Genomic DNA, 72,089 nt, shown 5'->3' on the forward strand with positions numbered 1-72,089 from the left:
CAGGTTTTTAGTGCAGCTTCGGGAGCACTGATCAATTGGCGCAAGACAGTGGCCTTTTGGATCAATAGTGCTCCCACTCCGGCATGGAGCCCGGACCCCGATTTTAGATGGATTCCTCCAGGCACAGCAATGCGGTATTTGGGATGCCAGATTGGCCTTGATTTGTCACCTGAGCAGCAGATTGCCCCGCTTCTTCTGAGCATTCGGAAGAAGCTATTGTATTGGAGTACAGCTCGACTATCCTTGGCTGGGAGGGTGGTGGTGGCAAATCAGGTGCTATTAGCGACCATGTGGTACATTACGTCTTGCTGGATTTTCTCGAGCTCTTGCATGAGCCAGGTACAGAGGCTGATCAGGAACTTTCTGTGGTCCGGGAGGGACGGTCAGCCAGCTCGGGCAAAGGTTGCATGGGCAGTTATTACACTTCCGCTGGCTCAGGGCGGTTTAGGCATTATAGATCCAGTCGATCAGAGTAGAGCCTTATTGGGGAAGCTTATTGTTCAGGGGTTGCTTCCAGGCGCTGATCCTTGGAAAGAGCTTCTCTTGCAGCGACTACAGGCTCGGGCGCCCCCAGCAAGGGATACTTGGGCACCAGAGATTCGCTGGATCTTCATAGAGATGAGGAGGATAGGCCTCAGTAGAGGATGGGAGGACAGATTTGCTTTGAGCATCCTGAGAGCTTGGGAGCTGCTGAGACCGGGGCTCTCTCAGCGGCCTCCTTCTTGTGTTGAGGAGAGGGCCCGACAGCCGCTCATCTGGAGCCCAGCGGTTCGCACGGAGCAGGGTCATATGCTGGGTTCTCGGCCTCGTCTAGCCTGGGGACCTTTAGCGGCAGGCCCAGCTCGTAGTTTTGGAGACTGGCAGGCTTTCTGCAGTCTACCAGAGGAGATCCAGGTGGAGAGGCTGAGTCACTTCAGAGGGGGTTTGATTATGAGGGATGATATACAGGAGGCACTCACAGAGGAGTGGTTCACGCCTCTCGAGCCAGTGGCCCCACGGTGGATGGGAGCCTTTACACAGTTGGAGATCCTGATTGCTGTCTGAGGATGGCAGATGCCTCTACTATGAGATCCAGGATGAGGGCAGACTCCAGAGAGTGGAGGTGGAGTCGCCTTTGGTTGCAGAGTGCACCTTTCAGAGGATTCGGGTAGTGGCCGCCGCTTCTTGGAAGTGGCATATTGACCCCGACCCTGCTGATGTGCTCCCGGATTGGCGCATATGGGCATATGCAGCGCGCCCCGGGGAGTACGAGTGGCATGATCCTTATGCATCCCTTGAGGCCACAGAGATCACCTTTTTCCAGTATACTGCTCGGCTGGGGCGGCATATTTTGACGGCGAGGAGGACGGTTTCTCCAGCGGCGGCAGCGGGGCATTGGCATCTGCAGGGACTCTCACAGGAGTTCCTTGAGGATTTCTGGGCTAGTCGGCAGGCCCGCAGGATCTCGGCTTTTCAGTGGCTGGTCGCCCCACAGGGGCTCAGCAGTTGGCACTTGGCTTGTTTACACAGCGGTCTTCCGGCGGCCTGCGTCCGATGCGGCCACCCTATGGAGATACATAGACATTGCCTTTGGGACTGCCCTCAGGCACAACAGATTTGGCTGCGGATGCTGCGTATTCTGGCTCCCCTCTCTCCAGAGGGTATGTTTACGTGGGGTGCCGCTGCTTGGTCGACTTTGTCAGGGCCTGCTATGGGCTATGAGATGGAGCAAGGCAGTCAGGCCATCAGATTTATTAGGGGCCAGCCTCGCCTGGTTCCGGCACCGGATTTCTCGTCCGCCAGCTGGACTCAGGAGAGGGATTTACGATGGGAGCTCCTCAGCAGCCTCACCATCTGGTTCACTTGGAGGGCCCGGTGCTTTACGGCCTTTGAGGGGAGATTGGAGCCACCAGCAGAGACTGTACGGGGGATTTGGCAGGAGTTGATTCACACCCTGCGAGGACAGTACGACCGCATCCGGGGAATGAGGCGATCTTACGGCACCAGGCCTTTCACACCACTTGGCGCTGTGGCCCTTTCTACACCTTACACACGGGATCCCCCCGCTGGAACTACAGGCCACCTGTGTGGCTTTCCCCCCCCCCCCTATTGTATGATTTAGCCGCTCAGTTCTTTGTACTGATGTTTGTATTCTGCAGCACCTAGGGAGAGTCTCCCAGGCTGCCATGATGTATTCGCTGCTCTATCTCTCTTAGGAGCAGGAGAGATCTTTTGTAGCCCTACAGGGCGTTCTTATATAACTAATGAAAGGATCTTTTCTCGGAAAAAAAAAACGTCCTACTCATTTGAATTTTTAGAGAATAAACCTCCCCTGATATTCATCTCCTCATAGAGATGAGAAGAGTAATCAGTTCATGAAAAATCAAGAAGGCTCTCTCGAACTCCAATAGAGGTCTGAAACTGGCTATAGAACACTCAAGGTCACCAAAACCATATCATCATCATCATCGACTGGTGATCCAATAGAAGCAAGGCCTTTAACCTTCGCTCAATAATCATTTATACTCAACTTTCCTCTTGTCACATTATGCTTTAGCTGCATCTTTTGAGCTTGGGTGTTTGTGATGTACATCTTCACTAAGGTGTCCCAAGCCTCCTTTAGAATTTGTGCATTCTATATGTGCACAATCATAGAATCTCACACTAACAGACAACTACTATAGCACCTTTTTAGCTCTTTCATACCATGCTTTATATGCCTACACGTATTATGGGGTCAGATTTTCTTCAATAATCTCCAGCTCCCTTTCATCACTTGTGTGATAAACTCCCCATATCATTTTTCCATAAGAAAATTGGTCATCTTGAACTTCCATTCCTGGAAGTTATTCTTGTCCGGCTTTCACTCATAATCTGTGATAGATTGTTAAACATCTTTACTTGCAACTTACCATATAGCGCTTGTAAAAAAGCTACTATACTTGGAGCAAATCTAGAACCTTCAACATTGGTACTATAACGTGTTATAATGCCATTGTATGTGGGCTTATTATAATACCATTGTATGTGATCCAGCCACATAAACGTACATCTACCAACATCTGCAACACCTAGATTCTTTGCACACAGACTATTCTATAACCAATATTTTGTTGCAACATGTCACCAAACAAGAAATTGGGCATATACTATCAAAATCGACACTTCACAAAGTGTGTGCTCAAAAAACTTGTATAGCCAAAATGAAGCTCGAAACATGCAAAATAGTTAACATAGTAGTTAACTATTTTAACTGCACACAATATGGTCTTTTTCCTTCACCTAAGAGAATGCATGAATCTAAGATAATGACTTCCCTATCTACATGTAGCTCTCATAGCTACCAAAGGTGTTGCTCCAAAATCAAAAAGGGAAAGAGATGGAAATACCCTTACCTGTGTACCGCTTCCTTACTTGCCTCCTTAGTTCTCACAAGAATAGAAGCTCTAATACCATAAAGAGAATGCAAGGGATAGAGAGAGCTTGATTTCCTTACAAGCAAACACACACATATAAGAGAGAGCAAGACACAAGAAAGAGATGGATGGTTGAATTTTTTTTCTATCTTCTTCTCCTCTCTATAACCATTAACATAAAGAGATAAGAGTACATACTATAAGGGAAAGTTCTCTCCTACTATAACAAATAAAGGTCTGTCCATATTGTAAACTCGACTACATGAGATGGCAATATAATTATGCCATAACTCTAGTACTCCAAAGTGGTTGTCACATAGCCTATCATCCACTGGCAACATATCAACCATAATCTAACCAACCATGCCAGTGACATAAGTGTACAAGCTATCACCTAGGTGGGTCATCAATATCTGTAGCATTAGTTAAGCTTGATATCTCAACATAAGTGACTATCTAGAATAAAGCCTCCATCAATACAGGAATCGCAACAAACTCTACCTGGATGATCTAGTGGGGGACAGATGGTTTGTTGTGTATCATAACAACATGATCTGAGGATGCTCTATGCACTGCCAATGTGTTGGCGAGGATAAATTGGGTCTCTCACCTTATGGATAGCCACAATAGTGTGTGATGACCAAGTGGTGGGAAAGCCCTCTAAGAGGTCCTATTAAAAATATGGGCTAGGAGGTCGCTTGCATAAGAGAGGTGCTCATCCATAAGCCCTTTGTGATGTTATGGTTAGCCATTCTAAAGTTCTATAGCTTACATATAGCCTTCACCACCATGTCTCTTGTGAAGAAGGTGGATGTGGTGGGGAGTTGGATGTGGGAGGGAGGGTTGGATGTGGGAGGGTTGGTGGGGTATGTGGTGAGTGTGCATATGAGTGCCAAATGTGTGGTATGTGATGGGGGTGGGTAAGCATCTCTCCCAAGCCTCATTATAATTCTCGCTTAGGAAGAGTTAGTATAAGTCCTTATATTATTTATGACAATGTGCTCATTTCTTATGGCAACTAAGGTACCGGTTAATCCATTCAACATCACCCTTCTGGATTGGGCTAGAGGCTAAAGACGTGCACATGTGATATGGCATTCATTATCATACAAACAATTATGAAGCATAGTACCTATGTGGGGTTTAGCAGTAGTCCGGTAGGTATGTGGAAAACTATTGATTTTAGCGGATGTGTGGATGATTATTGTGAGCTATGAGGTGAGGGTGGTGAGAGGTGCATATGAGTCTACACCCAAGAGATGATGGTATGGTTTATTTGCATAGATAAGATCACAATCATGGGGTGAAATAGATTTGGGTGTAGTGTGAGATGGGTGATATCTATGATGGGGTAGGTGGTGTGTAGATGAGGGGAAGGTGAGATAATTGTGGTCTGACACCCAGTAGGCTACTCACTCTTGGTCCTAGAATTGGGGTCCCTAGGTAAGAGGATCTCACCTAGTCCTAAGAAGCCAGTGAAATCCTCTCAGAGGGAGTTGTGTATGGAGACTTTCTCTGGTCTTGTGGAGCATATAGTGAAGAATCCATGACAAAATAGCATACCCCCACATAGATGCATCTCGAGGCTATAGTATCTAATTAAACCCACATGTAGCAAGCCTCCTCATCTCTCTTGACTATGCTAACAATGTGTGTCCTAATAAAACCTCTACTCCTCTTGATCCCCTCACCCCTTCTGATGTTCAAGTCTCCCCCCAATAAGATGACTCCCACTAGTATCCCAGTACATGTGTGTCCTAATAAAACCTCTACTCCTCTTGATCCCCTCACCCCTTCTGATGTTCAAGTCTCCCCCCAATAAGATGACTCCCACTAGTATCCCAGTACATGTGTTAGTCCCCTCTCCTGACTTTGGTGAATCCATGTGTAGAAGATGATGTCCTGTACTTTGAAATTCTCCTTGAATCCCCCAATAAAGTCCCATTGCATTTTTTTTTGTCCTATGTGGGAGTGAGATCATCACCAAGATAATTTTTTCTCACCTTTGAGAGCTACTTGAGGATCCAAGAATGCTTGCCCATTAGTGGTGTCCTTGAATTTGAGTAGTAGTAGGTGGGCACATGTGGTGTCATTTCTTACTCTCCATGCATACATATATGGTGTACCTTCTATGCACATCTTCTGACATAGTATGGTGGTGTCTACCTTGGTAGACTCCCTTCTTATTACCCAACCATACACACATGTAATGCTTGAATCTTCCTGCTTTTATTCTCCTCAATTGTGTCATGAGAGTAATAGTGGATGTGTGTGGTGTCATGTGTCTCCTGGTGGTGACCTCTGTCCACTTCTTCTCAAATTATTTCTTAACTACTACAACCTAGCCTTGTTCAACCTCCCTTTTGGTCTCTTCACAGTGTCCTCCTAGAGGTTCACTTTGAGGTCTGCAAATTCAAAGAGGATGGAGGGGCTATTTTCTCCTTCTTCCTTCTTGCAAACCTATATTTCTCCAAAGCCTAGCAATCTCTTTCTCCTTCTTCCTTCTTATAGTCCTATATTTCTCTAGAGCCTAGCAATCTCTTTCTCTATTCCATCTAACTATATAGTATGTTGTTCCTTCAGCTTAGCCATCTCCTCTCATATTTTTCCCATCTCCTGTTTGGGGAGAGAGAGAGAGAGAGAGAGAGAGAGAGAGAGAGAGAGAGAGAGAGAGAGAGAGAGAGAGAGAGAGTTTTAATGAGGGTTTCTCATATAATTGTAGGTGTGGAGATGGGATGAATATTCGAGAATAGAGGCCTAAAAGGGAGTAAGGTTTATTATAAGTGAGGCCTCTCTAAGGGAATGTTCTCTCTTCGATAATGTTGCGCCTCTACCATAAGCTCCACAAGATACCTATGTGTGTCACATCTTAGAGGTCCCTCTAAAGGCATGTTCTCTCACTAATCCATCACCTCTTCTAAACATCTATTGAGTTGGCTATGCACCATCTTTGTTATCTTTATGTGTAATATTAAATATGCGGCATCGCCATGAGATACTAGTTCTTTAAGATTGAATTTTTTATATGGTCTATCTATTAGAAGCTCCACAAGATACCTATGTGTTAAATCTTAGAGGTCCCTCTAAAGGCATGTTCTCTCACTAATGCATCACCTCTTCTAAACATCATTTGAGTTGGCTATGCACCATCTTTGTTATCTTTACGTGCAATATTAAATATGTGGCATCACCATGAGATACTAGTTCTTTAAGATGTAAAATTTTCTATAGTCTGTGTGTTTGTAATCATAACAGTCTACATATATCACATGCATGTAATAAAATAAAACATCATTTCAAGTTAGATATTTTTATACTAATTTTAATTCATTGTATAAAAAGTAGTTTCCCTAAAGAAAGGTCAATAGCGCACAAAGTGTGAATGTTTAAACTTACCCAAAGTGTGCACTATAAGACAATCGTAATACCTATGTTGATAAAGGATATAATGACAAACTAATAATCAAAACTCTTCTAAAATATGTGCTAACAATATAGCAAGGCCATGCACAAGCGTGCATAAATAATATGTACAATATTTTGACACGTGGCCAACAAAATAATATGAGGAGATAGTAATATTCTGAGATGATCCTCCATGTGCAAAACGCGCACTGCTCATCGCCTATCTCACAAACATAAGCACATTAGTTGTTTTAATTAATTACCCTTCTCTACAATTAGTTCCTACGATGAGAGTATCATTATACACATCATCTAGCATGGTGTGTATATTGCCACTTGTTACACTTTCAATTACCATGGCACATCAATTGCATAAACCACTTGTTACGCTTCGACCGTGTGTAGTTGTCTAGCATAGTCTACTTGTTTCACTTGACCAGTACTTGTTACACCTCAACAACATACACCTGTCAAGCATGGTCTCAAGCTATGCTAATAATAGTAGGTAACCAATATTTAATGCGGGATCACCCACCATGATATGAATTCACTAGGATGGCACACTAGTGTTCGGGCATCCTCGTACAACTAAAGGGTGAACATTATGTAACATCCCTCTTGCTTGGATAAGCAACTGACCTCAGTTGCATGTTTGCTTATTATGTGAGCAAAGGAGATCAATTGTCATACAATATATAAATTCAAGTATCTTTTCTAATTATAACAAAATACATTGTATTAAGGACTTCTATGTGTAATAAATTCTAGTGTCCCATACCACAAGAAATTATCACACACAGATCTAGAGATAAGTATGCATCAGAATCCTTTACACAGGATTAATCTCGTGTTTTATACCACAAGACTAATACATAGTGAAAATTTCATAAAGTATAGTTCAAGATGGAAGGGCCAGCTCTTTCAAAAAGTTTTACTTTTGATGCGTTAAAAAATCTCCTTGAAACTTACAAAAACTCTTAAATATTCAAATAAAATAAATATGCTACCTGAAGAGCCGGGGTAGTCATCGTGGTAGTCTTGTTCTTCATCATCATCGATCATATTGAGTCCTTTTCTAATATTGTTAAATTTTTTCGCTGGAAAAAGGAAGCTTGAAGCACAAGGAGTACATGTACTTGAGGGATCTATTACCCTTTGGTTTGAGAAGGCAAAAGGGAGAAGACCTTTGGTCAAAGAAGAGAAGCTTTGTCTGAATTTTGAGAGAGTCCTTGGATGTGATTAAAGAATGAGGGCAAGGAAAGAAGGTGTAAAACCAATCTTCACTAGACCAAAACCACCCGTGTCGTTGAAAAGTGGTTTTAGCAAATTGAGGATGGTTTTCAAATCCTTCTTTAGGGATGTATGGAGCAAAGCTTGATAATCCTTCTCTTATTCTCAGATTTTCGGATAGTCGCCAGTGGAGGATTTATATAATGAAGGGTTCATGATTTTTCTCTTCTTTCTCAAAAGACAGTCTACGATTTCTTTTATTAAGAAGGCAATTTTTTTAAAGAACTATTCAATTGCTTTTAATTAGCAGAGTGGGCGACGCATCAGCGTAGGCGCAAGTAGGTTTTCCTTTTCTCCTTCCTCTCCACGGTGGTGGCGGCATCCAATTCTTTTTTTTTTCCCCTCCAATTGGCGACCGTCAATTTACTCTTTTCTTACTACACAACGGGGTTCTTACTTCGAAGAGGAGAGAAGACTTCGTTTATTTTAAGGCTTGAATAGTAAACAACAAAATTTATGGTTTCTTCTTTTTTTTCGTTGGAGCCCAGGCGACGACTTATGGAGAACCCTTCTACAAAGCTTAAGAGAATAAGCTTTCTAATATTTAAAGGCTTATTTTACTATAAGCTTCTAAAAGCTTATAACCTCTCGATAAGCTTAAAGAACTTAGTTTTTTAAAATTACTCTCCTTAAGTTCCAAGCTTGAAAGCCAAGCTTGCGTACCCTACAAAAAGGAAGGAAGGAAATTTTACAAAAGCAGAAACAATTTCAGTAAGTCCACAAAGGCAGAAACAATTTCAGTAAGTCCACAAAGGCATTTTCTTCAACTCTTTTTACGACCTCTTCAACAAGTTATTATTTGGAATTATTTCAGCATCAAGGAGTTATCATCTACATTGGATGTGTTCTTGGGTAATATTTTCAAGCTTTTGAAGATTTTTGGATCCATGGTTATTATTAGTTGATCTTCAACATCAACAAAATTTATTTTTCCTACTTACTCTTTCGACATACGAGCTTCCAACTTCTTATAAATTGCGGGTGATAGCTAAGTATTGTTATTATTTCAACAAAATTTTCACTTCTACATTTAAAATTTACAACCTTTATCTTTCCACATCCCTCTTTTATCATAAATCCTCTATCGCCAACCATTCAAGAACAACTTCAGTCACTTCAAAATCAGATTATTGTTAAGAAGAAGTCGAGGATGGATTTAGAAGACAGGTTATCCCACAAAAAGAGGCATAGACATGTCAATGCTACATCTTCAAGTTCCGATAGTGATCAAATTCAGAGAACTGTACAAGATCTCTATGACCCAAATTCAATACTTGAATTTGCCATGCTCTGATACCACTATTACACCAACATACGTGGAGAATTAATTAATCCATAAATTGATAAATAACAAAAATAAACCATAGATACCATAGCATAACTCAAGAGCAGCTAGTTGGGGCATAAGCCGAAACTGCTTCAATAGGTAGAGTGGAACGGCCTAGCTAAGCCCATGATGTTGGGCCCAACAATATGCGGCTCACTACGAGCATGCCCTAGCGCCATGTGGTGAATGTCGCTGCCAATGTTGCCTACACTGTGGATAAGTAGAGCGAGAATGCCCTATTGCTGCATGGTGAATGTTGACACTAATGTCGCTTACACTTTGGACAAGTATAACGATGAATTAAAGTGTAAATAATTATATGCCTTTTTATTTTCTGATGCATGTTGATGTCTAAGTTTAGTGGCTCTCTGGATTTGAGTCCTTTAATTGTTTTACTGGTCTTTCTTTTGTTGAGACTGTTAGATAGGATCGATACATAGTAGTCGAGTTGGCTCTTGCTGCCTTTAGCAACAAGAATCACAAGATTGGGGCTACTTGTATCATCTCTTTAGGCCAGTGGGTAGATCGAACCCCGGTTTGTTAGATAGGATCGATACGAAGTATTCGGGGAAAATATTTTAAATATATCTATTGAAAAATGTCTCTCTCCCGCCAAATTCCTTAAAAGCATTATAGCCAAATTCCTTATGAACAATGTAACCTTATTGAACGGCTGGGATTTATCCTCCCAACGACCCCAGCCCATGAGACGGTTAGGTGAGGGCACAAAAAGTGCAGTTTGTGGAGCATCCGTGTGGAAACGATGTACACGTGTCAAAGTCAGCGAGTGTGCGAATTGGGTGAAGGAAAACGCTGAGAAATGTGAAGTTCGAAAATTACCTCAGCAGCTGAGAGGAGCGGTGTTGACTCTTGAGATACGCTTTGTGATTTGTTTGGCGGTAGGTGAAAAATAAACGGCCCACGTGCCACCGGCTCTATGAATCCCCTGGGAAACGAGACGGAGACAATGGACGGATAAGATCTTACAACGCTGTAGTGAGTTGTACTGTTGGGAACCGTCCGATCTGCGGTGTACGGAGATGTGTGGGAAACGCGTTTGGCGGCAACTTTGGCCATGCGGAATGAATCCACATGCTGCCACGTAGGATGCTCGCCACGACAGAAATACCGGTCCCTGGTCGTACGGCAAAACTGCAAAAAAAGGGTCTAGGAAGATATTTTTTAATAGGAGCACACTAAATAATTCATTTTTCTGCGAAATTTATATATATATAAATGGGAATATAAAAAGCTTTTCTACAAAATTGACAAAATTGGATTTTAAAGAAATTAAATTTATTTTAGAATGTAGGAGCAGCACCATAGGAAGTGCCGTAGCCATTGCCATAGCTAACACTCTCACCACCATCGTCAACTACACACACACACACACACACTCCTCTCTCTACAAAATTTGCGTTCTTTCTCTCTCTCTCTCTCTCTCTCTCTCGGCAGATTTTCCGGCAGAAGGTCAGCAGCAAGAAGAAACAGACGCCAAAGCAAGAAGAGGACCCTCGCAGAGCAACCGCAGAAACTAGAAAGAGGGATATATTTTTTTGGCAGAATTTTTTATTTTGGCGCGCTAAATAACCGATTTTTTTTTCCTTTTAAAATTGACGGTGGGATGTTGATGTTGGTGATGATGATGATGTATCTTGCTGTGGTGTAAATCCAAGCGCAAAAACAAACCCATTGAGTTGTCGATCCGCGCGCGCCCCAAATTGGCCACCACGGCGGAAGGTTGCTTGCGCCTGGCCACGGCGGGGCTCTGATCAAACCATATGCTGAAGAATAATCGTTGCACACTACACAATACCCACATCCCTTCCATAACGTGAGGGAGAGCTGTACCCGCCATAGCCACAATCTTCCGAAACCCTACTGCGCTACAGACTTTGTGAAGCAAAGATTCTGAAACCCTAACCCGCACGAACAATTTACCTTTTGATCTTCACTGGATACATTTCATGTGCCGTATGATCATACATTATATGTTGCCGTACCATACATTACATGTTGTCATGCATCATATATATGTTGCTGTACCATAGACCTCTTCTACTCTACGATGATCCAACATCAGCCCCTACCGCCCCCCCCTCCTCTTCCTGCATCACAGAACAGCAAAGCTTCCACCTGGATATGGTGGCAAGACACAGCCTTGAAGCATGCCGTCCTGGAGAATGCACGCAGCAGACCGCGGCAATCCCGGATGCAAGTCTGGCTTATCCGATTGAGCACCAGTATCCTCCTATGGACTTGCCTCATTCAACTCATGGCTCTGGGAGAGCTTTGGCACCCCCGCCTTCTCAGAGGATGGCCACCTTGCTTTGACAGACGCCACGAATCGTCCACCCTCAACGGCAGCCCATCTTCCACGCCCAAGCCTCTCTTTGCCTCCAAGCTCTCACTGCTCCCCTTTCCCAGTAAGTTCACTCTCTTGTATATTTGCATTCTCCTTTTCTGTTGTGAATGATTTCAGATGCATTTGGCATTTCTCTACAGCCTTTTACGTAGGAACCCATGATTGCCATTGGCTTTGCAGTATTCAAAATTCCAATCCAACAAGTCCTATGTGAACTGTATATGGGCTGGTCTTCAACAAGGCATGCCATTGCATTTCCATCACCACAACTTGATCACCTCTCTGAATGTTCCCTGTACTTATGCCACCCTAACTTTTGAACCCAGGACTATACAAAAGCAATGGCTATCTGTTGGTGTCTTGCAATGGTGGACTCAATCAAATGAGAGCAGCAGTATGTCTCAGAAAAAAATGCTATTTTTGCAGCATGGATATGCAAGCATCTTTCCAACTGGCGGTTCTTGTCTATTACCTGAAATGTTGTTATTTACATGGCAGATTTGCGATATGGTGGCCATAGCAAGGCATCTGAATCTTACTTTGGTAGTACCAGAGCTTGACAAAACCTCATTTTGGGCAGATCCAAGGTGAACACTTTAGATATGAGATTATTTGTTTACATTTCACTTTATAGCAAAGTCAGTGTTTTTGTTAGAGACGTTGCATGCATGGTGTGTGGTTGATAAGTACAGGTTCACTGGATCATGAGGCCACATCTGCATCAAAACTAAGGTGCATGGTTGTGTGGTAATCTATGTTTGTGGAGTCATGCTTATGCAGATTCTCGAGACTGTGTTTTTGTACAGCAGTTGCATCAGATTTTTCATGAGGGTTAAGACAATCAGAAGAAAAATTGGGAAAACAGGAAGCATGTGCTCGACGTCATTACAGTCAAATAATCGGCAAACCCAAAGGAAGGAAGATCAAGCGAGAGTGGATGAATTGTTAGAATCTGAGAAGTGGGAGGTCAGTAGCACCCTTGTAGGTGAGCAAGGGTAATGTTGGTTGTGAAGGGCCCAAGATGATAATGGGAGAAAATGGCCATGGTGGAACCTGTTGAAAGCTCTGGAGTTACAGAGGCCAGAATGAAAGAAAAAGAAATGAAAACCAAGATCTTGGGAAAAGGGAGTCCTGAGCAAGACAAGGAGGAAAACCCTAGGAGCAAAAAAAATTAATATACATTGGGATCCAGAAAAGGATTGGAAAGAGAAGAAAGATTTGAAGAAGATACAATTCAAATCATAACACACGGGGGAACATTGCCCAAGGCTATTGGATAACATATTCAGGACAACACACCTTTGTCAACAAGATTTAGAAGCGGTCGATCTAGAGAAGGAAAGCAGCCTACCCAAAGAAACTGGCCATTTCCAATCGGGAGGGGTGCCATTGTATTGATGGTTGATGCCAGATCGGAGGAGCTATCATTGATGGTGGAGCTGGAGTCAATATCTTACTCAAAGCAATCCAAAAGAAATTCTGGTGACAAAAAATGAAACACACTGCATATAATGTTCGGATGACTTTTTGTAGGCTTGTAAAGCCAGAATGTTGTGTACATGATGCTAACTGCAGGGATAGTTGACTTTGGAGGTTAGGAGACCCAAGGATTAGGAAAAGCAGACTGATTATAAGTGTCAAGGATTATAAGTAATAATAGTTCTATTGATTGGAACAACGAAAGGTTGGATGAGGCTTTCTGAAGGCTTAAGATGCCGATGCACTTGTCTTAGCTTTATTGGAGCTTGGCAAACCATTCGTGGTTGAGACCGATGTCAGTGATTTTGTGATAGGGACAGCTTTGTCCTAGGACGGTAAACCTCCTGCTTGTAAGAGCAAGAAGCTCAGTGAAGCCCAAGGTGCTCTACCCTACTCGGGAGAAAGGCATTTATGTTGTGGAGACACTATTTGTATGGCTTTAAATTCATAGTTTTAACCGTGAGTAGGATTGCAGGGGTGAATCAATTGAGTTTCACAGAGATTGGGATTGATTTATATATGTGGGATTGTTGCATGCGGAAGCTTGGAATTGAATCGTTAATTTAGCATTTGAAACTTGATGATTTGCATATGAACAAATGAAAGAGAGACAGTTGAGAGTACGTATTGGGTCCCAAATGACCCTTTGAAGGGCCCCCACTGTGAAGGCGTATTTGCTTATATTTGAAAAAATAGAATAAAAGTACATCTCAGAGAATATATGCATCGAGGCCTTAGCCATATTCATTCATTCATCAATCAGTCATCATTGGGTCATTGAGAACTCAGGAGCAATGCTACCATTGAGTATCTCTATTCAGCATTGTATATATTTCATGTTAGTAAACATGGTAGATTAGGTCATCTCTCTATTGTGTATTGAACATGAACAAGAAGCATGGTTTAAGTCTTTGATTAGGCACTAATTAGTAATCGCAATCAATCAATTCATAAACACTCTTCTGCCAGCACCCATGTTATAGCGGGATTGTTGTCCTTATGTAATTAGAATGATGACTCCGTGGGTAACTATCTCGAGACTGGAAACAGGGCTTGGAATGCCTATCCTGGTTATCGTCCTCTACTGCTCATGCTCGTAATGATGGCCTCTGTAATATCAAATGGAAGGCCTATCTGTCTAATTGCAAAGGATTAAACGATTCAAAGAAAGACTTACAGTTAGTCACCTGCACTTGTAGATACCTAATCTTTTGCCATTGTGTAATTTCTTTAAGCAAAACCTCTGTTCACAAGCCCCCCAAACTGTGAAATGAATGCTAAAAAGTAACCAAATCAAACCCATCTCCTGTGAACCTCTGTCAACATTAGAATACTGCTGCTGTTGGGGTTGATCACACTGCAGATTTCCTGCCGATTGGAGCCGCCTATGTGCTGAGGTAGGGGCTGAAACCAATGACAAAGATGCTGAAGAATGGGGATTGGGGGGGACTTCAAATAATCCTTCATTTGCAAGTCGGCTGCATAGAATCTGCTCGGGCTTCTTACGACATGCTTTTACTCACAAATGTTATGTTTTCAGTAATTTAATCACGACGGCTGAGTGTAATGCCTTACCTGCTCTGTTAACACTTCTGCCCTGCCTGTTTGGGCAGCCTCTCTGTGATGGAGGCTTCCCACTATCTGTACAGGACCAAAAGCATGCGAGGTTTACCATCTGAGAGAAGACACCCACTCTTAGATATCCCAATTTTGTTGGACAGGTCCATCAGCACAGAGGATCCTTTTTGATCTCATTGGGTCTCTAGAGGAGACTGTAAGGCAACCACGTAACCCAGTCTTTGATGGATAAAAGTTTCCCTCATCTCACCAGAGACCAGTGATTCTGTGGTTCCCTTAAAAAAAAAAAGCTTTCTACCAGGATTGTGACGCTTACGCATTTTCTTTCACCATACCACTAGTCGTCATGTATTATTTTTGGTCTCATGGACCAGTTTAGCCCCCCAATATATACAACTTTTGTTCTTTCTGTCTCCAATCTTTTACGTTGTATCTATAAAGTAAATTGGCTTCAATGGTAAGAAGCCGCTGAATGATGAGCTTTGCATGATATCAATGGAAAAGAGAAGCTTGTCTTTTTATGTTCCAAATTTGATGCATTGATATTTAGGCCTTCTGGACCTCCTTTCCCAATACAATCACGGCTATAATTTTTATGTTGAGCTTGTGGGTTTCAACAGTGATTTCAAGGATATATTTGATGTCAAACACTTCATAGCATCGCTACGAGATGAAGTACGGATAGTGAAGGTTCTTCCTCAGAAATACCATGAAAAGGTCAGGAAAGGTGAAGTTTTATCCATGCCTCCGATTAGCTGGTCCAATGAGTCCTATTATCTAAGTCAGGTTAGTGAACAATCCTTGCTATTGTGAATGCTTCATGGACTGGACTAGCTGGGATGGTAAGAACACTAAGTATTTACATCTTTACAGATACTCCCCTTGGTCAAGAAACACAAAGTACTCCACTTCAGGAAAACTGATACGCGGCTGGCAAACAATGGCCTACCTATTTGGATGCAAAAGCTTCGTTGCCGGGTCAACTATGAAGCACTTAGATTCACCCCTCTACTTGAAGAACTGGGTCAAAATCTAGTGAAATTTCTTCAAGCAAAGGGTCGGTTTCTAGTCCTTCATTTGAGATATGAAATGGACATGCTGGCATTCTCTGGCTGCACGCATGGTTGCACCGATTCAGAGGCAGACCAATTGACCAAAATGAGGTTGGATGATGTGTATGTTGGCTGTATGATATACCTCATTTGACTATTGCAGTTGCTAAATTGGTGACCCTTTCAGGTTTGCATACCCATGGTGGAAAGAGAAAAATATCAATTCAGTTCAGAAGAGACTGGATGGTTTGTGCCCTCTTACGCCAGAGGAAACTGTTCTTGTTCTAAAAGCATTAGGATTTGATAAGGACACTCAAATCTACATTGCTGCTGGGGAAATTTACGGCAGTGAAAGGAGGATGGCTCCACTGCAAGCTGCTTATCCAAACATTGTACGTTCAATCTTCTGAGGATGAGTTTGTGTATTCTCCATCTTGTGTGTGTGTGTGTGTGAGAGAGAGAGAGAGAGAGAGAGAGAGAGAGAGAGAGAGAGAGAGATTTGTGAAAATCTGTTGGCAAAGTCGCAAGCCAAGTTCTGCAAAAAAGTTGCGGGAGGATTTCCTAGGGTGGTGGCACAGGCCAACAAGAGACAAGACACCACAAAATTTAGCAGACACTATCTATGCTATCACCTCTATTGGATTTCTCAAGAGCCATGTTATTGTCCCTTTTGACACACCAAAGAGCAGAGATGACATACAAAGCTCATTAGAGCTGAGAGAGAGAGAGAGAGAGAGAGAGAGGCTGTCTGTTGCTCTTTTAGGGTTTCGAATTGCTGTTTTTTTCTGTTTTAGGGTTTCAAATTGCTCTCTTACTACTGTTTTAGGGTTTTGAATTGCTGTCTGCTGCTGTTTTAGGGTTTCGAATTGCTGCTTTCTGTTGTTTTAGGGTTCCAAGTTGCTCTCTTACTGCTGTTTTAGGTTTTCAAACTGCTGTTTTGTTTTAGGTTTTGTTTTTTGCTGTTTTTTGCTGTTTTAGGGTTTCAATGTGCGGTTTTAGGGTTTTGAGCTGCTGTTTTAGTTCTGAACTGCTGTTTTAGGGATTAAACTGCTGTTGTAGGGTTTGGGGCTGCTGTTTTAGGGTTTTGTACAGCTGTATTCTGCTGTTTTAGGCTTTCAGCACAAAGAGAGAGAGAGGGAGAGACATGAAAAAGTGGGAGAGATGTCGACTCTCAATGAAGATTTCATTAACAAAACAGTGGCTGCTTTGGGTCCCGACATTGACAACGGCGAGATAGATGAACTTTGTGAGCTAGGCCTTTCTCAGAGGCCCAAATGGTCTAGCGGTGACAATGAAGATGAGGCTATGGTTGTGGCAGCAACCTCGGAGACAAATATGCCCTTGTTGGGTGATGGGTCAAACAATGTTTGTAATGATGCATAGGTAGATTGGGATCTCTTGTTGGATTTCACGAATTCCCTTCTTCAGGAATATGTGGAACATAATGGCCTGAACCTCGGCAGTTGGTGCTTCAGAAAGTGCCTTTGTTTTTTGAGGGCCAGTTGGTGCATGCTGTTGCATGGAGACCCTTGGTTGAGTTTCAGGAAATTCTTAAGCATGAATGTCCCATTTGGGTGGAGGTGGAGAATTTCCCTGCAATGTATTGGCCCCTACTACATGATGCAATGCAATCTTTGGGAAAAGTCTTGGTTCCGTCTCATTCTAGGTCCGACAATCGCAATAGATTATGTATGCTATGGAATACCGCTCGTCCCCGTCCCCCATGGTTGCGCCTTAAGTCACCTGGAATGAGGTGTATGCATTTCAAGCTCCTTTGGGGAGCTTTTGTTGGACAATGTTTTCAATGTGGTCAATTGGGGCATGTCATGGCTGAGTGCAAGCTCAATGACAAAGATCAGGGGGTGCCTGTGGAGGTGGAGTCTCAAGTGGGCAAGGATACTTCTTACATGGTTGTGGAGCACATAGGCAATACTTCTGATGTACAACATGTTGATGTACACCAGGTTGAGGATAGAGGAAAACAAGTAGTTTAGGAGGAGGCTCCTTGGAAAGATGTGGTTAATCGTAAAGGCAAAAAGATGGATGAGTCATCCGGCCAAGGGGAAATCCGGAATTTGCATAATCCTCCTATTACTTATGGTCACCGGGCTACTTCACATCAGGGTGGTGCTCATTCTCGGGACCATCAGCCTTCTGTCTAGGGATGTGGATCTCTTCCTACGCAATATAATTTACACCCTCGATCTACCAGGGCTGATGAGACTTCTTCTTCTCTGGCTTTTGATAGACAAGGCCGTGTTGTCACCCTTTGGGATAGAAGGTATATGAGTGAAAGAGGTGAACAATGGAATCAACCCTCTTCATCCGGTCAACCATCTTCTGGGGTTTTGCAAAATGCTTTTGCAGTTTTGGGTGACTATATGGGTGATGTATGTGCAACATTGGTTGCTAATGAAAGGTTGGGCAGGCTGCAGCCTCGTTCTCATTGACTTTTTTTCTTGTCTTTATGAAGTTGGTTCACTGGAATGTGCAGGGGATTTCCTCCCGTAAGAAGCAGTATGTCTTGTGGCAAACATTGTTGTCTCTAATCAATGGGATGTTCTTTGTGTGGTTGAGCACAAACAACATAGTCAGCTGGGTGCTGGCTTTATACATAGAGGTTTTCATGTTTTCGTCAATGGACACCCTTTCACCTAGTCAGGGGTGATGGTGATTGTCCATGATCGTTTTCAGCCTTCTGTTGTGTATCAAGATGTACATGGTAGATTTATGGTTGTGGAGATCACTTATGAAGAACAACTTCTTTGGTTGGTTGGTGTTTATGCTCCCCATACAGTATGGGCTCATTGTTCTCTTTGGCAGGATCTGCAACAATGTTTGAGGTTAGGAAAACCAAGTTTTCTCATGGGGGATTTTAATATCTGCTCTTCTGTTGATCAAGCTAATTCGCCTCACTCTATAATGGATAATCTGGAAAGGCGGATTTGGGACTCTTTTATGACTCTAGTCCTTAAACAGGACATTTGGTCCTGGCTGCATCCTTATGATTCTGGCTTTACTTTTCAATCTTGCCGGTATCTTGGTACTTGGAGCAAGTTGGATAGAATGTATGTTATGCACGATGATTTATTTTTGCCTAAGATATTGAAAGTGGCTGTGGAGAGACAGCTATCAGAATGCACAGTGGAAATGAAGACAACTGCTGTAGAGAGCAAAACACAGAATGCACAACTGCTGTAGAGAGCAAAACACATATGAAAGAGAGAGAGAAGCTGTGTAACTCTCTTGTATACACTAAAAAAAATCATGAAATACAACTAGAAAGTGTGGGGGGAAAGGGGCCATTTTATATGGCCCTAGGCTCTGGTCGGCCAGTCTAAAACAGGCCGACAGCAGCAAAAGCTCACGACCAGCCCTGGGCTTGCTCACAACTAGCAAAAGAGCGAGTCGGCCAGGTGCCTGCAGTCGGCCAGGTGCCTAATCAGGTGGGGTAGCACATCTACAGTCGGCTAGCAACAGAAGTCAGTCGACAGGAAAAATGGAAAAATACATGGAGAGTGAGGAAAAATGGGGAAACACTAAAAATGGGCGGGCACACCCACAATAGAGGCCCTGGTGTAGTGTACAGACAGGAGATGACTGCTAACACCCCCTTTGTTGTCTAATGTTCAACGCCTTGCTCGTCAGTATGGTATTCATCAGGCCTCGAAAAGGAACACTGTCCCAATCTTTATTGGGGGCCTTGCAATCTCAGGCGGCTATATCACCGGGGAATGATAGAATGGATACTGTTGTTCCTTGGCTCTCTCGTAGAGTTGTTGAATGTCAGGAGACAAGTTATACGAGGGCTAAGTTATCTGCACGGTTGGAGGCCCTTAAGGATAATAATTGTCAGACACATAAATTTTATGCTCCGTTGCATCCCTCTTATACTAGAGAGAATATTGTGAGGCTTGAAAGTTCATTGGAAGAGATGATTTCAGAGCCTCATAGCATCATTGATTTGTGTGCAGTTTTACCAGGAGCTTTTGGGCACTCCTGAGGTGCTATCTAATGATGTTCATCAAGCACGCACTAGTATTCTAGCATTGGTGCAACATCAAGTGTCTTTGGACTCGACCACATTTTAGATGCTGATATTATAGAGGAGGAGGTTGGCTTTGTGCTTGCTCATTTGCCCAAAGACAAGAGCCTAGGTTGGGATGGCATTACTAATAAATTGTTTCCAAGCATGCGGATCAGTTGAAGGGTCCATTGATATCCATTTGTCAAGAGATCTGGCAATCTGGAGCTATGCTTGATTCTTGGAAAGTGGGGGTGATTCGGTTGCCAAAGGTGCCTTCTCCCTTTGCTTTAAAACATTGGAGGCCTATCTCTTTGATGGGTTGTATGTATAAGGTTTTCTCTAAGGCATTGATTATGCAAGGAAAAACAAAAGCAGGAGGTGGTGATGGTTCAGTTGGATTTGGAGAAAGCCTTTGATCATGTCAGCTGGTCTTTCCTAGCTGAATTGATGCATTCTATGGGTTTTGGGCCACGTATGTCTCATTTGATCTCAGCCATGGATCTCAGTCTCGGATTATGATGAATGGTGGAGTTACATCCCCAATGTCCCTTACTTGCTCTCTGCGGCAAGGATGTCCGTTGAGCCCTTTGCTATTTGCTTTGGTTACCTATCCCATGCTTACTTTGCTTACTTTGTTGCCTCAGGAGGGGGATGTGGTAGGGCTAACTTTGCCTTCGGGTCAACAATTGGTGGGTCAAGCACTGGGCTGATGATTCATCTATGTTTCTTAAAGCCAACAAAGCCAACGTTGAGAGGGCAATGACAGCTTGGTCTTTGTTTGCGAAAGCTTTTGGGTTGTATATAAATACCCAGAAGTCAGCCCTTCTTAGTTGCACAGAGAGATTTACAGGAGCTTGGTTGGCAGGGTCATGTGCCACGTGGGACCATTGTACGTCACTTGGGCTATCCTATCGGGGTGGATGTCACAAGCAAACAACTTTTAGAATGGATCTGAAGCTGTATTGGGGATAAGTCTGTGTACTGGAAGTCTTAGGCATGGCCTTTCACACCCGGCTGAAAGTGACACAGTCACTATGCTAGCTATGCTTTCTTATTTCTTGCCCTTACTTAGTCTCGAAAGGCTTTGACAGCTCTCATCCAGCCGCTTCGATTCATGTTGTGGAAAAAGAAAGGCAATAATCCAGGGTTGACTTGGGTTTCATGGAAGCATATTACCACCCCGAAGAGATTGGGAGGGGTGCCTGTGTTGGATGTTTGGGTACACCTTATTGCCCATAGGTGGACTTTACTTTAGGCTATGTGTGTTGATTCCCAGCCATGGATAGATATGGCTGTTGCATTTCTGGAGGATGTGGGTATTGTGCATGGGAAGACCCGGATTGTTGCATCTTGGTGGGATGTTCTAAATGCTTCACAATCTGTGCGTGTATGTGCTTCTCCTTTGTTGGGTCATTTGGTTAAATCATGGAAGGAGGTGTTATGGTTTACTTCTTGGAGACCTCCAAATTCTTGTCGAGATGAGAACTCCTTGCTTGCAGAGGTGTTGGCCACCTCTCGTGTGATTACTTGGCCAGAGAAGAATAATTGTAGACAGCAATTCAATCGTATGGCGAGACTGGGTGTTATGAGGATGTTAGATACTTTGTTGCATCGGCGGCTCTGAATGTTATCATTCCGCCGTGCTTGTCATTGATTTCGTGTGCCCCGAGGTTATAGGTGTATTTGGTTGCAGTTGCAGCAACAAGTGTAGTCTCTGGGATGCCTTCCTAGGTTGGATTCTTCTCATGCATGGGATGATTGGGTGTTGGGTCGCAACACCAGGCTGTAGAAGGCTTCCACTTATGTTGTATATCATCTTTTGGTCCAAGAGAGGAGATGGCTTGCAGAAAAAGCTAATAAAGTATGGACCGTTAAGAAAACGGCCTCCTGGTGGAAGCGCATCCTATTCTGTGGTTGGCATTCCAAGCGTCCTTTTCAAGGCAAAATGTTTATTTGGTGAGTCATGGTTGGGGGCCTGCCTTTGGTCACTGCCCTTCATCTTCGGAGACTTTCAAATGGCAACTGTTTCTTCTGCCAGGGCCCAGACTTGTCCAGAATCTAGTCAGCACAGGTTTATTTCTTGGCCGGTGGGTGGCTAGATATGGGAGTTCATCTCTTCACTGTGGCAAATGGTGACTGGACATAGTTTGTCACCCAGGCAGTGGGTATTTGGACATGATCAGCCAGGGGGGAACAATTAGCAACATGAGGTCTTTGTTTTCTTTCGATGGTTGGATCTTTGGCATAATTGACTCATGCGAAATGCTTTCATCTTTGATTCACAATCAGGGGTGAAAGGTCATGTCCAGTGTGTTCGTGGTCTATTGCTTTGGCAAGTTTCTTCTTTGATCGATGCACATGTTATCACTAGGGCGCAAGCTAACCCCTGGTTGCTCTTCGTACGGTGGGCATTCCTCATGTGGTCTTTTAGTTTGTGTGGTCTGACGGCCTCTATGTACATGTTTGTATATCTGGTCATGCGACCTTTTCTTTGTATTACATTTTCGTAATCTAATCAACCAACCATTACGAAAAAAAAAGGGAAAAAAAGAGAGATTTCTATTAACATCTGTAGAAGGACAAATGGTCTATGACACCCAATACATAAAGACCATGAAGGTCTTATGTTAAATCTGTAGTCTGAAAATGAAAACAAAAAAGAAACACCAAAAAGAGATCTGGATGTTCATCTTCTATGCCACCAGAAGATGCAACATTTACAATAGTGCCGGACTAGAGGCCATCAGATGTTGTTACTTGTGTAAGAGTTGGTTTGGGTTGGTGGCGGAAATTTTGGATAAGGGCTTATCACAGAAAACAGCCCATTTGCTTTCCTGTCATTGTCGTGCTACATGATTGTTAGCAAGTTCATTCTCTTTTGCTGGGGGGGAGTTCATCTGCAATCCATATCTTGGACCTTGGTACCCTTCCTTGATTGCTTAAGTTTATCTACCTTGTTGGCTCTGGTATCAAAGGTGACCATTGTGTCATGTGCATGACATGCTCATGTACCTTCTCAGGAAAATCCAGAAGGGGCAGCCAGAAAAAAGAGATGTGAACCAGGGATCTTGGAGCAAGGCTTGGAGGGCATGAAAAGGGTGCTGTCGGCTACAGGACTAGGGAGTTGACTGTACCAGTTTTGGCGGCTGCAGCAAGCGATTCAGCGTTTATGGAGAACAGGGCTGCCCGACCAGTTTTATGGAATATATGCCAATGCTGCTGGCCGACCCGCAGTCGGCCAGTTTCCCTTGTATCAAAAAGGGGCTACAAATAGCCCATGTGCTCATTGATAGAATCATTCTCTCCCTTATGGAGTGGATCAAGTTTAGGACAGATTTTGGGTGTGTTACACCTTTTGTATGAAGGCAGCCTAGGGCTGCAGATTTAGGTACCTTTTTGTACCATCAGAAATATACTGAATTTCCAGCGATCTCTCTCTCTCTCTACTCTCTCTATGTCTGCATTTTGCATCAGCACGTTTGCAGGAGTGTTTAGGGCTGAAAGAAGACCCCCAGAGCTTCCGCATGTGACACATTGCATGTTTGCCAATTACTTCTTCCTTTATTATTGCTAATCCTTTCCATTGGATTAATGTTGGAGTGCAACACGCAAACTCTGCCAAGTATTAAATCCACCATTCTTTTGGTAATCCTCCGACGAGGATTTTGAGAGCTATTGGCTCCCTTTGCTTGTTTTCCTCAATTTCTTTTGCAACCACTGCTTGAATGTTATCAACTGTCTCTTGCAGGCCTCCCTTTACCTTATCTTGCATCTCTTCTTTGAGTTCTTCTTTCATCTCTTCCTTTACCTTGGCAATGATCTCCTTTGCTTTTTGGTCAAGAGTTGGCGTGTTGTGGAAAGTTGAAAGTTGAAAGGTGCTCTTCAATCTCACAAACCCATCCTTTAAGCAATGCGATTTACTCTAGTGGGTATGTAGTTAGCTCATTTGAGTGGGTTGTGGGGCTATTCTTGGTGTTGCCAAAGCAGCTGCGAAGCTATGCTTCTTCGGCATATTTGTTGGAGTTGAGCTAGGTGAGAGCTGTGTAGCGTGGGCCGCGTTTTGTTGGAGGGGCGAATGTGACTGGCTATAAAGTCTTGAGAAAGTCATTGTCCATTGCCTTTGAACTCATGATATTGTTTTGCTGTTTTTTCTATTGTAATCATCCGAAAACCCTAACCCTAGAGTTCTAAACTCCCTAGGATCATGCTAGGCTGAAATCTAGACTTTCTAGCACTATACTATGCTAAAAATGAACAAAAAGCTGATGCAAAACACAAATTTAACGCAAAAATGCAAATCCTAATTTTACTTGTAAACCCTAAAACGCAAACCCTAATTTCAAAAACCCTAATTCAGTTTGCACAAAACATAAGCTAAGAGCTGTTCTAGGATGACGTAAGCTCTGATACCTATGTAACATGCATTGCGGAAGCGTGTTCATGATTAACGCTAAGCAAAGAAGATTAATGCTGATCTTATGTTTAGCAAAGACAGAGAAGAGAAGGAGAGATAGACCTAATCTATTGGATATTACCAAAACATGCTATATATACAATGATCTTACTGATTCAGAGCTTCATGATGCATACCAAAGATCCCTGTGGCCCTCTACTTGCAATCGAACAAGAGAAGCTCTTGATGATCCACCACTTTGTCCTTGTTGCCTTGTAGACTCCTCTTGATCTTTGAATGATGATTCTAATGAATGCCTAATGATCCTATTTATAGGGAAAAGGTATGAATTCGTACTCAAGTCGGTTTTGCGTATTTTTCCCACAAAACATTGTCCAAAAAGTCATATTTTGTGTCCAAAATGTGTCCCAACCATTGGGCTATGTTTTGGGCACTTCCAGGAGGCTATATGGCTATAAAATTTGCCCCTAAATCTGCCCATATATTTGCTAATGAGAATATACATGTCTATGAGCATTGGGATTAACGGATACACATGACATGTATGGCAAAGCTGGCATGTCCTGTCCTCTGGTGCAGCTGCTCTTGGCCCATATCTGGTTGTCTCCACTCTCAACTGGTGGGATGAGGTGTGGATCTGTCCAATTGCACACTACACCCTGAATGAGAGATGTGTATCCATGTAGTGCGGGTGTATGATGAAGCCATCCTCTGTCATGTGAAGAAGATGGTCTCTGTAGAAAGCCATCTTTGTTCCCAGGGGTTGGAGGGGTGGATGTGTCACGTGTATCCCGCACTTGGATGCCACGTGGACATATTCGAACAAGAAGGTGTAGAACCTGGAGTGGAAGCTGGTCCCATGTGAGCCTAGTCCGGGACGAGTTAGCCAGGGTTCCACTCTATGCATCCGAGGTCAGGTGTGCATTGTCCTGCACATGTAGCAGTGCTAGTCTGCGCCCTGAGTCTCCCTTTGGAATGAATTCAATGGTTCTATGTATATGGTATGCTACTGGATGCTAGACCTCTGTGTAGGCATGTAGGTTTTTGCATGTAGAGATGGGGTCAGCCCATAGGGCTACCCCAAGACCATTAATGTGGGCATGGGGGAGGTCCCCAAGGGGCCAGGAGGGCCCCGGCTGTACCCACCAACCATGTGTTGGGTTGGAAGGGGCTGTCAGCCAGGTATAAAAGGCCAGCCTTGTTTTCATTCATTCCATCTCATATTTCACAAAGTGCTGAAGAAACTCAAGGGCCCGCACAGCCAAGGGAGAAGCTAATGCAAGGGTGAAAGTTGAAGATCAAGGGTAGAGATTTATGTGAGCCAAACAGGTCAAGGTTCAATCTTTATTTTCTGATTTGCATCATTCTAATAAAGCAAATACACCATTCGTTGATGGGGGCCCTACAGAGGGTATTTGGGACCCAATATTGTGTCCTCTCCTACTTTCGCTTTCTCTCTCTATTTTTTGTACATCTACTTTAGTTTTGTGCGCTATTCTCGTCGTGAAAGATTTTTGAATTCTGAGCATTGAAGTTAACCGATTCGACCCTGAAGCTTCCACATGTTACAGGATGCCAGGTCCTCTGAGTATCCAATCTCACAATGTCCTTTGTGATCACCCTATTCAGGTCTGTGTGGCTGAGAGAAAGTGAAGGGGCCTCTATGCTGTACTGAATGGTGGGAGTGCCCCATCTACATGCCATGCATACCAAACCAAGCGCTCACTTGTGCATACCAACACTGCTCAAGTGCTAGGTGTCTAGAGGACTCTAGGGCAAGCGGGAGTATCTATCTAGTGGGAGCTCTCATAATCTATGCGAGTATGTCATTGTCTGGAAAAGAGCCGCTTGCACAATCTCATGTGGCACTGAAGGCTTACTCCTGGTCATGTGTGAGATCATCATCACTAGTGGCCTCTCCATCGGTTTCCACCCATCATATACCTCTCTTGTCACACCTGACTCCCTTCTCCGTCTCCTTCTGTGGTATAAATTGGGACCCCAAATGGGAGCTCCATACAATAATGCAGGTGTGACTAATGTGTCAAATAGCTAGAGCTTCATCCTCAGCTCTTGAAACTGTATCTGTGAGCAATGCCTCTCAAGTGAGCCCAGAGCTATGTGCCCTCACATCAATCTGGTTTCGGCTGCCTTTTGCATAGAGAATTGAGGCCCGAAAAAAGTGATCTCAAGATATACGAGAGAGAGAGAGAGAGAGAGAGAGAGAGAGAGAGAGAGAGAGAGAGAGAGAGAGAGAGAGAGAGAGAGAGAGAGAGAGAGAGAGAGAGAGAGAGAGAGAGAGAGAGAGAGAGAGAGAGAGAGAGAGAGAGAGAGCCATGTGGCTGATGTACATTTTACATATAATATAAAACACCATTTCATGAAAAAGAGAGAGAGAGAGAGAGAGAGAGAGAGAGAGAGAGAGATTTTATTAACGTCTTCCAAAAGACCGAACTCGGCCTATGAGACAAATCGGTGTACCTGTATGGGGTATCCTCTGTCATCCCAACAAAATGAAAAAGTACTGAACTAAAAAGTTGAATCTGGGTGTGCAATAAGTACAATGAGTGGTGAAGGGGATGGAGCTCTACTACTAGGAGAATGCAAAGCTATATGCATGGAGTATACAATCATGATATGCAACCTAGCTAGCTCCATCCTGTACCATACTGGGGGTATAAAATGGTATACTTCAATGAAGGGGGTATACATAATGGCATATGAGACCAAAACTGAGAGTACATCTGAAGTTGGTGTCTCATCAAAGAGAACAACTAAATGAGACTAAAAAGTACAATAAACTGATTGTCTTACAGTTATAAGAATAGAATTGTACGACTCCGAGATGATACCGAAGAAAGTACTAGAAAATAGTGGAAAATGTATATCAGGTAGATCCGTGTATGCTGATCAGTTGAAGTGTTGTTGTATCTCCGCCATGGAGCTGTCTAGAATGGAGAGGTCGTAGAAGCGAGGTAGACGCCTCCGATGCCGAGCAATAATGGCTCTGATCTGGCGATGGTGAGGATGCTGTGGTCGGGATCCTGGTGGGCGTGGCCGACGAGCACGACACAAGATGATTGCTCTATTAGTTGGCGACTCCCTGGGAGCGCGGTTGGTGCCCTGATGGCCCAATGGAGGAGGTATTAGGAGGTGTGTGGGCTGGGTTGCTGGTATTGAAGAAATCTGTTAGGGTCCTCTGTCTAGGTACATCTCTTGTCTGCCAAGAGGGTCTCTCTGTGTCTCTTGAGCTCAAGTAGGTACAATCCTAGGCATCTCTGATCCTCAAACTCCATGACTCTGCGTAACGGCCCAAAACCCTCTCGGAAGAGGCAGTGATATCTCCCTCGGATCTCATAATAGACTGTACATCTGCAAATGTAGTGCTCCTCTATCTCTGCCTCCTGGTAGCATAGCTGACAAATGCGGTCATCCAAGATCTGATGCACATATCGCCCTGTCTCAATCCGCAGCTGGTGTGATGAGGTCCGGATCTATCCAATGGCACAACGTATCCCATGTGATAGGTGTACATCCATGTACGCCGGGCGGATGATAAAATCATTTGGTGAGAGGTGTAGAAAATGGCTCTTGTAATGAGCCATTTTCGTGCCTAAGGGCTTAAGGGGGCTAGTCCATGTCCTCTCTATGTCCACTCTGATGATATCCATCCTGATCACGCGGTTTTGCTCTGAGCGGGTGAGATCCAAAAATGGACAATCCAGACTATACTGAGAGGGTGGTAGTGCCTCTATCCGCAAACCATGTAGGTCAAACCATGATCTCATCTAAGCGTACCAGCAATGAGTATCTCCATCCTCTGCCAACTGTATGGATGAGGTCAATGCCAATCGGGAGTACCTTTGCTGAGGGAGATCCCATAGCCGCTGTAAAAAGGTAAGTGCCTGGAATAGGGCCTCGGTTACTACTGGTGCGGCACCTAGCTCAGCCCGAACAATCTCATCTGGTACTGACGATTTGCTCCGAATCATGCGGGCAATCATCATAATCAGTGGTCTCTCCTTTTGCCTCCATCCCTCATCCGTCCCTCTTTGAGATCTGTGATGTATGTTAGGCCCCCAAATTGGAGCTCCGTACAGGAGGGTCGGTGTGACAAGCGTATCAAATAGCCACAATTTGGTGCGTGGCTCCTGAAACTGTATGTGTGCACACTGCCTCTCAAGTGCCCCCAAGGTTGCATGCCCTCGAGCTAATCTAGCTGCTACTACCTCCTTCAGGGAGAAACGCGGTCCTGTGAAAGTAACTCCCAAGTAGACATATGACCTGACGTACTCAACCGGCTCCCCTTGGAAAGTGAACTGAGGCTGTGATCTCGTCACCCATGCCTGTGTGGTGTTAAACACCATAACCTTGGTTTTCCCAAGGTTCACTGTCAGATCTCTATCCGCACAGAAAGCCTGTAATGCATCCAGGTGTCGCTGTAATCTCTCCGGAGAGTCTGAGATTAGAACAATATCATCAACATATAACAAGATAGGTATCAACACCCTTGCCAGGCATGCCCCTGGGTACATCAGGGGCTCCAATTTTTGTTGCAAGAGCTTTTGCATCCTCTTGGGGATTTCCCTTATCTTCCCACCCAACTACGCGTACATGTAAGGCACGTGCTCATCTCTTGGCTTCCTCTTCCAATGTAGCATTCATCACCTCTACTTTATTGACTGGTGTATCCTTCTGCTTTTTTACTACTTCAATCCATGGGTTGGCTTCCTCAATTTGTTTCTTTGTGGCACTAGCAATTTCAGCCCATGAATGCACTTCCTTGTCACCTGTAGCCACTTTTGCCTTACATGATTCCAAAGCGTTTTGCATTTGTGTGATGTCTTTTTCGCGGTCAGCCATCCATGTCTTCAAAGTGCCTTCGTACGATGCAACTGTTGTGCCAATCTCCCGGAGCATGTCATCCTTCCGTTTCTGCATCTCTTTTTTCATTTCCGTGTGCATCAAGGCTTGGGCTAATTCCATCTCAACCCGTACTTGGGCTTGCATTTCTCCCTTCAATTGGGCATATATCTCTTCCTTCAGTGTTTCGTATATCACTTTCCTTTGGGCATGCATCTGCTCGGTCCATTCCTTTTCAAGATCCTGTCACGGTGTTCACCTTTGTCCTTATGTGCAGCTGTATCTCCTCATAAAGGGCCTCATCTCATCGGGCCATCTTCGCAAGCCTTCATGAGCCAGGGGACATGATCCCTTCCCGTAGTCTTCTGCGAGCTTGAAGCTCCATAGGTTGTAAGTGTTAAAAAACAAATTGTATTTTATCGTACGGTATCCGAAAATTTCATATCGTACGAAAAATTCCCGTACGGTATCGTATTTTCGTACCGTGACAACTATGGTCCCAGAGTCTCTTCCAAAAATCTGAGAGGAAACGTTGTGAGAGGCCCTGTGACTCTCCCGGGCCCACTCTAGACGCGTGAGAGGTTGGCACTCCCATATCCATAGTCGCCAGAATCTCTTCCTGGCCACCTTGGCAGGTGATGGGTCTATGTGCCACTCCTGTGCCTAAAAACCAATCACCCTCACCCTCTGCAAGGTGCAACCACTGAAATTCTCTAAGGGAAAACCGGATCGGCCATGGGATCCAATAGAAAAGTGAGCAGACCAATGCCCTCATTTGCACCATGGACAGCCACGAGGATAGCATGTCTGGTAAACACACCTAGCCACAATGGGGGAGTCGGGTCTGGGATAGGAGTCAGCCACTCCTAAGGGATAGTTGAGTCGATGTCAATGTTGAGCCTGTCCCTACCTTGGATTCCTGACAGGTCTCTCTTGCATCTTCGGGGGTAACTGCCTGTGTGCTATCCAATTTCCAAGGGACCTGGCAGCTGGTTGGTCCTATGCTAAAAGCACCCCATGACACATGAGGTTGGGCCCCCAATATGTGGCCACTGGGTAAATGAATCAGGGGTTCGAGACCAGTTGGTTGCCGCATCTGCTCCTCTGTGGCCGTCGGAGCTATCTGCCTAAGGGCCGTGATCCCAAGCTCAGACTCCAGAGTAAGCTGGCTGCAAATCTGTCCTCAAAAGCTAGACTAAAGCCGCGGGCCCGCATCTTTGTGAAGATCCATCTGGTGCTCTGTGGCCAAGGGCTCCCTAGACTTGGGGTGGTGGGCTGAAATCTGGGCCAAGAGGAAATCCTTCCACGGCTCCGTGGTCATCCATAGCCGGTTTGACCTCCTGAGACTTCCTTCAGACCTGTTTTTTGCACTGTTTTTAGGGCAGCAGCACCTAGTGTGCTGCGTTTTTCTATAGGTGGCTGTCTACACAGCAGTTTTGCAGCAGTTTTCAGATTCATCTACCCCTGTAGTGTAGGCGGCCTGTTCTGTGCAGGACAGCAGCGCTGTGTTTTCTTCTCCTACAGGTTTTCTGATGCTGTTTACTGATCTGAGGGTTGGTGGTACCCTATTTCTTTTGCGTTTCCAGATTCAACCCTTTCTACTGCCCCGAATACCTCTGCGTTTTCAGATTTACAGCCATAGTTGCTGTGTTTTTTTGAATAGATCTTGCTGGTAGCTCTACCTTCACTTGGGCTTCATCTATTGGACCCGAAAGTACCTTCTCTTCAGCATTTTTCCTCATAGGAGGTGTGGACACTGGTTGGCCTGAATTTTCAGGTTTGTAGCCCTTGTTTGGCTGCGTTTTCTTCTCTTGTGGACACGGATCACTTGCAGAGGGGGTTTCTTGTTTGGATTGTGGCTTTGGAGGCAGTTTGGTACTTGAGGAGGATTCTGAATTTCTGATTTCAGTTAGCGTTTTGCTGATTTTGGAGCATCTATACTTGTGTTTTGTTCTTGGCCTACATGGTTTCTTGGTTTCTTCATATTCCTTGCCTTATGTTGGCGGTGGAGTGCTATTTTTTTGCTGGATAGCAGTGTTTTTGCTGCGTTTTGCTTCCCATAGGAGTTTTCTACACTCAAAGGGGGCCTATCTCCAGCTACTTCACTTGAGGATCAGTTTCGGGAGCTGTTTTGTTTCTGTGGAGACTTTCTTCTGTGACGGGAGTTTACAGATTTTGGAGAAGAGCAGTGATCTTTTCAGAGATCCTGAGCAGAGTTTATTTTGTCCGAGCCTGTGTTCTTTGCAGTGTTTGGAGAACACGGAGGGTGTTTTACCCTTGAGGTGTGATCCTTTCACATGGATCATTTATTTGTTGCTGATTCTTGGGATCTGATTCTACTTATGGAATAGTCTTCTGCTATCAGTGATACTATTCTTCTTGCTGATTCTTGGGATCTGATTCTACTTATGGAACAGTCTTCTGCTATCAGTGATGCTTTTGAGGACTTTGTTACCACTACGGTTTATATTCATGCTTCCCTTCCTCATTGTGAGGAGTCTACCTCTGCATCTCTTTGTGATGCTTCTAAGGATGCAACCCCCGCCCTCCCCCCCCCCCGCGCCAATTCTGCATTTGGTGTGTTGCAGTGTGTAGGTTTATTGTTTTGGAGAATGGTTTTTTGGATCCAGTGGGATGTTTTGGATCTGTGGTTGCTAACCGTGCCTGGGGCACAACGGTACTTCCAGATTTTTTTGGATTTGGATCAGAATTAGGTTGGGCTTGTACCAGTCCGACGACATTTTTTTTCAGAGGGGGATGTGGTGTCCTTTCATCTTGCGATGCCCACCTCAGTGACGTGTACTTATGTACAACATTGGGCAACTTATGGTATGGAGTTTGAGCAGATGGACCCATCTTTTCTACAGAGTCTTTACATCTTGCGATGCCGACCTTTTCAGAGGATGCTTTTGTACAGCATTTGGCTAGTGAGGAGCAGTTTGCTTCTCCTAGGATTGATTATATACAAGATCCGATCTTGGTTGGTTATGAGGTTTTTCATACCTTCTCCGGGCTGGATACATGACATTCGACTTTGGGGAGTGTTCTTACACTTGGGTTTGGAACCATTATTTGGAGCAGGACGTCGCAGCCTACATGGTTGTTTTCTTCTAGAGGAGTAGTGTACCTAGCAGCGTGTTTTGTTGCTTTTGTAGCTGAGTTGTTGAGGAGATTGCTTGTGGAGCTTTCTTGGTACCTGTTTCTGCAGTCTTTGATCTTTGATCGAGGACGGTGTCTTTAGCTTCTTGGAGTTCTCTTAGCATCCGATGCTAAGAGGGGGTGATAGACATCATCTCCTTGTTTGCTGGCTTCTTGTTTGGTGTCCTATTTTAGCCTCTAGGACTGACCATGTTAGCTATAGGAGCTGGTCACCCCTCCCATATGTTTTCCTATATTATTCCCCATTTTATGGAGTCTTGGGTATTTTTCCCAGTCGTGGAGGATTTATTCCCTAGTCGGTTGCCTTCATATGGGCTATATATATAGCTGTCTTGTCTTCACTGCTTGCTTAGCATTGTTTGCTGCAGTTCCTCATATACGAGGTTTTCTCCTCTCTTGCTCGGGACATGTATTCCTTTGGATGATGATATTGAGAGCAGGTTCTTACTTGTGTTTCCTCTCCATCTCTCTCTCTCACCCACTCTCCTGTGTTTCCACTTTCCCTTCTTTCGCTGCACATTCTATAAGAACCAACCCTAGTGAGCTGGAGTGCCGCCGAAGCATAGCCTGAGGTAGAGACTTCGTGAAGAGGCCTGCTACATTGTCCTCCGTCGCACAATAAAGAAGCAAGATGTCACCAGCCAAGATCTTCACACGAACAAAGTGATATTATATATCTATGTGCTTGGTCCGAGCATGGAAGACCGGGTTCCGAGCAATAGTGATACAGCTCTAGTTATCGCACTTGGGCTCCCTGTGTGGAAACAAAATCTCGCCAAGCAACCTCCGCAGCCACACAACCTTGCAAGCAGCACCACAAGCAGCCCGGTACTCTGTCTCTGTAGATGAGAAGGCAATAGTTGACTGCCTCTTGTTGCTCCATGAAACAGCTCTTGAGCCGAGGGTAAAATTGTAGCCTGATGTAGATCTCCTCGTGTCTGGATCTACTCCCCAATATGAGTCACTCCAGCCTTGGAGTCGGACTTGGTCCTTCGTTTCACCTCCAGTGTCGTAGAAGAGTCGAAGATCCTTCGTACCCTACAAATACCACAAGATCTGCAATCCTGCATCCCAATGAGAATTCAAAGGTGTCTGCATGAACGAGCTCAATCGCCCAGCCCCACAGGAAAGTTCAAGTCCAATCTGGTATTCAGCAACCAGATCAATGAATCAACCAGCTTCCGGTACAAAGAGGCATCAACCGGCTCACAAGGATCATTATTCACTGTAAGTTTTGTGTTCGGGTCTATAGGTGACGTGATAGGCTTGCAGTTCTCCATCCCAAAGGCCTCAAGCAACTCATGGGCATATCCATGCTGAGAGACAAAGAACCCCCTCTCGGTCTGCCATATCTCCAATCCCAAGAAGAAGTGGAGTAAAAGCCTAAATCGGTCATCTCAAACTCCTTTGACAAGGCAGCCTTTGTCACTGCAATGTGCTCCACATGACCGCCAGTGAGAATGAGGTCATCCACATAAAGGATGATCAACGTGACCATGCCGCGTTCCCAAAAGAGATACAAGTTAGGATCTGCAACTGATCTTTGAAATCTAGTCCGAAGAAAGAAGAAATCAATCTTCTGATTCCAAGCCTTGGGAGCCTGCTTAAGACCATACAAAACTTTCCACAACCTGTAAACCATTCCCTTTGATCCTGGAACCTCGAAGCCTGGAGGCTACTCAACATACACCTCCTCCTGCAGGTCACCATTAAGGAACATGGATTTTACATCCATCTGATATATGGGCCACCGCTGAGAAGAGGCAAGGGCAAGAATGGTCCGAATTGTGGTCACTCGCTATCAGTGCAAAAGTATCCTCATAGTCGATGCCAGGTCGTTGAGCATAACCCTTAGCTACAAGTTTGGCTTTGTGTTTGTCCACCGCCACTCCCAAACACACGGAAATGGGAGACATCTAGTTTCTTGCCAAAATAAGCCTCAAAGGGAGTCATGTTCGGTACTGAAGTTATCGGAGATCGGTTGAGGATATAGACAGCCGTAGCCATAGCCTCTCCCCAAAGTGGATGAGGAAGATCACGTTGCTCCAACATCGTCCTCGCCATATCCACCACAGTCCGGTTCTTACGCTTAATGACTCCATTCTTTGAAGGTGAACTTGTATTGGCTAGATGCCATGTTCCGCACAAAACCGCACAAATGCATTGGAAGAAAACTTTGCTCCTTTGTCAGTCCGAAGAGTCTTTATTTGCAAGCCAGACTCTTTCTCCACCATCACATGCCGCTCCTTGAACCGAGCAAAAGCTTGGTCCTACTGGGAAAGGAAATAAACCCAAGTGAATCTACTACAATCATCAACAAGCAGCATAAAATACAAAGAACCTCCCAAGGATGGGGTCTGCATAGGTCCACACAGGTCAGTGTGTACCAATTCCAAAGGTTTCGAAGCTCGCCTTGAAGCCTGCTTCGGAAAAGATTCCTTGTACTGCTTTCCACGAATGCAAGAACTACAGTGTCCCTGCTGTTGGTTATGTCCACTCCCGGCTAGTTCAGGTGTGGACCCAGCTTACTCATGGGCACTTTTTCCCTGTGACTGGATAGGTTTTTTCCCCGTGTGAACACACTTATGTGTGTTGGGGACTTTGCCCTAGGCCTTTTAGTACTCACTTGTACCTTCATTTCATATCATTATTGAGTACATCTTTTCCAGCATTCTCACGTTTCTCTGTGCTTGAGGTTGTGTGTGTGTGTGTGTGTGTGTGTGTGTGCAGGTTAGCTTCCCTCCTACCCAACATTGATATCACAGCCTGGTTAGGGTTAGGGTGAGCATTAGGGTTTTTCCCTTGCTGCCCTTCAGAGCTTGAGCTTCAGCCTATTGCATTAGGATTTGTAGCAGAAAGTTTTTTGCTGTTTAGGGTTAGGGTTTTTCTCGCAGCCACCCCGCAGCCACAGTTTTTTGTTGTTTAGGGTTAGGGTTTTGCCCTCAGCCACCCCACCCCGCCGCCGCTGTCACCGTTGCTGTCACCGCTCAGATCCGCCACCGTACCGCCGCCCCTGTTCCAATTGTACCTCTGTCCGTACGCCGTACTGCCCATCGTCGTTGCGCCCTCAGCTCCATGCTGCCGTTGTCACCCCTGCCCGCGCCGTCCTAGATGTGGCGCCGCCTGTCTAGATCTGACATCGTTGTGTGCCGCCATCGCCTGCGCCTTCCGCCCTGTGCGTTGCCGCGTGCGTTGCCTTGTATCGTGTCCCGTACCAACTGTACCGTCGTACGGTCGTATCTGCGCCGTCGTACAACTGTACGTGCATCTGTACCGTACGGCTGTACCTGCAATTGTGTCTGCTTTGCACTGCCCAAAGCAACTTCAAATTCCAGATTTGCAAGGTTTGACTTGAAATTGCACACATTGCCTGTTCAAATTTGGGGCTTTTTACAATTGAGCATGCAATTGCAACATCGGCACACATTGGCATTGATTTCATTAGATTTGGTACATAATTGCACTAGAAATTTAGGGATTTTGCAGAAATTGACTCGATTTTGCATAAATTGGCACTATTTTTCAAAAATTGGCACTATTTGCAGGCAATTTTGGGTATTGCAGGCACATTTGGTTGGCATTGGAGCATTTCTCCCAAATGTTTAGGTATTACAGGCACATTTGGTTGGCATTGGAGCATTTTTTTCAATTTTTTGGGTATTACAGGCACATCTGGTTGGCATTGGGACATTTCCCCCGATTTTTGGGCATTGCAACACTTGGTACAGGTGACAATCGCATTAGCAGATTTACAGGTGCAGATTTGGTCTAATTGGTTGCCTAAAAATTAGGGCTTTTCTACATTGAGCCCATTTTTGGAGCATTCGACCAATTTACATTTGATCTGCCAGGATTTGAGCACTCGCAGCTCTTACAGGTGTCAGCTGATTGTTTTTTTCACGGCACATGTATACATTTGTGGTTTGCTGCAGTATATGTATGCCATTGTGGACACTTTGACAGATTTGCATCATCGTGCAGTACACTTACAGATGCATATGTATTTCTCGTGGTGAAGGAGTTCCCTTTCAGTCCATCGGTTATCCTGCTGTTTATCTCCCGCGTTCTTACGGTTTTGCTGGGCATTGCCTACTCTTGGTGACTTGTGACAGATTTGCTGTGCTAACATGGCCAACAGTAATAATGACCTCTTTGAAATGCTATCTCAAGAGGACAAGCTCAATGGGGACAACTACTCTATGTGGGCTTATATGATGCATCATGTTTTGGTTGCCAAAAATGTATGGTTGTATGTGGATGGCACTAAGGAGCGTCCTCTTGCACCTGCTCCAGCGGAAGGTGAAGTGATTCCGCTCATCCTCCTGCAGGTTCACCTCCTCGTCTTCCGCCTACTCTGCAACAACGTACTTGGGATGCTAGGGATGCTCAGGCCCATGCATTGATTGCTCTCTCGTGCCGCAGACCTATCATTCCGCACATTCGTTCTTGCACTAGTGCAAAGGGTGCTTGGGATACCTTGGCGGCGTTGTATTCAGGTCGCAATGAGCCTCGTGTAGCTTACCTTCGGGGCAAGCTTGAGACTGACGGCATGCTTGAAGGTGACTCTATCGATCGGTACCTTACGCATGTGAAGGACCTACGAGAGCAGCTCATTAACATTGATGAGGTCTTGACAGATAGTTATCTTGTTCAGATAGTTTTGCGCAACTGGCCTGACTCTTATCAGACATTTGGCACCACTTTGCGGTTGTTGGCTGGCAATGCACCTAATGCGGCCACTTTGGACAACCTTGTGACTCTCTTGCTCAGTGAAGAGTAATCTCGTTCCAACAAGAACAACATGATGTCTGCTGAGTCAGCAATGGCTGCTCCTTTTTGTAGGAATAGATCTGGGCCTAAACCTAGCCCATCGGATCCTCCCAAGACAAAGGACAAGCCTGAAAAGAAAAAGCACTGTAACTATTGCAGGAAAACAGGGCACACCATAGAGGAATGCAGGAAGCGTATTGAGAGTGAAAAAAAGAAGCAGCTGGCATCTTCTTCTACAGGTGCAGATCAGGCCAATTTGGCTACACGCGTTAGCCTTGACACTTACATCTTCATTGCATGCAGAGACGTCTTCTGATGCCATTGCTTTTGATGACTATGCTTTATAGTCTGTACTCCATGGTATGCAATTGTCTGGCAGATGCATTTCATAACTGCTCAACACTGATGAGGCTTTCCTAGACAGACAGCTGGTCACCAACACTCTTCATTCTTTACCACCTTCCTATTTGGGCTTTCACACCTCTCACAAGCTCTCTATGAGAGGAGGTGCTGATCCCGTCACTTTTGAAGAGCTGGTGGGTTTACTCTTGCAAGAAGAGCAAACAAGAGCAAACCTATCTAGCAACCATGGTGGAGACAGCATTTACAGCCAAGGATAAGGGTTAAGCATAGAGCTTTAAGCATGGCGGACAACAGTCTAGTAAGGCTGGTCATGGACAGCCCTCTTCTGGTAGTGAAAAGTCTAACAAAGGGGATGCAAACAAGCCTAAAAAGAAGGGCAAATGTCACTACTGCCATAAGCTTGGCCACTACATCAATGAATGTAGAAAGCGGATTGCCAAAGAGAAGAAGAAAGATGCAGGCAATGCAGTAGCAGACTCCTCTGATGACAAAGCAGAGCAATCGGCTAATGTAATTCAGGAAGAGTACACTTTTTTGGTCACATGCACCAGTGACGCACCGAGTGCTTCAGACAATGGTGTCTTGCATTGCATCTGACAAACAGGATGTATCATGGTATTTTGATAGTGGTGCTTTGAGCCACATCACTTCATGCAAAGATGTATTTCAGCACTTAGTTTATGCTTCTAACGGCCACACTATATCATGTGCAGATCATACCACTTATCTAGTAAAGGGACTTGGCAATGTCATACTTGTTGCAGCCAATCGTGCCAATATATGTATGACAAAAGTGTTGTATGTTCCAGGGATAAAGAAAAATCTGCTCTCCGTCTCAGCCATAAACGACCAAGGTTTAAAGGTTGAATTTGAAGATGGAAAGTGTTTGGTAAAAGACCCATCAAAGGGTTATGAAATAGTCACTTCCGGAACACGATACAAAGGCTTGTATAAGCTGGTCAGCTATGACAAGCGTTCTTATGATGCAAATACAGTGGTTGTTGCCCACACTCCTACTATGCATGATGCAAAGCTATGGCATGCTCGTTTTGGGCATGTAAATTTTCAGAGTCTAATGCTTTTGCAGAAGCATCATATTGTTGATAATATGTTGCCTCTTGAGTCTCCAACAAGAAATGTATGCGAGGGGGGTGTATTTTGGGAAAGATGCATCGAAAACCATTCCCCAGGGATGGAGCTGTTAGAGCTGAAAGTAAATTACAGCTCATGCACAGTGATGTATGTGGTCCAATGCGGACACCATCCATAGGGGGGCATCTTTATTTCGTCACATTCATTGATGACTACTCCAGGTTTGCTTGGGTTTACCCCGTGAAAGCAAAAGCACAGGTGTTTACATGCTTTTGACACTTTGTAGCAATGGCTAAAAATATGTGTGGATGTGAAGTCCAAACACTCCGCTCAGATAGAGGTGGAGAATACATGTCAAATGCATTCAAGGATTATATGCTTCAAAAGGGCATCAAACACCAATGTATTGTGCCTTATACACCACAACAGAATGGTGTAGCTAAGAGGAAAAACAAATCTCTCATGGAGATGGCAAGATGCATGGTAAAAGCACAACAATTGCCTTACAATTTTTGGATGGAAGCTATAATGTGTGCAACTCACGTGTTGAACAGGTGTCCAACAAAAGCTTTGAAAACCATAACACCATTCGAGGCTTGGTATAGCGCCAAAAGTGGATTATATGCGTACATTTGGGTGTTTGGCATATGCACATGTGCCAGAAAATCTCCAAACAAAGCTAGATGATAAGGCAATAAAATGCATTTTTGTGGGCTACAACAATGAGAGCAAAGGATACCATCTTTATAATCCAGAAACTCGCTGGATTTTTGTCAGTACAGATGTGGTATTTGTTGGAAATAAGTGCTCACTAGGAGTACTTTTAGTCTTGGTCATCTCAGTGTATGCCACGTGGCACCTCTATAATTGTCCCATAAGTCACTCTACTCTATCTTGTACTTCTCACCTATATATTGTGGGTGTCACATCAATGAAAGTATCAATCTTGTGTCTTGTCTACACTCATCTCAAGGTAACTCTTTGTCTTTCATTTTTTGTTCTTGTTTCATTTCTAGTCTGCTCTAGCTTTCATATTTTCTACATGGTATCATAGCCATGGTTTTAGGGTTTCCCTGTTTTTCTTATGAGCTTTCGCCATTCTCTCCAAGCTGTCCCACTCAATTCAGCGCAGCCCATGTGTTGCCTGCCATATCTTCAGGCCGCCGCCTAGCTGCATCTGTTGCCCTGCGTAGACCTGCACATGCTATCCAGCGTTGAGCTACACTTATTGTGTAGCGTTGACTTGCATTTGTTGTCCAACGTCGCCTCTTATAGCTGCACGTGCTGCCCTCGCCAGATTCACAGCATTGGGACATAACTCGACCTGCTGCTGTAGCAACCCGCCGGCCTGAACTTGCTGTCCGCCCTGTTCAGGCTCATACAGCTCTATTGTTCTCTCTCTTGGAACTGCTACAGCCCACTGTACTATTGCTGCTTTGGCTGCCTTCTTCATCAACTCAAAGGTGCGCATCATCTAGAAGCAGCTGCAGATCGACTTTCCTCCTGTTAACGAGCTATTTGCTGCATTCAGTTCTGCCATTGTTTCCTCTTGAAGAGTCTACAAGGTACTGTGCATTGTATTCTTCAGTTTGCTGGTCAGTTCTTTTCTTATCCTCATATCTGCAAACTGCTAGTTCCTCATGCTTCGATGGGCTGTCACATGCTATGGCCTTGACAAGAAGTGAGAGAGCCGGCTTCTAAAAACAATTTGATCTCTTCTTTCATTCATGTCTGCAATCTTGTAAGGGAATAGACACTGCCCTTGCATTTTAGCAAGAGGTAAGACCTTCCCACATGGCTTCTTCTACTCATTCTCTCATGTCTATCGACAAATTCAATGGGTCCAACTTTCATACTTGGCAAATCAAAATCAAGTGCCATCTCATGAAAGAAAGTCTTTGGGATGTTGTTCACCATGCTGTCTCGAAGATTCCGACATTGAGCAAGTTATCACTTATGCTCCCACTACCAAGAATGACAAAGCCTATGCTATCATCTTGCTCGGTCTTGGAGATGATTACATTCATCACATCTCCGACATATAGTCTGCTTCTCGAGCATGGATCACTTTGGATACCCTTTTTGGACCCCGCTCTAAAAACTCTAAGATTGCACTTATGATCTCATTCTTTGATCTATATATGCAGGATGGAGCTACTATAGCCTCTCATGTCAATTATTTTCGCAGTCTTATGGTTCAGCTTGCATCAGTGAAGTCTCCCATCTCCGAAGATATTGCTATTGCTGTGCTTCTCAAAAGCTTACCTGACACCTATGCTACTCTTGTCACTACCTTCAAGTATCACAATAATCCTACTCTTGAAGGTATCATCAATGCTCTCCAAGAAGAGGAAAGAACTCAACAACAAAAAACTGACACTGCATTTTTAGCAAAGAAAGGAAGTTCTAAGGTAAGAAAGCCTTGCACCCATTGTGGAAAAACTAATCATATGGAGAAGGACTGCTTCAAAGCCCATCCATGCACCATTTGTGGCAGTGATAATCACCGGGAGAAGGACTGCTATTCTAAAACCTCTACATCAGCCCCTGCATCTACCTCAGCCCATGTTGCTGCAGCATCTACATCAGCAAATCTTGCTGTTCATTCCTATGATGAGGAGTGGGCTTTCTGATTACTTCATCTTTCTTGTCTACCACTTTGACCACCGATGATGTAGGTCAAGGGGTTCTATGTCTTACTCATTCTGCTTTAGGACCTCTCTCTTGTCCCTACTTGAGAGGCAGAGATTGCCCTTGAGGAGGGGATGTCTTCAAGGTCCATCTGTTTGTCAACAGTCAGTCTTCTGTCTATCTAGTCTTGTCTGTCTGTCTATCTGTTGTCTGTCTATCTGTCTATCAATCTGACTGTGTCTTGTTTTAGATCCATCTTGTCCCTGTCCTTGTGGACCTCACTTGAGGAGGGGTGTCTCAGGATCTTTGTCTGTCATGTCTTGTCTCTCAGTCTATAGGTCTTTATGTCTATCTTCTAGTCTTGTCTTTCTGTCTTTCTCCTAGTGTCCACTTAAGGAGGGTGTTGGAAATAAGTGCTCACTAGGAGTACTTTTAGTCTTGGTCATCTCAGTGTATTCCACGTGGCACCTCTATATATGTCCCATAAGTCACTCTACTCTATCTTGTACTTCTCACCTATATATTGTGGGTGTCACATCAATGAAAGTATCAATCTTGTGTCTTGTCTACACTCATCTCAAGGTAACTCTTTGTCTTTCATTTTTTGTTCTTGTTTCATTTCTAGTCTGCTCTAGCTTTCATATTTTCTACAGTATTTGCTGAAAATTCAGTACAGCCCATGTATAGCTTGTATAAAAATCATGATATAGGCATACAGGACATGTTAGATGGGCTATTACCCATTGCAATTAGGAGGGATTCAGATCAGCCAGCCCCTACACAAGAAAATCCTCCTGTAGAACATGTGGAACAGCCAGCAGTTCAGGCCCCTTCTATGGAAGAAGTTAAAGATCTTGTCAGGAAAGAGCAAACAGCCATAGACACAACTAAGTCGGTGTGAAGATGGTTGCTAAAAACTTTGGAAGATAGCAAACTTGCAGATCCACTGACAGGTAGAACAAGGGCTAGTTCCAGCCATGCATTGAATATGCATCATGGGGAGTCTGCATTACCCATGAGCCTTCTTCTTATGAAGAAGCACAGGAGAATGAGCACTGGGTGCAAGCCATGCAAGATGAAATCTCTTCTATCATGAAGAACAATACTTGGGATCTTGTGGACTTGCTGAAAGGCAAGAATGTCATTGGAACAAAGTGGGTGTACAAAGTCAAAAGGAAGTCTGATGGTATTGTTGACAGGTACAAAGCAAGACTTGTGGCTAAAGGCTATTCTCAGAAAAAGGAAATAGATTATGAAGATACTTTTGCTCCTACCTCGAGAATGACTACAATCTGATCAGTGATTGCATTGGCTGCTTATAAAGGATGGAAAGTGCATCAGTTGGACATCAAAACTGCATTCTTAAATGGGAATTTACAAGAGGAAGTATATGTAAATCAGCCCATTGGTTTTGTAGTTCCTGGTGAGGAACATAAAGTATGTAGGTTACACAAAGCATTGTATGGGTTAAAGCAAGCTCCAAGAGCTTGGTATGATAAAATACATGCTCATCTAACTAGCCAGGGTTATGTGAAGAGTCCAGCTGAAAGCACATTGTATGTGAAGAAAACTGGTGCCGATATTCTCAGTCATCTTGTATGTAGATGACATGCTCATAATAGGGACTAGCAAAGAACAAATTTCAGATTTCAAGGTTGATTTGAAAACTGAATTTGATATGTCAGATTAGGGGCCTTTACACTACTATCTTGGCATATAGTTTATGCATAGAGATGATGGCATTGTTATGCAATAAACTAAGTAAATAAAAAGTTTGCTAAAAAGGTTTCACATGGAAGAATGTAAGCCAATTTCTACTCCAGTAGAACCAGGTGTACGGCTTACTATGCATGCTATTGGTGAGCCGGCATTTACAGCCAGGCAGTGGGATGCCTCATTTGTGTAACACGAGGCCTGACATATCTTTTGGGGTGTCTTTGTTGAGCAAATTCATGCATAGCTCAGGCACAAAGCATTGGCAAGTAGTCAAACGCATTTTACGTTATCTTCAGGGTACCCTGGATCTTGTTTTGTTCTATCCCAGGGGGGACAGCTTGCAGCTTTACGCATACAGTGATTTAGATTGGGCTAGTGATTATGATATGAGGCAATCCACCAGTGGGAATTGTTTTTTTCTTTTGGCAGTTCATGCATATCATGGTTGAGCAAAAAGCAACCCATTGTTGCCACATCTACTTGCGAGGTTGAGTATAGGGCAGTCTTCACAGCTACAGTAGATTGTGTATGGTTGATCTTCGTGAGTGTCAGCAAATACCCACCACCATTCTCACTGATAGCCAGAGTGCTATGTCTGTGGCACAAAATCCCGTATTTCATGTACATACCAAGCACATTGAGATTCATTATCACTATGTCAGAGAGAGGCTACATGCAGGGGAGATCAATTTATCTTACTGCCCTACACAGGATAATGTTGCAAATCTGTTCACAAAGGCTTTACCTCGAGAGAAGTTTGAAGGTTTCTGCAAAGCCTTGGGCTTATTCTCATATAGAGAGTGATCTTCTAGTACAGGTTCACACTTCCACTATAGGGGAGATTTGTACGCATATGCTCACTTATAGTAGTGTTACGTGTGAACAAGGCTTAACCAAGGGTACTCTTTTCCATGTGGTTTTTCCCTTGGATATCAAGTGTGAAAGGACGCTCTATCCATATAACTTTGTACTTCTATATTATATGGATGCGACTCACATGCTAGGGTTGACTTGCATTTGTTATCACCACACATTTTGTGTCTCTCTCTCTCTCTCTCTCTCTCTCTCTCTCTCTCTCTAGGGACACTAGAGAGACAATGTGCCTACATTCAGTTTCAAGAGCCGCGCACCAAACTCTAGTTGTTTGACACATTGGTCACACCTACACTCTTATATGGCTCACCCATATGGGGACCCAGCCTCTACCACACAAGGAGGGAGCCGCTTGTCGACTAGGTCGGACCACAGAGAGATTTCTATGATGGATGGTAGGTACTAGAGAAACCATTGGTGACTATGATCGCACGCATGATTCAGAGCAAACCATCGGTACCTCATGAGATTGTCAGAGCAAAGATAGGAGCCGCACCAGTGGTTACCGAAGTCCTGTTGTAACACGCAGAAGCTCTGGGAAGTCTTCTTTCAGCCCTAAACACTCTTGGAAACCATCTGATGCAAAACGCAGATATAGAGAGAGAGTAGAGAGAGAGGTGTGCTGGAAATTCAGTATATTCATATGGTACAGAAAGGTACTTCTACTACAGCCATAGGCTGCCTTGTACAAAAGGTGGTGAACACCAAAATTCTGTCCTAAACTATGACCCTAATGATCCACTCCATAAAGGAATGAATGCCTAAAACCATGAGCACACTTTGCTATTTATATGGTTCTTGGACACTTGTTTTACTGGCCGATTGTTGGTCGGCCAGTCATAAATTCATTAATGCTCTTTAACGCAGCCCCGACTGGATCTCCTCCTTGATCATGATGCGCCTACTACTGCCCCTGTCCTCTGGTTCAGCCGACCTGTTGACAGCCTGTTTTTGCTTCTAACGTACTGTCAGGACACCTCCTTCATGCCCTCTAGGCCTTGCTCTGAGTCCATACATGTCCACTTCTGTATCTTGCCCTGTCTCTATCTGGTTCATACTATTTATCTGGCTGCCTCTTCTGGATTTAGCCCTAAAAATGTCCATGGCATTTATCATGCACATGACACCTGTTCCAGTCAGTGACATTTTTGCAGAGGATATGGGAGCTCCCCAGACAGAGATACCCACACCTAGCTCTTATCTCTTCTAGGCAGTTAGCAGCAGACGGCGATACACGATGTTGGTACGCCCAGATGTGTACCTGGCTGAGATTACATGGCATGATGATTGATGCACTCCCTCCATTTGATTACAGCCTGGACTGCCCCTTCTTGGACCTTAGTCACTCTGAGCAGAATAGGGTAATCAGGATGGACATCGTGAGGCTAGATGCAGAAAGGACATGGTCCAGCCCCCCCACCACTAGGCACGAAGATAGCCCACTATTGGGACCATTTTCTACATCTCTCCCCAGATGGCTTTGTGACACGGTCTACATACATGGACACTCATCTCTCACATGGCATTCGCAGTGCCATTGGGCAGATCCGGACTTCATCACATCAGCTGAGGGTAGAGACTGGCAGATACGAGGGGGTGAAGCCAGAAGACCGCATTTGTCAGCTATGTCACTAGGAAGTGGAGTTAGAGGAGCACTACATATGCCGATGTACTTTGTACTAATTGATACGAGGGAGATACTGGTGTCTCTTCCGAGAGGATTTTGGACCATTACGACATAGCAGTATTTTCCTTTCATAGCTGTTTAGGACTGTTTTTAGGACTTTTTTAGTCCTTTTTGTCTTACTTTTGATGAGACACGATCAGTTGTGTACTATGTTTTGGTCTCATAGGCCACTTTGGTCTTTCGCAGACATTAATATAGCTTTCTTTCTTTCTTTCTTTCTCTCTTTATGTGAGCTTCTTCTTCTTGCAGCTAACCCTAATCTAGAGGAACCCTTGCTGTGTGTGAGTGTGAGAGTCCCCCAACACGGAGCCTATCCAAAAACCACACGACTTGTGCCAGTTGATATGTGCTCCTGATGCACGGCAAAAAACCTCGATTGCCTTCGCGAATCTATGGAGATTCCCCCCATCTCCTGAAAGGAAGATTGTTGTATCATCTGCAAACTCTGAATCAAGCAGCTCCTCCTGCGTGGGGTAGACGCAATCCCTGGAGCCTGGTCTCTTGCGCTTGGAGAAAACTGCTCATGACCTCGGCGACAAATAGGAAAAGGTAAGGTGCCAAAGGACAACCCTGCCTTACCGAGCGAGAAAGGCGGAATTTGTTGCCACGGGCTCCTTGAATGAGGACCTGGCTGTGCGAGGCTGAGTAAAGTCCCAAAACCCCATGAATCCACTCTACGAGGAATCCCATCCGGCACATTGTGCTCTCCAAAAAGCTCCAATCCACTCTATCATAGGCTTTCTCAAAGTCCAGGAGAAGCACAATGAGGGCCTGTTGTCGCATCCTAGCCGAAGCTGTCGCCTCCCAGAAGGTAAAGATGTTGTCCAGGATGCTCCGATCTTGAACAAAGTCAGTCTGAGTGTCGTGAATCAAGTCCGGGAGAAACAGCTAAAGTCTCTTGCTGATGGCCTTGGCCAAGATCTTATAGGCGGTCCCTAGAAGAGTGATGGGTCTCCACTACTGGATCTCCAATCTGTCACCACCCTCCTTGGGAATCAAGTGAATCAAGCCCTCTGAGAGCCTCTCTGGCATGGCACTTGTGTGCGTAATCTCATTGAAGGTAGCTCGAAGGCCGCCTTCCATGAGGTCCCAGTGAGGAAGAAAGAAAGAAATTGGAAGCCCGTTCGCCCCTGGGCATTTGCCCCTGGGAAGTGCAGTTACTGCCTTCACCAACTCCTCAGCAGTGAATGATGTCAATAAGAGAGATCGAAGAGAGGGGGGAACCACCTCTCTTGTGTGTCGCCAAACCCTCTTGCATGCGTCCATCACCTGTGGAAATAATGAGGCGCTAGTGAGAAGAGATTTGAAAAAGTCGGTGGTGATGGCTCTCACATGGGGGGGATCAGAAACAATAGCTCCATCCTGGCCATGCAACTTGCGAATGCCGTTTCTCCTCCTATGGGGACCGGCTATCTCAAAGAAATTCCCTTTGACTGTCACCGGCCTGAGTCCAGAATGAAGCTCTGGCATGATACCTGTACTCCACTCTCCTCTCCTCAATGGATCTAATCTCCGTGCGGGCGGCAGCTAGCTGACTCTCAATCCACTGGCTATTTGGGGATCTCTCCTGAAGCGGTTATAAAGAGGCCAGACCCCTCCTTAGACTCCTCTCTTGCTCCCGGAATCCCTCCAACCGAGATACATTATCACTTTATGTGTGAGCTCATTATGTTCAAGGAGGTTGAGATGGTCTACTATCCGATGATAGAGAACTGTGTAGACATCTTCACGAAGGCTTTTAGCAAGGATCAGATGGAGTAACATCTTCATCGACTTGGCATTGGACCATTGAGATAGTTCACCTTTGGGTGGACATTAGGTGGGGGGGTGTTAGATATTGATGCTCCACGCTCGATGACAGAGAACTGTGCATAGATCTTCACAAAGGCTTTTAGCAGGGATCAGATGGAGTAGCATCTTCATCGACTCGGTATTGGACCATAGAGATAGTTCACCTTTGGGTGGACATGGGGGGGGGGGGGAATGTGTTCGACATCTATGCTCCACCCTCATATTGTATTGTCCAAACACCGGCTAGCTCATACTTGTACGGCTCCCATATGAGAGGTAGCCATGGTTGACTAGCCGGGCTCTCAGTATCCTGGTATTCACAAGAGAAGGTGGCCTAGGAAGCCAGATGGTTTAGAGACAAGTTGGATTAGATTTGGCGCAGTGCCAAATAGGCTACATGCTACAGTGGATCATTATCTCATAACGATTCAGGCATGGAGTAGGTAGACTTTACTCTTGGGCACCCTGTTCCGACAATGCGGGGCTCGAACGGCGCCCAAGATGACCCTAGATGGCAATGGGATGTGGCAATGAGCCTACACTTTGGACGGTGCACCGATTATGACCACGGACTTACGTCATGGCTGCCCTATCTTGTATCACTTTAGTAGTACAATATTTACAATATTCTTCTCCATCCTTGTTATTGTGCAATTTGATTTTCAAAGTTTTGTGCAGTTAAAGATCTTACTTCTTGCGAGTGTTCTCTTGTATACACCGTGAAACCGATCCCGTCAAGTGGGAATAGACTCCGTTGGGCACCCACACGCGTAATAGCACAACTTAAATATCACAATATAAATGGACAACTCAATAACAACTGAAAACTGAAACGAAATGAAATGTTGATCAATGGACACCAGCACTGGGGCCGGAACGGGCCGACCCTCCCCTCAATATATGATATATTATTGGGAGTATTTAAGTGATACAATGCTCCATGGGTTCAATGAACCAGATGATGTCCATGTACAACTGAGATGAATACAGTTACCAAATAAGAGACTTGAAGTAGACGTCCGAAGGAGAGCGATCCACTTGAAGGAGTCTAATCTCTACGGTCCTGTGCCTTCACTGGAATCCGCGGAGAGCGCTCCACTGGTGTTCCAAGACCACGCACAAACAGGCGCTCTCGTACTAACACCTGGCTCTCCCGATCTCGGCACCCATGGACCGTGGTTCTCCAGAAGCTTGGACTACCCGTCACCGAACGGGTGTTAGCAGTAGAGAGTATCCCTTGTAAGATTTACACCAAAGACCTTTGCTTAAATCTCAATCCACTTACCTTGTAAAATAATGGATATGGCCTTCAGAAGTACTAGGCACCCACGTATGAAAGGAGAAGTCTCTATTACTGTTGTTGCTGCCAGCCCGCAAGTGAGAGAGTCGCTTGTAGCTCGCTAGTGGGAGAACAAGTATCAGAGGCGCTTGAGTGTAGCTGCATGGGGGCTAGAGAAGGACACCTAGGCACAGCCGCCTACGGGCAAACGAGGGAGGGCCTGTGCGCAGTCGTTTGCAAGCAAGAGAGGGTGGCGCGTGGGCGCAGCTGCCTGCTGGCCAAAGAGGAGTGAGACCTGTGCGCAGCTGCCTGCAAGGTAGAGAGGGTGGCGCCTGGGCGCAGCCGCCTGCTGGCCAGAGAGGAGTGAGACCTGTGCGTAGCCGCTTGCTGGCAAGAAAAAGGTCGCCTGGGAGCAAGAGCAGGAACAGTCGCTTGTGGGTAAGCGATGGAGAGGTCCCCTGTGCGCAGCCGCCTATATGCAAGAGGAGGATCACCTCGAGCGATGGAAGGGCACACGTCGAACAGCTAGCTGGCCCACCTTATTTGCATGGAGGCGGCCAGTTCCAAAGTTCCCAAGGGGGGTGGGTAGGTGGCCATGCACCCACCCCCACACACATGATTAAGGGAGGGCTTTCCTCCCCACCATGGCCCATGCGTGGGTGCCCACCCTACCAAGGGCATCATGAGATATTGGGGAGGCTGCCCACTCATTAATGAGTGTGAACCTGCAACCTTATAAAAACAAAGGTTAGAAATAATGCCATAAAATAAACAAATGGAATACACTTACCACTTGTTCATACGCAACAAAACTCATCAGAAGACAGAGCAAACTTCACGACTCACTGGCAGGTGTCTCCGCTCAGTAAGTGGCACGGCAAACAAGCAAACACAAGAATACAAGTCACGCGAAGACAGTTCCAGGCATGCAAAACATGAATGCATGTGCAAACAGTATCATGGACATATCTCCCGTTCATGGAACAAGTACTAAACATTTCTGTCGGACACAATGATGGCACGACAGAGAACATAAATCCCGGTCTTCCTATGGAGTGACAGTCCCATAGGTAAGACACAGATCCAGGCACGAGCCTCCCTATGGAGTGACAGTCCCATAGGCAAAACACGGCACAAATACTGGCTCTTCCATGGCGTGACAATCCCATGGATAGAACACAGTCCAAGTCATACACGGGTGGCACTAGTCTGGCTCCCGTCCATACGACACCATCTTGCTAACACGGGTGGCACCAGTCTGGCTCCCGTCCATGTTTTGCAAAATACTGGCCCCTTCACATGAGACACCGGCTTGGCCTCAAGTGAACGAGACACAAATTTGGAGATGGACCAAATGGTCGGCCAATTGGTGACATCCCCCCGGGCTTCTAAAGAGTTGTCCTCAATTGAAAAGCCTCAAGATATGCCTGCAAACAGCTGGGTGTAGTCAACAAAATGATAAGCTGATGAAAACTCAAGTTTAGTGCCCATGTTATCAAATAAAGCCCTCCAGAAGAGGCTCGTAGTCCTAGGATCTCTATCCCCAACAATGGATTTAGGCATACCATGATGCTTGAAAATATTAGTAAGAAAAAGCTTCACCATATGATCAACTTTAATGGTTTTCTTGACGAGCAAGAAATGAGCTTGCTTGCTAAACCTGTCCACAATGGTCCAAATAGCATCATTCCCATGCTGGGATCTAGGCAAGTCCATAATAAAATCCATAGTAATACTTTCCCATGGCTGCGAGGGAATAGGTAATGGCTGAAGCAAACTTGGAACATGCTGTTGCACACTTTCATTATCTCTTTGCTTAAGTCTATCCCACTTTTGGGTGAGAGTTTGCTCCGCATTAGGTGGCAAGAACTGGGCATAAAATCTGTCCTTTAACTCTTTCCAAGTGCTAATGGGGTCTTTGGTGGTCTTTTCAGTGATCCACCAATGAGCGGCGGTCCCCTTCAAGAACATGCTAGCATGGCGTACTTCAGACTTCTCAGTGAAGTCCTCATCACTAAAAGCAATATCAAACTGTACCACAAATGCTAACACCTTGGAAGCATCATGCTCTCCATGAAAAACATCAAACTTAACGGACTTGTCACCTGCTTTAAATTCCTTGAGCTCTCTGGGATGAGGCTCATGGTTCTCTCTTTTTCTTTTCCCCTTATCCAACAGGGTAGCCCTATCTGCATGGGCTCCATGGACCATCATGGAAGTTTCATGAAGCACGGTGGCATGTGCTTCACGAACCTGAGAATTAGATGCATGTGACCTTCCTGCATAAGGCAATGTCTCTCCATGAGACAACTCAGTAGGCAAAGCTCTTCTAGTGGCAGACCTGTCACCCCCTCCATGGGATACATGCCTTGAATGCATGTGACCATCATGCCTTCCATGAGCACTAGCATACATATACCTGTCACCCTTTGTGCCTCGTGGAGAAGATGCATGACGAGAGGTGGCTGTCACCTCTTCCCTTTGCATAAATGATCTCAACCTTTGAGATGCGGGATCTCCCTGCTTCAAGCGAGGTGGATTTCTGAATTTCAGCTCTCCATCTTCCCCCTCTTTAATGTCACCTTTGCGGAGGAGGTAGGAAAGTGCCAACTCTCTTGGCTTCTTGCCCACTTCTCGTTCCATGGACTCAAAAGTCATGTCCACCATTGCATCGGCTTTCCTTGCTTCAATGGCACTTTGCACATGGGGATCTTCATGCAAAAATTTCAGCTCTTGCTCTTGTGCCTGCAAAAGCTTTCTCATATGCTCCAATTCAGCCCTCATTGCATTAGACTCTTCTTGCATAACTGTCTTTCCACGAGACGGTTGTCCCCTCGAATCACTATCATTCACCCTCTCAAGGGGCTTGTGCCTTCCCTGTAAAGCATCAGAACCACGTGAGGCACATGATGGGCCCCTCGAATTAGGCACTTCCAAAGGGTTGCCTTGGCTGTCCATTGTGTTAAGTGTGCTAGAAGCGGGGTGTCCAATACACAGGTTCGTTTCCCCACTAAGAAGAGGGAAATAACTTGGCTCTGATACCAATGAAACCGATCCCGTCAAGTGGGAATAGACTCCGTTGGGCACCCACACGCGTAATAGCACAACTTAAATATCACAGAATAAATGGACAACTGAATAACAACTGAAAACTGAAATGAAATGAAATGTTGATCAATGGACACCAGCACTGGGGCCGGAACGGGCCGACCCCCCTCTCAATATATGATATATTATTGGGAGTATTTAAGTGATACAATGCTCCATGGGTTCAATGAACCAGATGATGTCCATGTACACTGGTGTTCCAGGACCACACACAAACAGGCGCTCCCGTACTAACGCCTGGCTCTCTCGATCTCGGCACCCATGGACTGTGGTTCTCCAGAAGCTTGGACTACCCGACACCGAACGGGTGTTAGCAACAGAGAGTATCTCTTGTAAGATTTACACTAAAGACCTTTGCTTAAATCTCAATCCACTTACCTTGTAAAATAATGGATATGGCCTTCAGAAATACTAGGCACCCACGTATGAAAGGAGAAGTCTCTATTACTGCTGTTGTTGCCAGCCCGCAAAGTCGCCTGTAGCTCGCTAGTGGGAGAACAAGTATCAGAGGCGCTTGAGTGTAGCTGCATGGGGGCTAGAGAAGGACACCTAGGCACAGCCGCCTACGGGCAAACGAGGGAGGGCCTGTGCGCAGCCGTCAAGCAAGAGAGGGTGGCGCCTGGGCGCAGCCGCCTGCTGGCCAGAGGGGAGTGAGACCTGTGCGCAGCCGCCTACAAGGTAGAGAGGGTGGCGCCTGGGCGCAGCCGCCTGTTGGCCAGAGAGGAGTGAGACCTATGCGCAGCCGCCTGCAAGGTAGAGAAGGTGGCGCCTGGGCGCAGCCGCCTGCTGGCAAGAAAAAGGTTGCCTGGGAGCAAGAGCAGGAACAGTCGCCTATGGGTACACCTATGCGTAGCCGCCTATATGCAAGAGGAGGATCACCCTGAGTGATGGAAGGGGCACACGTCGAATAGCCGGCCGGCCCACCTTATTTGCATGGAGGCGGCCAGTTCCAAAGTTCCCAAGGGGGGTGGGTAGGTGGCCATGCACCCACCCCCACACACCTGATTAAGGGAGGGCTTTCCTCCCCACCATGGCCCATGCGTGGGTGCCCACCCTACCAAGGGCATCATGAGATATTGGGGAGGCTGTCCACTCATTAATGAGTGTGAACCTGCAACCTTATAAAAACAAAGGTTAGAAATAATGCCATAAAATAAACAAATGGAATACACTTACCACCTGTTCACACGCAACAAAACTCGTAAGAAGACAGAGCAAACTTCACGACTCACTGGCAGGCATCCCCGCTCAGTAAGTGGCACGTCAAACAAGCAAACACAAGAATACAAGTCACACGAAGACAGTTCCAGGCATGCAAAACATGAATGCATGCGCAAACAATATCATGGACGTTCATGGAACAAGTACTAAACATTTCTGTCGGGCACAATGATGGCACGACAGAAAACATAAATCCCGGTCTTCCTATGGAGTGACAGTCCCATAGGTAAGACACAGATCCAAGCACGAGCCTCCCTATGGAGTGACAGTCCCATAGGCAAGACACGGCACAAATACTGGCTCTTCCATGGCGTGACAATCCCATGGATAGAATACAATCCAGGTCATACACGGGTGGCACCAGTCTGGCTCTCATCCATGTTATGCAAAATACTGGCCCCTTCACATGAGACACTGGCCTCAAGTGAACGAGACACAAATCTGGAGATGGACCAAATGGTCGGCCAATTGGTGACACACCGCATGTTGTATCCTCTTACAGTCTCCTTCTCCCCTTTCTTGAGTACCATAATATCAGACTTTGTAAAAGCCTCTTGCTGCTGGCTGAAAATCTGCGGTCAAGTGTTCTTGCTTAAGTGCCATCATTACAGTTGTTTTTGTGCATTACATAGTATTTAGTACCTTCTTGTACTTTGTCCATTAATCAGATACTTTCAGCAGCATGCTATTCTATGAAGAGTTCAATCTTTCCCATGTTCCTCTTTCCAGGCATTTAAATGTTTGCACATCAATTGGTCACAGTCCTGTGAATTTTGTGTGCATCTTTGGGTCATTAAACATCCTTCCGCACTTGTGTTTATTTGAGAGGGTTTAGTGCACATAGGCACCAATCCCCCTTTTATTTCTCTACAATATTCTCTTAGAGATCTTCCCATTTGACCGTGATTCCCATGTAACATGCTAGTATTGAGAACGTCATTTCTCATAAAAGGCCTAAGTCATGTCTGGATGAAAAAATTCTATTTATTTCTTGCTCCTTGCTCATTGGCTTTACAATTGGCAAGGGTGTTGAAATATCTTTACCAATTGGGGTGTCTCCAAATTCTACACCTTGCTATAGTGATGCCATACCTTTTGGTCTGTATCGTAACTGGGTAGAGCTGGATTAGGGTGTCTCCAAAGTCTACACCTTGCCAGTGATGCCATACGTTTTGGTCTGTATTGTAACTGGGTAGAGCTGGTTTTGACATGACTTTCTATCAGCACTTGTTTTGCACTTTGAGAGCATGGTGAACTTTAGCTTGAGTTTGGAGGAGCTTTTAGAACCTTTTGGCCATGCTTTATGGTGGTGATGCGTGCTTCCATAGCCTTGGCAAATTCATAGATTGACTGTTTTAGGTTTTGGTACTCACTTTTTCTTGTGGAGGCTGCAAAAGGCTTCCCGAATCTAGACCCAAATACTGCTTATGAACATGCCTAGTACTTAAGAAGAGCCTTAGGAGACGATGTTCACAACTTGGCATTGTGTCTCTTAACTTCCAAATTAATGTACTTGTGCAGGTGCGGAAGGAAATGCTTTTATCCCAAGAAGAGCTGAAGCCCTTTCAGAATCATTCTTCTCAAATGGCTGCTCTTGATTATTTGGTTGCAATTGAAAGTGATGTTTTTATACCCACTTATGATGGAAACATGGCCAAGGTGGTCCAAGGTCACCGCAGGTATCATGGAGTTGTTTGCTATTTATGTCTAGTGTTTTGATTTCGCCAAATGTGAAGCTTATATCAGCCTTCTTTTGGGAATAGGTACTTGGGATATCGTAAAACCATTCTTTTGGACCGCAAAAGGCTTGTTGGCTTGCTTGATCAGCATAATAATGGCACCTTAAATTGGTATAGATTTTCTCTAGCCGTGCAAGAAGTGCAGAACGATTATATGGGTGCATCAACGAGACGGAAGGTGATACCCGAAAGACCAAAAGAAGAGGACTATTTCTATGCCAACCCTGAGGAATGCCTTGCATAACCTTCTGCTAAGTGGAATAAAATGGAGTGCAGTAATGAAACAAGGGGTGCTATTCTTCATCATTTTGAGGCATTTATGAGCCTGATTCTAAGTTTCAGGTCCTATGGAGGAAAAGCTGTAAAGGCTTTGAATGGGATGCCGAAGGGGCTCTAGGGTCAAGAAGTGTTTCTGCTTGTATAGCCATGGACTGTCACTGTATGCGCATTACAAGGGTAGCGGCATGAGAAGTCGGCAAACATGTGGAAGAGCACTGATGGTCGTACAATTCATTCGATTAATTCTATTGGGATATTCTATTTTTAAAAAAACATCCACCACCTTCAGCCAGACATTGGGGGGATGTCAAATTGTGAGATCCACCTCGTGTTTCCATATGCCTATCAACTCCATTGGTGTATATCAATGGTTTCCCATTCGAGATTGCTCAAGCTGTCTACTCTGTCCATGAGTTTTTCGAAGAAAGAGGTTGCCACCTTGTCTTGTAGTTATGGTGTACCTTTGCGACTCTGAACAGGCAGAGTATATTAGTAAGTTCAGAATGCAATGGGCTGCCCTACCCCTATCAATGTAATAATGTGGCGGTCCTGGATATATTGAGACCCCTTTCAGATTGATCGTCCTTGTTACATAGCAATAAAGTGGGACCTCCATACTTTCTGCAAGTATCCACTTTTGGTGTTTATGGTGGAAATCTGGAAGTAACAATCTTTGTTTCTGTAAGTACAACAGTTCTCGTGGTCGGTAACATGTCAATAATTATTCACATGTTCAAGACTCATCAGCATTGCACAACGTGACCTGCACTTCTTAACAAATTACTTAAACCCACTTTGGTGCCCGTACGAGGATTATAAATGCCATCTTAAGTTGGGTCAATGTAGGTTTCACATAGCCAATCTCGACTGCCGTGGGTGCCCATACAAGGGCCATCTTGTTGGGATAATGTAGGGAATGGCCATGCGGGACCTTATCTGGGGAGTGTAAGTTTTCACATTTTCATTCAAAGTGGAAATCAAACATTTTAACCTTCTAGTGGTGGTGATGTGTATATCAAAGTTGGCTTAAACGTTCCGCTATTGCTGACGTATTAGTTCTAAAGTGAAAATTGGTTTAAAGATTGCAACGTTCCTAGTGTGGCAACGTTTGGTTAATCTTAGTTAATATTCCACATGCTAACTAATTGGGCACTTGTGATTAATCTTTCCATGGCCAGTGACCATGATGGAATGAATGAGACAAATAGCAACGTGGCAAGTTCTTGCACGGTTTATAGAGAGGCTAAGGTGTGATATATGTGTATATATACATATACATATACATACATACGTATGTATGTGTATGTATGTATGTATGTACACACACATACACACGAGAAATTTTTGGATCTTCATGATTGCGAAAAACTCTAGTTTTTCACACTGGAATCTCTTATGGATAAAATTTTCCATTTTTGGCCAAGTAGTCTTGCATTTTATGGTGTGATTTTCATGATTGCGAAAAACTCTAGTTTTTCACACTGGAATCTCTTATGGATAAAATTTTCTATTTTTGGCCAAGTAGTCTTGCATTTTATGGTGTGATTTGTGAGACTTTTTGTCGGTGTGGTTTTTCACAGGCATGAAAAACCAGAAATTGATTGATATTTTTTATTTTGAGGGTCTAAATCCTAATTTTTCATGCTCAACAAGTGTAATTTAAATATTCTATCCATGGCTAAGATAATTGATTAAAATGACTCAAACAATAATATTCTTTTTGTTATGTTTTTTTTAAGAAAAAGACAAACTCACATACTGGGTTTTCATGTGAAAAAGCAGTACACTAGAAAATAAAAAATTGAATCCAAGGTGATTGTTGGTATGCCTTCCTCCAAGTCTTCCAAGTACTCACACACTGTCTTTTTACCAAAAACAACACAATCTATGTGACACATTCCACAACATTACAGAAACCTTTTCCACACGAGACTCTGTTGTAAACCTTAACAAAATTGAAAATATGTGTTGTTAAATATGCAAGGAAGGAGTAGAGGCTCAAAGGAGTTAGAAGAAATAAGGTTAGCTCTTTGAAAGTGGCACCAAAGATGTTATGGCTTATTCTCAACCTTACAAGAACTCTATCATTCTAGCAATCTATGAAATAAGCAGTGGGGTACTTACCTTGCTTCATGCTTGAGATTCTGCTAGCTCCAAGATCTCGTGTTCTCCTTCTTGTTTGTCACACCACCAACAACAAGATGTTTCACCTAATTACAAGGACTCATCTCTCTCACATGAAGAGAGAATAGAGGGGAACACAGGAGACACACCTAGCCATACTTGCTCTCATTTCATCAACACACACCAAGTAGAGAAGCTCCATAGCTCTCCTTCATTACACTTAGCACATTTCCTAACGATAAGTTCACACTGAAATAAACCTAAAGCTATAATGTCCACACACTTGGCCAGTTGGGCATGGTCATTATTATCCACACGCTGCTGCTATCCACCAGTTTCTGATGAGCTTGTATTCTCAACGCTCTCCCTCAAGCTTACCATATCCATCTCATGTATTCCAAGCCTGTCTCTGAAGTACTCAAACTTCTCTTTGTCAAGCGATTTGATAAAGATATGTGCAATCTGCTCTGTAGTCTTCACATGTATCAACTCTATATGTATCCATCTCATGTATTCCAAGCTTGTCTCTGAAGTACTCAAACTTCTCTTTATCAAGTGATTTGATAAAGATATGTGCAATCTGCTCCGTAGTCTTCACATGTATCAATCTATCTATCCATCCAACACTTTTACCTTGATGAAATGATAGTGTATTTGGCCCTCACATGATAAACCGGATTGCTTTGCCAATTGTATGCTGCTCATGTTGTCACAATGTATGACAACTTTCCTATCACATTGATGTTCCAAATCTTCAAGTAGCTTTTTCAGCCATACCACCTCACATGTAACCATAGACGTTCCTCTATACTCTGCCTCTATGGTAGATAAAGAAACTGTGGGTTACTTTTTGCTACTCCAACTCACCACTGCAGTTCCAATGTGAAAGCATAGCCAATAGTAGATCTTCTGTCTCATAAGAACTACTTGCCGAATCTACATCTGTATATCCATGAATATCCATAGCTTTGTCTACTCATAAAAGAGTCCATAATGTGTTGTAGCTTTCACATATCTAAAGATTCTTCTCACTGTATCCAAATGTGGTTTCCTTGGGCTTTACATAAACTGACTCACAAGCCCAACCGCATAGCACAAATTTGGTCTAGTGATAGTCATGTATATCAAACTGCCAACCATCTTTTTATACATTGTCACATCCTCATTCTCTTCACCACAATCAGCCCTTAGCTTCACATTCTGCTCCAATGGTGTGCTCATTGTCTTATAACCTATCATGTCATATTTTGCTATTGTGGTTGCTAATGACCTCTACCACAAGATCCAGGTCTCCCTCTAGCATGAGTGTAAAAACCTCTACCACCACGTGCATCAAATGATGGCTATGATGGTTGTGAATCCTATTGTTGTTGTGGTGGCGTATCATGCCAACCATGTCCACCTGTACGTCCTCTTGAACTAGATCCCCCCTTGCCTCTAACACCTCTATGAGTGTAGAATGCCTAGTCCCTTGCATGCCCACTAGTACTAGATGAAGTACCTAATTCAAGTTTCATCTTCTCCACAATAAGCAAGGAGACTAACTCATCAAAATCTAGGGAGTCTCCATCTCTAACCCTGATTGAGGTTGCGAATTCCTTGTAGTCTTTTCCCAAACCATTTAATGTACTGGCAACTAAATCATCATCTTCCTCCATAGGGGCACCAATAGATGCAAGTGCATCTACACATCCTTTAATCTCTTGCACATAGTCATTGATGCTTCTATTGTTTCAAGTCACACTATGTATCTTTTGCTTTAACTACATCTTCTTTGGTTGAGTAGTTGTATCATACAACTTCACCAATGTATCACATTCATCCTTGGGATTATCTGTATCCTGAATATGGCATAACATCCCATTTGTCACACAAATAAAGAAATAATGCAACACTTTGAATGCCCTCTCTGTCCAGTTCCTATGTGCTATAAGAGCTGAGCAGGTGTTGCATTAACTGGTGGAGCCCTTGGCTCCGTCTCCTCACCTATTATGTAAATTCCGAATTCCTTTCCCTTTTAGAAAGTTTGTCATGCAATACTTCCAAATCCGGAAGTTGTTTCTGTCAAGCTTTTCCCCAACAATTTATCTGGACCATCACTCATCTTGTTATGCACAATTTTCACTGAGTATAGCAACCAATCAACTCAAACACTCATACATACATATGCTTGGTCACCAATGTTATCCACACATTCCACAATTTTTATGGCGATTGGATCCAGGACTCAAAACCACTGTTTGTACAAGCTGAAAATCACTTGGTGCCACTTACAAGTTCTAAGAAACACATCCAAAACACATTGTCGGTGCAACTAGTCCAATATAGCTTGCAATGCCACACAATACCGAGCTCTTTAATTTATAAAATCACCAAGAAATGATCTAATCAAGTGTATACCATATGCCTTTATATCCATACATGCTCCGAGGTCACCAAGTGCCAAATACATGCCAAAAATAGCTCTCTGTCTTGATGAAAACCTGTCAAGCAGCATATGCCGGCACTAATTTGATTCTAAATCATTCAAGTCACATCCAAATTTGGGACCCAAGAATTCATTGGCTTTGTATTAAGTTGCTCTACCTATGTATAAGCTCAATTTCACTAATTTTGACCAATGAGTAAGTAAAATTAGGTGATTAAGTGACTCTATTTTGTTAATCATAGTTAATAGTCTTGTTAATCCTCCTTTATCTAGCTTGCCACCAAATGAGTGCTTGTAGCTTCAACCAAGAGTTCTCGACTCTCTCTCTCTCTCTCTCTCTCTCTCTCTCTCAATAAGATAAGAGCAAGCAGTTCTCGACTCTCTCTCTCTCTCTCTCTCTCTCTCTCTCTCTCAATAAGATAAGAGCAAGCAGATAAACAAGATTCAATTGGCACAAAGGGGGATTGTGTTTTTTCATTATGAGAAAATTGCTTATATACAACCAGCCCTTACTCACACTTGGGCACCCAAAGTCAAGCCTAATCTATAAAGCTTAATTATTCACCAACTTTTCTCATAATATATACAATGTTTACAGTTTTGTTTACATAACACTTATTTGGCTAGTCTCCCATGTGTAATGAGAAGTGTCTTGTTACGCCCAAAATGGGGTTAACAAGATGGTGTACAAAGTGCATCATTAATAATTTGATTAGTGACTACTGTTTGACTACTATTTTGAGCCAACAACTCCAAATCCTATAATAAATACATTATCACCTGCCATAGGGTTGGGAATCATTAGTGTTACTTGTCTGTCTTCTCTTCAAACAAAGAAAAGGAATTTTTGTTAAAGGTCGTGTGATAAGGACCCAAGCCAAACAAAATTTCAAGATTGGGTAGCCCTATCCATAACATCTTCAACATCAAAATCTCCCAAGTGTCAAAAGGGAAAAATAAGAAACAAGAACCGTAGCAAAGGAAAGGTAACCTCGTTACTAATTGAGCCTCCAACTAAACTAATCAAACCACGGACTTCTCAAAGTCCTAAGGGAGAGAAAGAAACAAAAGAGAAGGATCGAAGGGACCCTCTGAGATATTTTGATATTGAGGATGTTCTAGATTCCTTCACTCAGATTACTTTAAAATAAGATTAGGGAATAGACAATCTCGATCGGCCAATCATAATGGATAGAACTGAGAAGAACTTAGGGAGCAAACCACCCAGAAAGCTTCATAACTCATAGGGACGAGAGATGCAGACAAACCAAGGATTCAAGAGATGATCCAAGATATATTAAAATTGAAGACATTCTAGACATCCAATTTAAATCATTCTAGATGAGGAACCAGGTAGGGAAAGCAGCAAGATGGATCAATCGTGATAAGATAGAACTGATGAACTCTAGAAAATGGCCAAGAAGGTAGTGGAAGGATGTTACAAGCTAAGACCTAAATATGACAAACTACTTCCAAAGAAATTGTAAGAATACCTTAACCCAAGAGAGGAGATCTCAAGGTTAAATGGAGCATAAGAAGTAGTGATGCAAATCTAACTAGAGATATTGGGACCTTGATCACCTCCAAGTAAGAAGACTAAATGTGTCTCGATTCCTCTAGTTTGAGCCCATAATCCCCTTTCAATCCTCCACAATAACCCTTCCATAGACCATGGCTAAGCTAGTGAGCTTGAAGCCACTCCTTACTCCTAATCTAAGCATCTACAAGCATGCACACATTTCTCATCACACACACAACAAATCCGTCACCACATGCATACAACCAAACACAATCAAGAAGGTAGAACACTTTTGCCATCCAGAGTCCTTGTCATTGCTTATACTCTAGGGCTAACATTGGATCCATTATCTTGGGGATGACTTCTTTCAGGCTGCTGGTGGCCCTTACTGCACACTTTGATTATCCTCTGCACCAACTTGATGTCAAGATAACATTTCTCCACATTGGTGACCTTGTTAAGGAGATATACATGGTGCAACCACCGCTTTCATTTGTCGCCTGATAGATAAAGGCTACACCAAATTGCAAATTGAGCACACACCACACACACACAGGTCATCATGCTCATCCGTGTGAATCAAAAATCACACGGAATATTCGAGTACTGGACCCATGGAAATATTGAGGTCAGAATAACCCAAGTACCCGGAGATGAATTTGGTATGGGCAACCAATTAACTTGCACAATGATGAGGACCTTGCCTCGAGCGTAGGAATTATTTAAGAAGAATAGAAATAATGATACTTATTCTCAATTTTTATTCATCTTATAAGAAAAAAATTAAGGACATAACGTAAATCCATCCCTAGGGACTAAGTGGTGGTAGGATGGTGGCTAGATCATGTGTGTGTCAGGATATTTATGACACTTGTAGAAGAATTCCTTTTCTCAAACACAAAAGCTCAAGCAAACTGTAGACTTGAAACAAATTAAAAGTATGAACCTTATGTGAACAAAATTAAAAGCACGAACCTTAAACTTGAAACAAATTAAAAGCATGAACCTTATGTAAATAAATTTCTACCAAAGTAAATAAACAAGAAAGCTTTAAAATAAGAGAGACATCACCTTATGGACACACATAAGATTGAGTTTAATCTCTCCTAGATGAGTGTGGCTTATCATACCACTCATCCATATTTATTTACATTAAAGCTTGATTTTCAAACAAACAACTACAAAAAATAAAGCTCAAGAGATTTTTGAGTTTTTGAGCATAGAGGCTCTTCCAAAAATATAGCAACCTAGAATTATCATGTCTTGGGCCAACCAAAAGTATACATACTAATTGGTATATACAAAGCTTTGAGGCCTTAGCTTTCCAAAAATATAAATGTCAAAATATGTAACCATAGTAGGTGTTCACATGTCTTCCAAGATATCTCATTGTGGTTTAATAAATGTTCCACCCCGCCCCACTAACAAATAGTCTACCACTTAATCATTGTCTACATTGAAATTGGGTCTATATGGCCTACATCATGTGGCATCAATATATTCCATCACATGGTCATTGTTATGGTTTTGAGGGCAAAACCTTCTGGTGGGTGGGGATGGTTTGTAACATGGTGGCCTATGGACATGTACATATTAGTTTAAGGAGTGGGTCTATGGCCAAAAGTTGGGCATGGACAAGAATTAATGATGGTGTGAAATTAGCCCAAGGTATAATAGATAACATGGACTAAGGTTGTAGTATTTTTCTTGAATACTAATAATCATGGAATCTTGCCAATGGAGCTTCTTAACTCATGGCTATGGTGATACTCCCTTTATGAGTGCATGTGATACTCCATTATGACTGCAACCATGGTACTCCATTATGAGTGTAATCATGTTACGCTAGTAGAGTGCATACATTTCCTTTTATTTTTATTTTTTAGAGTGATTATCTTAGTTTCTCAAGGCATGGCTAACTCTTTTTTTCACCTCATGAAAAAACTTTTAGTTGCTCCCTTTGGTTTTTCATGACGATGTGTTTATCTTAGTTTTTAATGTTATTATTTTTAATTAGTTTTTTCATGGTATTTGATGCGTGATTATCTTTGGGTTTTTCACGATGGTGTGATTATCTAAAAAATTTCCCCTTACCTCGGACCTTTTATGCATGATTATAACTTGAAGTTTTTCACAGCATGATGACTAACTCTTTTTTTTCCTCGGTGTGAAAAACTTGGAGTTCATGCATGATCATCCTTTGGTTTTACACAGTGACGTGATTAAGTTTTTTAATTCTTTTTTTTCAGCCTGAAAACTTGGAGTTTTTCATACGTGAAAATATTTGAGTTTTTTCATGGTGATGTGATTATCTCTGTTTTTTCCCCCCCCTAGCCTTGATCTTTCATGCTTTACTCCAAGTTTTTCATGGTGTACTAACTCTTTCTTTTTTTGGTTTTACACATAGTGAAAGACTTTGAGTCTTTCACATGTGATCCTCTGGTTTTTCACACATTTTTTAAAACATAAAATTAGATTCTCATGATGTGAAAGACTTGGAGTTTTTCTAGCTTGATTATCTCTTAGATTATCCCTGGCTTTCCACCCGTGTGACTAATTTGAAGTTTTTCACAGCATGAATAACTCTTTTTTTATATAATCACGTCATGAAAACTTTGAGTTTTTCACACTATCCTTTGGTTTATCACAATGGCACGTGTTATTATTATTATTATTATTTTTAATTAGTTTTTCCCACGTAAAAAACTTGAAGCTTATCATGTGTGATTGATTACCTTTGAGTTTTTCAAGGCGGCGTGATGATCTCTTAATTATTTTTTCCCCCATCACCGATCTTTCATACATGACTAACTCCAAGATTTTCACATCATGACTAACTCTTTTTTTTCTTGGTTTTCCATGGCATGAAAAACTTTGAGTTTCTCACGCATGATTATTCTCTAGTTTTTCATAGCGACTTATCTCATATTGTTTTTCTAATTTACTTTTTTTTATGATATGCAAAAATTAAAATTTATCACACGTGATTATTTGAGTTTTTTTTTAATGCGTGATTATCTTTGAGTTTCTCACGAGGATGACATATTATCTTAGTTTTTTTTCCTTCTTTCATGTGTGACTAACTCGGAGTTTTTTATGGTGTAACTATAACTCCTTGTTTGGGTTTCCTCTAGTTTTTCACATCGCTGTGATTTTCTCGATTTTTTTCAATTATTTCACAGTAGAATGAGGTTTTGAGGGCGGCATGATTATCTCATTTTTTGCCCCTACCCCTGACCTTTCATGTGTGACTCAGAGTTTTTCACGGTGTGACTCACTCACTTTTTTGGGTTTTTCACAATGCATGTGTGATTATCTTCAGTTTTTTAATGACGGCGTGACTTTCTCTTTTTTTTAAAAAAAAAATAGTTTTTCATGATGTAAAAACATGAGTTTTCACTTTGGGTTTTTCACAATGAAGTGAATATCTTAGTATTTTGTTTTTCTCTGGGGTTTCATGGCATGAAAACCTTCGAGTGAAATTATTTCAACTTTGAGTATTTCACACGTCTTTATTCTTTGGTTTTTTATGATGGCATAATTATATTAAAATTTTAGTTAGTTTTTTACGACATGAAAAAGTTGGAGTTTTACAAGCGTGATTATCTTGAGTTTTTCACGCCTGCATGATTATCTCAGTTACTTTATTTTTCGCTACCGCTATCTTTTCATTGCGATTAACTCAGAGTTTTTCATGGCATGACTCACTCTCTCTCTCTCTTTTTTGGTTTTTCAAAGCATGACTAACTTTTTTTTGTTTTTCGAAGCGTAAAAGATTTGGAATTTTCTATGTGTGATTATTCCAAGCATGATTATCTAAGAGTTTCTCATGGGTGACTAGCTTTGCGGTTTTCATGATGACATGATTATCTTAGTTTGTTTATTCCCTACCCTTGACCTTTCACGCGTGACTAGCTTGGAGTTTTTCACTCGGTGACTAACTCTTTTTTCTTTTGGGTTTTTCACGTGTAATGATTTGTGAGTTTTTCAGGATGGCATGATTATCTTGATTTCTTTTTCCCCTGCTCCTGACCTTCCACATGTGACTAACTTGGAGTTTTTCATGGTGTGACTAACTCTTTTTTCCCCCCCAAATGTGAAAAACTTAAAGAGTTCTTCACGCGGTGACATAATTTTCTCTGTTCTTTTTTCATTTACCACAAAAATGTGATTATTTTAAAAAAATTAGTAGTTTTTCACGCGTAAAAAACTTGGAGTTTTTCACGTATAATTATCTCTTGAGTTTTCATGGTGTGATTATCTCTGAGTTTTTCATGGCATAAAAAACTTGGAGTTTTTCACATGTGATTATCTCTCATTTTTTCATGGTGGCATGATTGTCTCAGTTTTGTTTTTTCTACTCTTGACCTTTTATGCATGACTAACTCGGAGTTTTTCACAGTGTGACTATGGCACATAGCATATCTACATTTCTTCACCTCTATGCCAAAGAGAAAGAAGAATCTTGTGGGATGGTGGATCCAAACTAGGACCCAGTTTTGATTCAGTCCCTATTGCGGTTTCCCACAACTCATATTAATCAAGAATAGACCTAATATTGAATTTCCAAAGAGTGTAATTTATCCCATCCAACTTTCCAAATCACCAAAAGAAGGTGGAGGGTAGGCACGAGTGGCTACGTTATTTGCAAGTTAAGCAATCACTCCGAATCTTCCTTCAAAACAAAGCTACCAAAACAAACTTGGCCTAGAGCCTATGCTCTGATACCATATAAGAATACGTAATAGCAGAACCAAAATCAACACAATATAAAGCACTAAATTGCAGAGAGAAGTGGAGAGTAACCAATATAATTTCTTGTAAACTTGATTACAAACTAATGGCATGCGTCCACCTATGACAATGATATGAGAAATAAATCCACTAATGCAAGAGATGGCAAGGTTAGTGTAGGGAGAGGAGGGGTGGAGAGGATGCATATTTCATGGAGATCCATATGGTAAAATCATGGGTGTAGTGGAGGGTGAAGTTAAGGAGGATGTAGTGGATGTCAAGGGTGGCAATGTGGTGGTGATGGGTGTTGGTGGCGCACTAGGTGGTGAGGGGATAAAATTTTGGGCTTTGTAAGCTTATGACAAGGTTATGAAAGCAATAGTCCCCAGCTCTAGTGAGCTAAGGGCTAATGCACGGGAGATGAAGTTGCTGGAGATGGAAGAGGAAACTAAAGGAGGCACAATCAATGGCAAGATGAGGACTACTTAGGGGTGATGAAAGCCACTAGATATGGAGAAGAGGATAAAGGAGGCTGAATTGATGGCAAGGAATAATGTGGTGGAGTGGTGGAATGATCAGTCGTTGCATTGGAAGGGTGATGCAAGGCCGAGTGACGAGGGATCTCGGAGTGCCTGAGCCTGCATGCATAGAGGAAAGGTAGGAGTGGTATCCATGGATGTTACCTGCTTTGGATGATCAACTGAGTGAGTGTAGAAATGTCATGCAATGTGGGTGATGAATAGTTTAGAGTGCCTATGATTGGACATATCAAATGATTTCAATATCTCTCAAGCATATTTTGTGTTGAATTAAATGAACGTAGTCTAATGTCTTAAAACTTTGAGCTCAACAACATAGTTACCTTGTTAATTTCTTGCCTTTGTCCCTTTTTTATAAAGAGTTCATCCATATAAAGAACTATGACTACATGTTTACCACTATGACATCAAGTGTACTTATTACCATATAATGGGCTAATGAAGAAGCAAATGTTTAATAAATTATTAGTAATTCTCTAATAGTTTCCTCTTGAAGCATGTGTTGGACCATACAATGCCTTTTAAAGTTTCCAGACTTTGTTCTCTTAATCAGGGAGCTCATAGCATAGTGACTAAACAATATATACCTCTTGTTGGAGATTCCCACTCAAGAAGGTAGACCTAACAACCACCATTTATTAGCAGCGGCACGAGCTAGTACTCTCCAACAAGCAATAAACCTCCATGTGAGGATCAAAATTTTACTTGAACTCAAAACCAGCAAACCTTTATAGATCCCCATGACACATGGCATGCCTTGTACTTGTCTAATGTGCCACTAGGTTTGAACTGGCCTCCAAAACCAACATTCTATATTTAAGTTTCCATTTTGGTAGATAACCGCACAAGATTCCAAGTAAATGGACTCACACTCAACATGCATTTCTTCCTCCTCTAGTTTCCCTTCCTCATTATGGTAAAGGCCCTAACTCTAATAATCTTAACCATCCATGCCATATTAACATGACGTCTCCTTTGTATTTATATCTTTCTTGACTTATAAAGTCCATTGTGGAATCTTTTGGCATCATTGGCAGATCTTTCTTGTCAAAGAGCCTATGCACTCACTTACAATATAGCATCACACATTAGGGACAAAAAAATTGTTATCCTCATATTAACATGACTTCTTCTTTGTAATTATATCTTTCTTTATTTATAAACTCCATTGTTGAATCTTTTGGCATCATTGGCAGATCTTTCTTGTCAAAGAGCCTATGCACTCACTTACAGTATGGCATCGCACACTAGGGGTCAAAAAATATTATCCTCCATGTAATTCTCCTCTATAGAATGTTTGGTGTAGGACCCATGCCCCTTGATTAGTGTAGCAGGGCAATAAAGGAGAGAGAGAAAAACAAAGAGTAAATTAGTGAGGGGGGAGAGACAAAAGAGAGAGATAGAGAGAGAGGGGGGATAATGCATCCTCCCCTAGGAGAGGGCACTTGTTAAAGTATTATCTAATCGTGTACATAAGGTCATACATTTAAAGTACCCCTAACGTTAAATTTTTTAGGCCATACATTTAGAATACTTCTAGTGATCAATTTTAAAATTTTGTATAACCACAGGAATAAGGCTATACATTTAAAATACACCTATTGTTCAACTTTAACATTGTTTAAGGAAATTATTTACATCCCTAGTGTATGGAAACATATTTTTTATTTTCTTAACCTTACACCCTGACTAAAATCTATGCATATGTTTATTTTGAAAACATATTTGTTAGATCCCCTCCTACATGTATACAAAATGTAAGTCCACCTAAAATAAAAATGCCTCTCCATATGCATCGAAGAGATATGTTATGTATGTTGTTAGAGCCCCCCAATAATCCATACACACACACACACACACACGTGTGTGTGTGTGTAGAGAGAGAAAGAGAGAGGTAGAGTTGATTGTCCTCCTCGGAGGAAGTATATGGCCTATGGGATTCGTACAAGAGTCTCCCTCTCATGCGAGGGGAATGGGGTACAAGTGGCTCAGTTCAGGATTCAGAACCCTGTTAAATAGGGGTAAGACTCAGTTATGGACTGAGGGTCCATCTAGGCAAAAGAAAGAAAAAGAAAACTATTATGGGGATTTTGCCCATGGTGTGGAAACCGGTTTAGGAGTTTGAAACTCCTTGATACTAGCTTTGTCACCCACAAAAAATCATCCTTTTCTTTCCTTGAGTGTGCTGAGAGGGGGGTGTTAACTAATTTGATAGAGAGTTAGAGAGTCGAAATATAAGGTATTCTAGTAACATTCCTACCTACTCGCTATTTTAAAGGGGGGTCTAAGGGGTTCTATGATTAGAGATCGCCTAGTGGATGTAGAAACCTTACATGATCACTAGAAAATATTTTTTTAAATTGTGTGTGTGTGTGTGTGTGTGTGTGTGTGTGAGAGAGAGAGAGAGAGAGAGAGAGAGAGAGAGAGAGAGAGAGAGAGAGAGAGAGAGAGAGAGAGAGAGAGAGAGAGAGAGAGAGAGAGAGAGAGAGACTTAAATGTTGTAAAAAAGAGTGATAAATTGTGTGTGTGTGTGTGTGTGTGAGAGAGAGAGAGAGAGAGAGAGAGACTTAAATGTTGTAAAAAAGAGTGACAAATTGTTATGTGTGTATGTATACACACACATATGTATACACACACATATGTATACATAAATATGTATGTGTGTATGTGTGTATGTATACACACACATATGTATGAATAAATATATATTTGTACTAATGTACATGAGCATATGCCAAGCTACCAAACACATGCATGTGATCACCATGGGGTTTTTGCTCATGCCAAAGCAGCCAAACACTCGAGGTTTTCGCTCATGCCAAACCAACCAAACATATGGGGTTTTCGCTCATGCCAAAGCAGCCAAACACTCGAGGTTTTCGCTCATGCCAAAGCAACCAAACATACTGGGTTTTCGCTCATACCAAGCCCCATAAGGTGTCTACTTTTTTTCAATCAAAGCAAGTGTTGGGAAACAACTTGCAATGTAAGTGGCACAAATATCTGCTTCCATCCAAAACTTGTGTGAATACTGGTTATGGTTTATCATCCATCGCACCATTTTCATAGTGAGATCATGTTAACAATGCTCTACGTAACCATTTTACTGCAAGGTATAAGGTGCCATAAGTTGATGCTTTTTCCAAAAATGCCTTGAATTCATTTGATAAATATTCTCCACCATTGTCAGTATGAAGAGTTTGGATTTTAGCGCGTGATTCATTTTCAATCATAGCTTTCAAGTGTAGAAAATGTTTGAAAACTTTTTCCTTTGTTTTCGTAGAGTAGACCCAACCATACATTAAATAGTCATTAATGAAGAGGACAAAATATAAATTACTACACCAAGAGAAGTGGTGTACATGGGTCTAAAACATCATTGTGGATTAGCTAAAGCTTGTGATTAGCTCTTAAAGTAGATTTTTTGGGGAATGGCTCTCTAGCCATCTTTCAATGAACACATCCTTCATAAACATATTTAGGAGGTGGGTTTAACTAAGGAAGACCCTCTAGCATCCCTTGCTCTTGTAGAAGCAATACAAGCAACATCAACATGATCCTGGTAATCAATCTGATACAGTTTCTTAATTGTAAGAGTGCCAGTTAAGAAAATGGACATTTCATTTTCTCTATCTCACGGACAACACATTTTTCATCTTCAAATGTTACATGATAAAGAGAATGCGGGGGAGAGGAAGAGCTCGACTTCCTTGTATAAGAAAATACACACACACACACACACACACAAAAGTGAGTAAGACACAAGAGAGAGATAGATGGCAGAATTTTCTTCTATCTTCTTCTCTTCTCTACAACCATATAACTAAAAGGATAAGAGTACATACTATAAGGGAAATTACTCTCCAACAATAACATACAATGGTCGGTCCATAGTGTGAACTTGACTATATGAGCTGTTGCTATAACTATGCCATAACTCTAGTACTCCAAAGTGGCTGTCACACAACCTGTCATCCACCACTAGTAGCATATCAACCATATTCTCACCAACCATGCTAGTGGCATAAGTGTGGAAGCTATCACCCACCAAGGGGGTCATCAATGTCCATAGCGCTAGTTGATCTAGATATCTCAACACTCCCCCTCGAGCTCAATTCCACACATTGCACTCCGAGTAAGCTCCTAAAACTGGGGAGCTTCTCTATACCCAATTTCTTCGTGAAGATGTCAGCCACCCAATCCTCTATGCTTAGATCTACTACATCACATAGTAGAACCTTCTCCCTCTCCCAAAGTGATAATGCACCTCAATGTGCTTCATTCTCGCATGGTATACTGAGTTGTTGGCCAACTGTGTGCTACTCATGTTGTCACAATAAATGACAACTGTCCTATCCATGGGCTCACCCATATCACCAAGTAGCTCTTTAATTCCATGCTACCTCACAAATTGCCATAGCCCACCCCTATACTCTACCTCTATACTCGACAAAGGAACTATTGGTTATTTCTTACTGCTCCCACTCATAACAACACTCTTAAATGAAAACATAAAGCCACTAGTAGACCTCTTGTCCTCGACACTACCATCCTAAAATCAATATTTGTGTACCCATGTAGCTATATCTCTGTACCAGCCTTATAGAAAAATCCATAATCAACTGTGGACTTTATGTACCCGAGAATCCATCTAGCCACATCCAAGTGTAACTTCCCAGGGGCCTTCATAAATTGACTCACAATTCCAACAACATAGCTCAAGTTTGGCCTAGTAATGGTCATGTAGATCAAACTACCCACTATGCGCCTGTATATAGTGGGATCCTCCAAAATCTCACATGTATCTATGGAAAGCTTTGTGTTCTACTCTAATGGCATTGAAATAGGCTTATAGCCTATCATACCATACTTGGATCATACTTGGACAACATGTCCAAGTATGATCCAAGTATCTATGGAAAGCTTTGTGTTCTACTCTAATGGCATTGAAATAGGCTTATAGCCTATCATACCATACTTGGATCATACTTGGACAACATGTCCAAGATATATTGCCTCTGTAATGACAAAATTTCATGAGGTGATCTCACCACCTCTATGCCCAAGAAATACCGCAGCTCACCCAAATCCTTCATTTCAATTTTTTGCTTCAAAAACCTTAACATCATATATGTCAGCATTACTATCATCAATGATAATCAAGTTGTCCACATCAATGACTAATAGCATGATCTCTATGTCTATCTTTTTCACATAAAGTGAAAAAGCTACATTGTGAATATCTAAAATCCAATAGTAACAAGATACTCCCTGATCTTATTTGACCCTGCTCTAGGTGCCTGCTTCAAGCCATACATGGCCTTGCGTAACCTGCACACAAAATTTGGGTGTGCATCCCTCTCATAATCTGGTGGTTGCATCATGTATACTTCTTCTTATAAATCACGATGTAAGAAGGCATTTTTTACATCCATCTAATGTAGAGACCAACCCTTTGTTATAGCATAGCAATGATAGCTCACAAAACTGGGCTGAATGTCTCCTCATAGTCAATGCCATAGTTATACGCATAGCCCTTGGCAACCAATCTCACCTTATACCTGCTCACTGAACCATCTGCATTATGCTTGACCTTATACACCCACTTACATCCAACTGCCTTCTTTTCCTTAGGCAAAGGCACTAACTCCCATGTTTGCATCCAATGTTGCAATCTCCTCATTCATGGCATCTTTCCATTTTTTATTTCCAAGTGCCTGCTCAAAACAAGTGGGCTCCAACTCCTGTATTGCTTTAACCATATAAGCATAATGATGGATTGCATATCCATCGTATCTCAACCTGTCAACAGGGTACCTAACCCTCGTAGACCTACATACAC

The 72,089-nt window shown here is 43.2% G+C and overlaps 1 protein-coding gene across 1 annotated transcript; it reads left to right on the top strand.

Annotated features, from left to right (window-relative positions):
• The first annotated feature begins 10,736 nt into the window (after window positions 1-10,736).
• LOC147628734 (rhamnogalacturonan I rhamnosyltransferase 1-like) lies at window positions 10,737-55,527 on the top strand. Its single transcript, XM_086813967.1, has 8 exons — window positions 10,737-11,843; window positions 12,109-12,176; window positions 12,281-12,369; window positions 15,460-15,625; window positions 15,713-16,002; window positions 16,079-16,283; window positions 54,407-54,564; window positions 54,649-55,527. The coding sequence occupies exons 1-8, from the start codon at window positions 11,486-11,488 to the stop codon at window positions 54,866-54,868; spliced, it is 1,554 nt and encodes a 517-aa protein (XP_086670093.1). The 5' UTR covers window positions 10,737-11,485; the 3' UTR covers window positions 54,869-55,527.
• Window positions 55,528-72,089: the final 16,562 nt, after the last annotated feature.

Source organism: Cibotium barometz, chromosome 19, assembly GCF_041138505.1.
Source record: "Cibotium barometz isolate CiBa-2024 chromosome 19, ASM4113850v1, whole genome shotgun sequence".
Lineage (NCBI taxonomy): Eukaryota > Viridiplantae > Streptophyta > Polypodiopsida > Cyatheales > Cibotiaceae > Cibotium > Cibotium barometz.

What these genes read in the sequence shown, in the direction of transcription:
- LOC147628734 (XM_086813967.1), top strand. Translation starts at nt 11,486, where the DNA reads ATGATCCAACATCAGCCCCTACCGCCCCCCCCTCCTCTTCCTGCATCA. An exon ending in TCAATCAAATGAGAGCAGCA is followed by an intron (nt 12,177 to 12,280) that starts GTATGTCTCAGA and finishes TTTACATGGCAG; the next exon opens with ATTTGCGATATGGTGGCCAT. An exon ending in GTGGTCCAAGGTCACCGCAG is followed by an intron (nt 54,565 to 54,648) that starts GTATCATGGAGT and finishes TTTTGGGAATAG; the next exon opens with GTACTTGGGATATCGTAAAA.